Genomic DNA, 60,948 nt, shown 5'->3' on the forward strand with positions numbered 1-60,948 from the left:
GGGAGGTGCAGGGTGAGGGAGTTGCAGGGTGAGGGATGGGTGCTGGGTGAAGTGCCACAGGGGCTGGGTTTCAAGAGAGGAGGATTTGAGCAGGGCAGTGGTTCAGTCAGCCCCACTTTGGTCAAGTTCTTATGAATGGACAGAACATAGACAGTTTCAGTTGGTAGAGAACTTTGGTGATCATCAAGTCCAGCCCTTAACCCAGCACTGCCAGGGCACCACCAAACCATGGCCCTCAGCACCACAGCTCTGAAACCCCTCCAGGGATGGGGACTCCACAGCTGCCCTGGGCCAGGCCTTGACAACCCTTTGGGGGGAAGAAATTGTTCCTCATGTGCAAGCTAAGCCTCCCCTGGGGCAACTTGAGGCCATTTCCTCTTGTCCTGTTGCTTGCTGCTCGGGAGAACAAACTGATCCCCACCTTGTAGGGGTGCCAGACAAACAGACAGGGGAAAAAACTCCTTCTGACAGAGGAGATAACTCAGCTTGTGTAATAAAATACCAACCCCAGGAGCTGGAAATGAGACCACTTCAGTCTTTTATTTATCAATACAAGGACTCAGGCAAAGGGAAGCTGTGTCAGCCTGGGTGAGGAGGTCCCTTTGGGGAGGGATGGGAGGTTAATCATAAGCATAACCCTGCTTTGGGTGAGGAATCATCATCCACTTTGTCCTCCTTTTAGTTTGATTATTCTCTAGAAATCCAAGTGCCCTCCAGTGGGGCTTTTTTTTTTGAGGGCAATTTCCTGGATTATTCATTAGTGATTTACCATTAACTCTGAGATGCAGCTGCTCACAGTTTTAATCCCTCTGCCTCCCAGGCAGGGAACAGAGATATGGCAGCACAGAAGCATAGAATCAGTAAGGTTGGAAGAGACCTCAAAGATCATCAAGTCCAACCTCTCACCCAACACCTCCTGACTACTAAACCATGACTCCAAGTGCCACATCCAATTCCCTCTTGAACACCTCCAGGGATGGGGACTCCACCACCTCCCTGGGCAGCACATCCCAGTGGCTAACAGCTCTCTCTGTGAAGCAGTAGTCATGTGGATTTGGAATACACATCCATCTGGGGGTGAAATCCTCTGTTCACAGTCTCACAGTACCACAGCATATCAGAAGTTGGAAGAGACCTCCATAGATCATCCAATCCAACCCCCCTGCCAGAGCAGCATCACCCAGGGGAGTCTGCACAGGACTGCATCCAGGTGGCTTTTGAAGGTGTCCAGAGAAGGAGAACTCCACAACCTCTCTGGGCAGCCTGCTCCAGGGCTCTGTCACCCTCACACCAAAGAAGTTTCTCCTCATGTTGAGCTGAAACCTCTGTTCAAGTTTGTGTCTATTGGTCCTTGTCTTATTCCTGTGCACCACCCAAAAGAGATTGGCCTCCTCCACTTGACACCCACCCCTCAGATATTGATAGACATTGATCAGAACTCCTCTCAGCCTTCTCTTCTCCAGACCAAACAGCCCCAGGGCCCTCAATCTGTCTCCACAGGGGAGATGCTCAAGTCCCCTAAGCATCCTTGTGGCCTCCATTGGATTTTCTCCAGCAGCTGTCTGGAGCCCAAAACTGGACACAGCATCCCAGGTGTGGTCTCAGCAGGGCAGAGCAGAGGGGCAGGAGAACCTCCCCAGCCCTGCTGGCCACACTCTCCTTGATGCCCCCCAGGATCCCATTGGCTCTCTTGGCCACAAGAGCACTTTGCTGTCCCATGCAGAACTTGCTGCCCACCAGCACTCCAAGGTCTTTCTCCATGGAGCTGCTCTCCAGCAGGGCAGCCCTTGACCTGTCCTGGTGCCTGCTGTTATTCCTCCCCAGATGCAGGACCCTGCCCTTGTCCTTATTGAACCTCATGAGGTTTGCCTGCACCCAGCTCTTAGCCTGCCCAGATCTCATTGGCTGGCTGCACAGCCTGACAAGGTTTATTCATTACTTATTTATGTGCTTATTTGTTACTTATCATGACCCAGCTAGAAGAAATAACTGAAGGAGGAAGAGCCAGCTGGATTGGGCTCTTTTGTTTGCAAGCCTGCATCATGTTCTAGTGGATGGATCAACTAAATGAACTTTGCTGCATTCAGTTACCCTTTATTGGAGATCATCCCTTTGCCCTTCTGCACCAGACAGTGGGGACTGTTAGACTGAAAATGTTCTGCTCCTGTTGAGAGGGACTTAGGAAAATGAGGCAGAGCTTTCCCTTTCAATGAGCTCACAATTCTAGAACTGTAAGCCTTCAAATTAAGCCCAGTTGAAAGCAGAAGCCTTGTGGATGCTTTTGCTGATTTCAGACTGTGCTGCCAGCCAAGATCTGGGCAGGCTGAGAGCTGGGTGCAGGCAAACCTCATGAGGTTCAGTAAGGACAAGGGCAGGGTCCTGCATCTGGGGAGGAATAACAGCAGGCACCAGGACAGGTCAAGGGCTGCCCTGCTGGAGAGCAGCTCCTTGGAGAAAGACCCTGGAGTGCTGGTGGGCAGCAAGTTCTGCATGGGACAGCAAAGTGCTCTTGCAGCCAAGAGAGTCAATGGGATCCTGGGGTGCAGCAAGGAAAGTGTGGCCAGCAGGGCTGGGGAGGTTCTGCTGCCCCTCTGTTCTGCCCTGCTGAGACCACACCTGGGATGCTGTGTCCAGCTTTGGGCTCCCCAGTTCAAGAGAGACAGAGACCTGCTGGAGAGAGTCCAGTGGAGGCCACAAGGATGCTTAGGGGACTTGAGCATCTCCCCTGTGAAGACAGATTGAGGGCCCTGGGGCTGTTTGGTCTGGAGAAGAGAAGACTGAGAGGAGATCTGATCAATATCTATCAATATCTGAGGGGTGGGTGTCAAGTGGAGGAGGCCAATCTCTTTTGGGTGGTGCACAGGAATAAGACAAGGAACAATAGATACAAACTTGAACAGAGAAGGTTTCAACTCAACATGAGGAGAAACTTCTTGGCTGTGAGGGTGCTGGAGCCCTGGAGCAGGCTGCCCAGAGAGGTTGTGGAGTTCTCCTTCTCTGGAGACTTTCAAAAGCCACCTGGATGCATTCCTGTGCAGACTCCCCTGGGTGATCCTGCTCTGGCAGGGGGGTTGGACTGGATGATCTCTCGAGCTGCCTTTGAACCTCTGATGTACTCTGATACTGTGAGACTGTGCATCTGAGATGCCAGCATCACTTCCCCACACCTCTGCTTCTCCCCACCACCAACCTTCCCCTGAGCACACAACACTCCATTTTAAAAGCTGGTTTCTGCAGGTGACTCCCCCAGATAGTTTTCAGGCAGGCTGAGGACATCCCCAGGCCTTGGGGTTCCTTTAGAAACCTTTCTTTGAGCTTCAGCTGCCCAAATCCCTTCGGCAAAGACAAAACAAAAGCCTTTTGCAGTGCTGACCTCTGCAGGCACTGCACGAACCCAGCTGGCTCTGGGCAGCAGTGAGCTAAATAATGCATAAGGCAGGTGGTTTACACACTCTTGCTGCCTGTGGCCAGCAACAGCCTTTTAATAATGCATCAAAATGGGGAATTTCTCTGCTGCTCAGCAGGCAGAGAGTGAGGGAAGTGCTGGGAAATCCTCACTCACTCACTCAGGCTGGGGCTGAGCTAGCTCCACGCTGCAGAGATTCTTGGAAATAACTTGCTGGTTGGCCAAAAGTGCTTTGAAAGGAGAAGGTGAAGGGCATGAATGAAAAGCAGGCTTTTCACCCCAGAACACCATCCATGCTGTAAAGTGGGGGTCAAAGGCCTTGCCTGGGCTTCCTTGGGAGTGGGGAGTGGGGGTAGGAAGAGCCAGAAGTAGTCTGCAGTGCATTTCCTTAACCTGTAGCTTTGCCCCTGAGGCCTCACCTCTAATTAAGCTCTAATTAACAGCCAGGAGGGCCCCAGCCCTTCGGTGGAGGCAGGGTTATGTGTGCTGGCTGTTGGAGGGGGCTGGAGAGAGGGGGTCCTGTCGCAGCCAGTGCTCTGAGAGCAGCTGCTGGATGCGTGCAGGGTGCATGATTCCCTGTGAAGAGCAGAACACTAACGTTCCACCTGTGCCAAGAGCAACATCCTGACATGCTGGCACCTTCTAGCTGGCAAAGGAGTTTAGTTTGTGTACCCAGATGGATAACAAAGAGTAGACACACAGCCACCCCGAGCCATAGAACACATTGTGGGGTTAGGGCTTCCCTAGGGACTTCTACTTCTGTGAGCTGCTGCTTCTGTTAAGGCTTCTGGGACTTCTCCTCCTGCATCTGGGAAGGAATAATAACCTGCACCAGTACAGGCTGGGAGGTGATCTGCTGGAGAGCAGCCATGTGGAGAAGGGGGAAGCTTAGGCTTAAGCTTAGAAAGAAGTTCCTCCCAGAAAGAGAGATTGGCCTTTGGGATGGGCTGCCCAGGGAGGTGATGGGGTCAGCATCTCTGGAGGTGGTCAAGAAAAGCTTGGAGGAGGCACTGAGTGCCATGGTCTGGTTGATTAGTTGGGGTTGGGTGATCAGTTGGACTTGATGATCTTGGAGGTCTCTTCCAACCTGGTTGATTCTGTGATTTTGGCCCCAGCCCCAGCCCTGGCTCTCCCCTGGACCTGTCACCTTTGGGGCTTCCCTGTAGGAGCAGCTCAGCGAGACTAGGCCAGGCCTATCCCCCCTGCAACTGTCACTGTCACTGTCATCCCCCTCCCAGGGGCTGAACTGTGGAAAACTGAGGAGATGGCAGCAGCAAAACAAAGCAGGCAGTGGCAGGTTTGGCTGGAGAGGGCTTTAATGAACCCATTGCCCGGGGGTGCCAGGCGTGGGGAAGCATCACGGGGTGGCAGGAGAATGCCCTTCCCTGTGGGGTCTGCGAGTGGTACACTGCTCCTTAGTGAGAGCTGTGAGGAACCACCTTCTGTGCCATGGATCAACTAGGCTCTGGGAGCATCCCTGATGGATGCCCAGACCCAGAGCCCCACCGAGCATGGAGATGAGTGCCCCAAGCCTGGGAAGGATGCTCAGACCCCAAAGTACACTGAGGAAGAGATGTTAGAGGAGCCTCAAGCCCCAGAGAGCATGGAGACTTGCACCCTGCACCCAGGAAGGATGCTCAGACCCTGAAGGACATCGAGGAAGAGATGTCAGAGGGACCTGAAGTCCTGCAGTGCTTGGGTAAGAGTTTGACAGGAGCTCTAGGGTGCAGGCAGTGCTACCACATCCAGCTGGCCCCCATCCTAGAGCTTGAGTGCTGTCACACGGGGAATGTGGAAGGGACAGGTCTCTTCTGACCCCGTGGAGCTGCAGAAAGAGAAAGAGAAAACATCAGGGGATCAAGGAGGAGCCCACATTTTCACTCCCTGCCCTCTGCCCAGCCCATGCAGCCCTCCTGCCCACCCTGTGCAGCCCTCCTGCCCACCCCGTGCCCGCCGCTTACATGAGCCGATTGCGGATGGGGCGGAAGTGTTTGGTGAGCCGGACAGCAAAGATGATGTTGGGGATGAGGAAGAAGGTGCAGCATCCCAAGCTGAACCAGAAAGCATTCTGCAAGGAGAGAGCACAGGGGTCCCCTCTGAGCTCAGTTCACAGAGTTCACAGAATCAGCCAGGTTGGAAGAGACCTCCAAGATCATCAAGTCCCACTGATCACCCAAGCCCAACTAATCCACCAGACCATGGCACTCAGTGCCTCATCCAGGCTTTTCTTGAACACCTCCAGGGATGCTGACCCCACCCCCTCCCTGGGCAGCCCATCCCAAAGGCCAATCTCTTTCTGTGAAGAAATTCTTCCTAAGATCAAGGCTAAACTTCCCCCTGCACAGCTTAGGACTGTGTCCTCTTGTTCAGGTGCTGGGTGCCTGGGAGAAGAGACCAACCCCCACCTGGCTACAACCTCCCTTCAGGAAGCTGTAAAGAGCAAGAAGGTCTCCCCTGAGCCTCCTCTTCTCCAGGCTAAGCAACCCCAGCTCCCTCAGCCTCTCCTCACAGGGCTGTGCTCCAGAGTGCCCTTCTCTGAGCACCTTCCAGCAACTCAACATCTTTCTTGAATTGAAGGGCCCAGAACTGGACCCAGGGACAGCTGCACAGGGACAGGCAGCCCCCAGCCTGTGGAGGAGTTTGGGGAGCCTTATGGTGGCCTTGTCCTGGTGGAATGGGGGTGTTGGGGTTGCTGCCACGAATTCCTGCTGGTTGGTGGTGGGATGCTGCACCCTGTAGGTCTCTCCTGGACCCCCATGAGGACAGGATCCTTACCCAGGGGTCAGCGATGCGGTCACACAGGATCACTCGGCCGTTATCCAGGGCCGTGGCGAGCGGCTGGCACGAAGCCACATCTTCCCTCAGCTGGAACCAGAAGCAGAGTCAAGACATAGACACACTGCTGGCCCCAGGGGATGTGTGTTGCTGCCTCAATTCAGGGCTTACACACAGCACCCGTGGGGGCTCCCAGCCCCAAAGAATCGCCCTGCTGGCAAGGCGGGCACCTACCGTCTGCCCGACCCAGTTGAGGTACTGTGTGAAGTAGCGCAGCTCCTTCCTGGTGAAGCAGCCAATCTCCTGGGCAGAGGGAAGGCAGAATGGAGGCCAGGAGCTGTGCTTATTAGCTCCAGCACCGGCCCAGCTCCAGCTCTAGCCCACCTCCAGCTCCAGCTCCCACCCACCTCCAACCCAGCTCCAGCCCAGCTCCAGCTCCAGCCCACCTCCAATCTAGCTCCAGCCCACCTCCAGCTCCAGCCCACCTCCAACCCAGCTCCAGCCCACCTCCAACCCAGCTCTAGCCCACTTCCAGCTCCACCTCTACCTCCACCTCCACCTCCACCTCCAGCTCAGCTCCAGCTCCAGCCCACCTCCAGCTCCACCTCCAGCCCAGCTCCACCTCCAGCCCAGCTCCAGCTCCAGCCCACCTCCAGCTCCAACTCTAGCTCCAGCTCCAGCCCTGCTCCAACCATCTCTGGGCTAATGTCAGGCTTGGAAACAAGGGCTGGAGCCTTGAGGTGCCCCTCTTGCAGCAGGCTGTTCTCTTTCTTTCTGGATGTGAGGACTTTGTGGCCTCTCTAGGGCTCACCCAGGCGCAGCTCACCTGTCGGAGGATCTGCTGGGCTTGCACAGGCAGTCGGGCTTCCACTGAGGCCGTGGTAGTCAGTGTTGTCCTCACCCGCTCCTGGGGAAGCACAGGGAGGGCAGAGCACCCTTAGAGCACGGAGGAGCAGCAGGATGGGTGCCCCGGGGATGGCAGGAGCAGGGCATGTGCCAAGCCTCAAATCAAGTCTGCCTGCTGGAAAGCAGGGAAAGGGAGGCCTGCCCCAGTCAGAGAAACTCCCTCACAGGGAGTGGGTGAGATGAGACACTGGGGGACACCCTGCCACTACAGGATGAGGGGCAATGCCTTTGAGCTGGAAGAGGGAAGGCAGACTGGAGATGAGGAAGAAATTCTTGAGAGTGAGGGTAGGGAGACACTGGGGCAAGTTGCCCAGAGAAGCTGTGGATATCCCCTCTCTGGAGCTGTTCAAGGCCAGTCTGGATGAGACTTGAGCAACCTGGAGGTGTCCTTGTCCATGGCAGGGGGGTTGGAATTGGATGATCTTTAAGGTCCCTTCCAACCCAAATCATTCCATGACTCTATGACAGCTCTGCTGGGGATGCTGAAATATGCCCAGTGCTGCAGGAGGGTTTCTGATCTGCAGCAGCAAACCTCCTCACTAAAGGAGACTGACCCTCCCCAGGTGGCATTTGTCCTGGCTCTGCCATCACTCTGGAGTTGGCTTTTTGGGGCCCTGGCAGGCAGGGCCCTGCTGATTTTTCAGAGCTGGAAGAAACCTTGCAAGTACCTGGAGGTGCGGCGCCAAGCGGGAGAGGAACTGGACGCTTTCCCCCAGCCTTGCCTGTGGGACAGGGAGGTGAGAAGGCTGCAGAACCCCTGTCCCCTCTTTCATGGGGACACCACCAGGCAAAGGCCAGCAGCACCAGCAGCCACCAGCCCAGCACAGACTCACCACCAAAGCCTCCTGTGACTGAACGGTGGAGTTCTGCAGTTGCCAGAGGGCTCTGGCCTCGGCTGCCAGCCGTCCTGCCACTGTGCTGTTCCTCTGGGGGGGGAGAAGGGGAGGACAGAAGCGTTATGGTGTCCCTGGGGGCACACAGGCTGCCCCTACTGCCCACCCCACCGCTCACCTGCATTTTCTGCAGCCCCTCGAGGTTCCTTGCCAAGCCAGGGAGGCTGGTCTGCACCACAGGGATTTTCATCTGGGGGAAGATGGAAACTGGTGGCTACCCAAAAGCCCACCCTGGGAACCAGCCTCGGGCGTGGCTGGGTGTTACAGCTTGAAGCTAAGTGCTTTAGCTTCGTGTCCTGACTATAAACAAGAAGAGGAACTTTCTGGACATCTTTGTTGGGGTGGGGGTGATTTCAACCCACCCCACTGTGTAACTAGAGTTTCATTCTGCTTCCAAACCTTCTGAGCTAGCCTGGTGATTTCTTTTGGGGGGTAGACCTCCAGTTTGGGGGGGAGGGGGGAAATAGGAGGTTTAATTTCAACCCACCCCATTTTGTAACTAAAGCTTCCTTTTGCTTCCAAACCTGAGCTGGCCTGGTGATTTCTTTTGGGGGGCAGACCTCCAATTTGGGGAGGAGGTTTAATTTCAACCCACCCCACTTTGTAACTAAAGCTTCCTTCTGCTTCCAAACCTTCTGAGCTGGCCTGGTGATTTCTTTTAAGGAGTAGATCTCCAATTTGGGGAGCTGGGAGGTTTAATTTCAACCTACCCCACTTTGTAACTAGAACTTCCTTCTGCTTCCAAACCCTCTGAGCTAGCCTGGTGATTTCTTTTAAGGGGTAGACCTCCCATTTGGGGAGGAGGTTTAATTTCAACCCACCCCACTGTGTAACTAGAGTTTCATTCTGCTTCCATACCTTCTGAGCTAGCCTGGTGATTTCTTTCAGGGGGTAAACCTGCAGTTTGTTTGTGGAGGGTAATTCCAACCCACTCCACATCCTGCCAGCCCCTCACCTCCTCCTGGAAGCGTCCATAGTCCACCTCATCCGCACCGCTGCGGGCGAAGGTCTCCAGGTCCTGCCTGCCCTCGCTGCGGAGCAGCCGCACGTCCCCCAGGCGCGCAGTGAAGTCCCCCAGGCGCTTCTGGAAACCTGCTGTGTACTGTGAGGGGGAGACAGGAGGCAGGCTGAACCCTTGATGTCACTCCAGGCTAGGGGGTGATGAGATTGAGAGCAGCCCTGCAGAGAAGGACTTGGGGGGTGCTGGCAGGTGGGAAGCTGGACAGGAGCCAGCAATGGGCACTGGCAGCACAGGAGGCCAAGGGCAGCCTGGGCTGCATCCAAAGTAGTGTGGCCTGAGGTGGAGAGAGGGGATCCTGCCCCTCTGCTCTGCTCTGCTCTGGGGAGACCTCACCTGCAGAGCTGTCTCCAAATATGGGACCCCCAACACAAGAGAGATATGGACCTAATGGAGAAGGTCCAGAGGAAGCCGCAAAGATGATCAGAGGCTGGAGAACCTCTGCTATGGGCACAGGCTGGGAGAGTTGGGGCTCTTCAGCCTGGAGAAGAGAAGGCTCCAGGGAGACCTTAGAGCTGAATTTTAATAGTTGACAGGGTGCTACAGGCAGGCTGGGGAGGGACTGCTCAGAAGGGCCTGTGAGGATAGGATGAGAGGCAAGGGTTTGGAACTGGAGCAGGGCAGAGTTAGGTTGGACATCAGGAGGAAGTTCTGCACAGTGAGGGTGGTGAGACACTGGGACAGGCTGCCCAGGGAGGTGGTTGGGGCCCTGTCCCTGGAGACATTCAAGATCAGACTGGATGTGTCCCTGAGCAGCCTGCTCCTTTTGGAGGTGTTCCTGCTGAGTGCAGGGGGTTGGACAAGATGCCCTTGGAGGGTCCCTTCCCACCTGATGCACTCTGTGACTCTGAATCCCAGTAACTCCAGTAAAACTCAGGCACCCTCTCACCAATACCAGAAGCTCTGGCTGCAGCCAGCTCTTACCTTGGGGGTTCTCAGATGCTCATCCAGGTCATAGGACCTGTCAAGCTGCAGCACCTCCCACAGCCCTGCACCGCTCTTGCACTCTCTGGAAGAGAAAGAGGGGCTGGCAGTGTGAGCCCAAATTCAGCCCTGATGTCTAGGGGCAGAGGTGGGCTCCTGCAGCACCCACCGGTACGTGGCACTGAGGTTGGAGTCCCTCCTGAGGTTGAGCTGGCGAGTGAGGTTCATGGATGGAGGCAGGTTCCCAGGGGTGTCAATGAACTGGGCCAAATAGGGGAGAAAAAGAGGGTCAGGAGCAGGCACAGGCATTCCCAGCAGTGATTGTGCCCTCACAGGTGCAGCCAGAGCTAATCTTGCCTTGATTTGCGTGATCCCACTGCAGAGCCAAGGCTCTTTCAGAGGGAGAGCAGCAGACAGCCCTGTGCACAGCCATGGGACAAGACCTGATCCCATTCCCAACCCTGCTCTTGAGCCCACCACAGTATGTTGCCCACCCCAAGCACCCCAGGGGCCCTCAAGGACCAGAGGGTCCTGCAGGTAGGAGCTTCACCTTGAGTGAATTAATAGCACGAGGGCAGCTCCCCAACTGCTAATGCAAATCCAAGGATCCAATCCTAAACTTAATCTTCTGGTCTAGGATGGGGCTTTTCCAGATGGGTTTAGGGGGAGGTCACAGAGTGTTTGGAGGTAATTTGGTGCACACAAGCAAGAGATTTATGGGCTGATGGGTGGATGTGTGGCCACCCACCTTATAAATCTCCTGGTTGACCCAGTTCCTGCAAACCAGCGTCTGGATGTTACCCCCAACCAGGAAGGTGGCAAAAACCAGGAGGACGAGGAGCCAGGAGAACAGGAAAGCCAGGCCCACACCGCTGAAGGAAGGAAAGGAGGTGTCAGCGGTGGCTTTGCAGCCCGGAGCGGGCAGAGAGGCTTGCGGGGACCTGCCTGGCCAGCTGCAGCCCCGCGGCTCCCTCCTGCGCCCGGGCACGCCGGCATGCCTGGGAAGGGCCCGCGGGAGAGGGGTGTGCCAGGCAGCGGGGCCAGGGTGTGGGAGCTGCCAGCTGCCAGGGAGGAGCAGCTTCTCCCAAACCCGCCGGCGCAGGCGGCGGCTTCAAAAGCCTTTCCACTCGCCCAGCTTGGGCTCCCTCCCTTGGCTTCGCCCCCCTGGTCTCGGGGGGTGCGCGATGACAACACACACACACACCCCGCGGCCCCCGCAGGGCTGCTTACACCAGGAGAAATTTGGCACCGGCTTCTCCTCGGCACTCGTAGTCGCTGGGGTCCTCCCGCTTGGAGAGCCCATATGCCCCCAGGGCCATCCCTGCCGCGTTGCAGGCGAGGATGAGGAGGATGATGGAGCAAAGCACCGTGCCCGCAATCCACCTGGGGGAAAGAGCAGCAGAGCACAGCCTCGAGATACGGAGCTGGTGCAACAGCCTGGGGCTCGAAGTGGGGCCCAGCACCCATCTCTGCTGCACCCCTGCACCTCGGCGTGCCTGCCGGTGTCACCTGTACTGCTCGAAGCGCTCCACCTCCCGCAGGTAGGGCTGGCTCCTGTCCTCTGCCTTCAGCAGGGCTTCGCTGACGGGCAGGGTATAGTCGGGGAGGGGGAAGCTGTCCGCGATGGACTGCACCTTCTGTGTCACACTGGCCATCTCGTCCCGCAGATCTGTGGGGCCAAGGCCATGCTGGAGGATCCCCGTGGCCCACTTTACGTCCCCCAAACTGGGATTTGCCCCGTGGAGGGTGTCCCCACTCGTTCCAGCTCGATCCCACTCACCCTGAATGACATGTGCCATCCTCTCCACCGCCAGCTCTGGGATGGAGTTGAAGGTGCCATTGCCCTGCGAGGAAAGAGGGGGTGCTGAGCAGCTTGTCTGGAGCTGCCCATGGACACCGACCCCCATCACTGCACCCTGACGCCCTCCCTTCCCCCCTAACCTGACGAATCATCTCTGCAAAGTCACTTCGGGGCAGCCCAGCCAGCGCCTTCAAAACCTTCTCCACCGACGGCACCTTGGGGTGGAAGAAGCAACCCATGAGTGTTGGGGCTACCAAAGTGGGCTGGTGGGGGGTGGGGTGGTGATGGCGGGGGACGAGCAGCCCATTCCACCTTGCTATAGTCAGCACCCAGCTCCAGGCTCTGTGCCCTGCCCAGGACGCTGGCGCAGGAGGTGCAGCGTGGATCATCCAGCAGCTCAACCACGCTCCGGCGGCGCTCCCGCAGCGCCGGCTCCAGCTCGGCCCGGGCCGAGGCCAGCGCCCGTGCGGTCCGCTCGAGAATCTGTAAATGGTGCAGCGAGGTCTGTAGGTCTTAAAGAGAAAGCCCAGGGCTAGTTCACGCTGCTCTGCTCAGCCGCCCCGGCTCTCTGGCGAGGCTTCGGCACCGGCACCGGCACCGGGGAGAGCCGCGCTCGGCCGTACCTCCTGCCCTCTCCTGCAGATCCGCCAGCGCCGCGTAGGTCATAGCCTTGAGCTGCGTGTGGATGGAGAGCCCCACGCTCCGGCTGAGCCCTGCAAGGCGTCGGGTGCCCCATCAGCATCTCAGCCCGCTGGGAAGGTCAGGATGGTGCCCCGCGCCGTGCTTACCTCCCAGGTCGGAGATTATCCGCTGTCGAGGCACCTCGAACTGGTCCACCACCATCTGCACCCCCTGCCAGGAGAGAGGAGCCGGTCAGGCAGGGGCAGCAGGTGCCGGGAGGGGAGGAAGCCGCACGTTGCCTTTCCAAATACGTTTTTAATGTGGCTGCTCCACCTCCTCTCACCTCCCAAACTACTCCATGAGGGAAGCGCAGCCAGGGCTTGGGCTGCACCCCATGCCAGGGACGGGGAAGCCACTCGGGAACCCACCTGGGGGACGTTGTTGATGTGCTGCCGCAGCGTGCGCAGCGTGGTGGGCACAGCCCCCAGCCCCGGCTCCATCTGCCCCTTCACCCGCTGGCTGCTGACCAAGGCGCAGGTGACGCTGATCCTGCCAGGGGCAAGCAGGAGGTGATGGAGCTGCCCGGCAGAGCCTCCCAGCCCCAGAGGGCAGGGCTCCCCTGCCCCAGGGTGGTTCGTGGGGTGATTTGGGGGGACTCACAGGATGATGAGGGAGGTGAGGGACAGACAGGCCAGCAGGCAGCGACGGCGGCAGCCCAGCGAGCGACGGTGGGCACGCAGGCGGCCCCCGCACCGTCGGCGGCTCCGACAGTAGCAGAAGCACATCCCGGCCACCGGCATGGCCACAGTGAGGAACACAGCCACCACGGCACAGACAACGTAGCCCAGCTCATACTGCACCACCTACGTGATGGAAGAGCCTGATGGGCACCGATGCACCCAACTTGGGGTACTCCATGTGCCCAGGCTGCCTGTCCCATCTGGGTGCCATACCCATGGGATCCTACTCCCCTACCCACCTGTGACGTCCGCACCGAGCCAGGATCGTTCAGGGCTGCTCTGAGCAGCTCTGCAAAAGAAACCACAGCACCAGTAAAAAAGAGGTCCCAGAGGTCCCACCCTGCGGACCCCCGCCAGCTCTCCCCAGGCAGTGGGGCTGGCACGGAGGCAGCATTCTGCTCCGTGAGGAGGCGCAGACTCCTCGGGGCGGTTCTGGACGCAGGGATTGCAGACAGCAAAGCTCTGTAGGTCCTGGCAGCTGCGGCAGTGGGGTCCTGGCGTCCCAGCGTGGGACTCACCTGTGGGCAGAGGGTTCTGCTGGATGAGGTCCAGGCAGCGCCGGACGAGGCTGTAGAGGGGATCGAGGGAGCTGGGAACTCGGTGCAACGCCGGCACCCGGATCTCGGCGTGCGTGTCGGTGAAGCGCAGGACGCCGGCGGGGCCGGCAGGGTGGCATTGCTGGGTGCCAGCGGGACGCAGCAGTGCCCAAGCCAGCAGCAGCAACCCGGCTGCCTGCATGGCTTTGGCAGCGAAGGAGAGAGCCGGCAGGGCTCTGTCAGCCTGCGAGCGGGCAGAGGGACATGCCCGGCCCCGGATGGCTCTCCCCGGCTCTGCTCCGGGAAACCTGCCTGACGGGTCGGCCGCCGCGCAAAGCCCAGACGCTGCCGTGGCTTGTTCCACAGATGGGCTCCCTGGGGCGGCTGGGCTTGGCGGGGCTGTGTGGAGGCGTCTCCCAAACCATCCCAGGCCTGTTTCACAAGCCCCAACATCCCTGAGTCACCACCATGGGATCCCCATGGTCAAGGCCGTTCCCAAAACGGATGGCAAAACCCCTCGGGGGTTGTGGAGGGAGGGCCAGGTGGCACTGAACCCTCTGTCTTCGGACTGGGAGTGCTTATCTTTACCGTGGCCACCTCAAGGAGAGATCTGGGATTTGAGCATCACTTTGCAGGTGGAAAAGCCCTTGGGGGTGGATCTGTGGGTCCCCAAGGGTCAGAAGCACCCTGTGGAACAACACCCCAAGATCTGGAGCAGCAACGGGCTGGGAAGGAGAAGGGAAAGCACGAAGAACACAGGCAGAGGGATGCATAGCCCTGGCTAGTGGTGCCTGCACGGTGTCCGGGTGTGAGATGAATTTTCCAGGCTCAGCTGGTCCCTGCCTCACGCCCTGAGGCTGCTGCGGCTCCTTCCCAGGGCCGGATCCTGCTCTCCAGCATGGGCTGAGCACTAATTACAGGGTTGACTGGAAATGAAGGAGGTTCAACTTGATTTCCCCAGCACGGGGTGGGGGCAGCCCCCTTGTGCCCAGACGGCCTCAGGGCAGCCCAAGAGCTCAGCCCCCTGCTCGGCCGGTCGAGTCGAGCCAGCCCCGGTGCTGACGCCTCCACCTTCCCAGCATTTCCTTGCCTATGGAAAAGAGGCTTTTCTCCCAACTGGAGATGCCAGCAGCATCTTTCCAGGCTGGGCACACAGGGTGCTGTTCCCCACCACCCTCTTGAGATGCTACCAACTGGAAAATCCTGACCTGGCTTGGCTGAATTTTTGTCCCAGGACAAAACTCCCAGGGCCAGGAAAGTGTGGAGGCTGGAAAGGGAGGATGTCAGGCTACAGGGACATACTTGTGTCTGCATGTGGGAAAGGAGCCCCAGCCACTTCCACTGCCACTGGGGTGGTGACAATGATGCTGATGATGATTTCTCATCCTCAGGATGGTTTCGCCATCCCAACAATTACCCATCCCAGTGGTGGGGGTTTTATGGAGGTGACTTTCAACAAGGCCAAGGGTTGGGTCCTGCACTGGGATCACAACAAGCCCATGAAGGCTTCAGGCAGAGGCAGAGTGGCTAGAAACTGCCCAGATGAAAAGAACCTGGGGATGTTGGTCAGCCATGGCCAAATAGGAACCAGGGGGTGCCCAGGTGAGCAAGAAGGCCACCAGCAGCCTGGCCCGGAGCAGCAATGGCGTGGGCAGCAGGAGCAGGGCAGGGATTGTGTCCCTGTGCTGGGCACTGGGGAGGCCACAGCTTGAGGGCTGGATTCAGGTTTGAGCTTCTCACTGCCAGAAGGACATTGAGGGCTGGAGCAGTGCCAGAGAAGAGCAACAAAGCTGGGGAAGGGTCTGGAGAGCAGGGCTGGGGAGGAGCAGCTGATGGACCTGGGGGCATTCAGTCTGGAGAAAAAGAGGCTGAAGGGAGACCTTCTGGTTCTCTACAACTCCCTGAGTGGAGGCTGGAGCCAGGTGGGGATTGGGCTCTTCTCCTAAGGAACAAGTCACAGGACAAGAGGAAATGGCCTCAAGCTGCCCTGAGGGAGGTTTAGGTTGGACATAAGGGACAATTTCTTCCCCTAAAGGGTTGTCCAGGCATGGTCCAGGCTGCTCAGGGCAGTGGTGGAGTCCCTGACCCTGGAAGGGTTTTGAAGCCATGGAGATGTGGAGCTGAGAGACAGAGATGCACAGTGACACTGGTACTGGCATGGCTATGCTGGTGCCAATAGTGGGGCAGTGGTGCTCTAGTGGGAAGGTGATGCTGATACCAGTACTGGGAAGGTGATGCTGGTATTGGGGCAGTGATACTGGTACTGGGACGGTGATGCAGCGCTCCTACTGGGATGCAGGTGGTTGTACTGGGGTAGTGCTGCTGGTACTGGCACAGTGACACTGGTATTGGGGTGATAATACCGTTGCTGGTGGTACTGGGACAGTGATGGCCATATTGGGCTGATGATGGCGGTACTGGGATGGCTGTGGCGGTACTGGTGTGTGTGGTGATGGCGGTACTGGGTCGGTGATGCTGGTACCGGGCTGGCGGTGCCGGTTCCGGGGCTGTTGCACCCATTCGTAACCGCTAGGCGGCGCCAGGGCCTCAGGCGAGAGGCGGGGGCGTGGCCTCACGAGGGGTATGGCCTCGCCAGGTGCCGCTGGCAGGACGGCGGCCGCGAGGGGTCAGAGCCGGGGAAAGCGGAAGTGACGTCACGGGGCGAAGTGGCGCCGCTGTCGCCATCATGGTGGGCAAGTCCAGCGTACCGGAGCGGTGAGTGCGTGCCTTCCGTCTTCTCCGCCTGTAGATCCGCGGCTTCCTCCCTTCCCGCGCTCTCCCGGGGCCAGCTCCTGCGGCCAGCTACTGCCAAGAGCCGCGGGGCCCGGGCGGGCCCTGCCGCCAGCCGCGCTGTGTGCTCCGTTACATTGAACGTGGCACAGGCCCCGGCCAGCCAGCAGCCGCAGCTGAACGAGCAGGGGGATGGAGGGATCGGAGTCCCTTTGCCGGGCGGGTTTGAGGCTGTCTGGGCTGGGGGGGAGCTCGGGGCCAGGTCCCTGTCAGCGGTTTGACGTCTCCGTGCTGCGGGCTTTAGGTGGACCGACTACCTCCCGCTGGGCAGGAGGATGCCGGGCACCCGCTTCATCGCCTTCAAGGTCCCCCTGAAGAAGGTAAAACCCCCCCTGAACGCGGTGAGCCTGTGAGCGCGGCAAGTGGCTGCGGGGAGGGCTCGTTTTGTGGAACAGTCAGCGAGTGAATTGCCTCCCAACAGGGCGACACCGCTGGGGTTTGTTGTTTGGGTTTGGTGAGTGGTTTGCAAGGCGTAGGAGCGAGGAGCGCAGCAGCTGCCTGAGCTGTCAGAGAGTGCGACAGGATCACGGTGGTGTCAGCAGCGTGCAGGTGGCCAGGAGCAGCTCCTGGGTGTGGTTGGCAGCTTTCTGGGTGCTGGCAGCACTGTCTGGGCACTCGAGTAGGGGAGCGTTGGCACTGTCAGGGCAGGAGGGATGCTGTGGGCAGCCCCTGCCAGTGCTGCCAGGTGCCTGATGGCCATGGCAGTGCCATAAACGTGGTGCCAGCGCCAAGTTTCAGGAGCAGAGGCTGTCAGAGGTCTGTAGATCTGTCTGGCTTGGCTCTGTCAGGGCAGGAGGAGTGCTGTGGGCAGCCCCTGCCAGGTGCCTGGAGGCCAGGGCAGTGGTGCCAGAGCCAGATTTCATGAGCAGAGGCTGTCAGAGCTTGGTGTGACAACAGCACTGCCCACTTGGCTGTACCTGGAGGTCACTGCCCCTGTGTGTTGTGGGGAACTCTGCTCCAGAGTGATTTGAAGCCAGCATTTGTGCCTGAAACATCACATCTGTGGGAGTTAACAGGGCTGATGACAGGGAGCAGTGCTGGTTACTCCTCTCCATTCCATCTGCAAAGCCTTTGTTACAGCTTCCACCAAACAAAACCTTAGTTTCTGAAGGTGTTGTGCTGTGATGTGTTCTTGCCACACTGTAAAGTGTTCAGTCAGTCCTGGAAACCCTCACCTGAACAGTCCCAAAGCACTGAGGACCTAAGCATGTTGTGGTTTGGCTCAGTGTGACTTGTGTGCCAGTCTGCAGCTGCCTTTCCTTGCTGCCTGCCCCTCCAGTTTTTCAAGGGGTGACTTTTGGAAGGTTCTGGAGCTTGAAGACTGAAACAGAATCCCCAGGGAGGTGGTTGAATCCCCATCCCTGGGAGAGTTTAGAAACCTCAGAGGTGTGGTGCTGAGCAGCATGGCTTAGATCCAGACTTAGAGAATGGTTGGACCTGGAGATCTTAAAGCTCTCTTCCAACCAAGATGACTCTGTGGAACCTCTTCCCAACAGTGACAGTGCACCTGAGTTTATTGTCTGCTCTTAAACATTCTTTCCCCTCAGAGCTTTGATCAGAAGCTTCCTCCAGAGGAGAGGTTTTCACCTTGTGACCTCCTTAAGAAAATCAAAGAGCAGAAGGAAGAGCTGGGGCTGATCATTGACCTCACCTACACCACTCGCTACTACAGGCCAGAGGTCAGTCTGGGTCTTGCTGCTGGGGCAGTGAAGCTCAGAGCAAGTTCTGATGTTGCTGATCAAGTGCACAAAGTCTCTTGTGAGGAATCAGCTGTAAGGAGAGTGTGAGGCACTGGCATCCTTTGGCAGGGGGCTGAGGTGAGGCATTGCAGGCCCACTGGGATGGGGTCTTCATCCTTGATCGAGTACAAACCTGGTGTCTTCAACCCCCAGGGGGCAGGTCCTGTTTGTACCAACCAGCACAGGTTTGGGGACACCCTAAAGCTGCTCTTTGCAGGTTCAGCTGATGACAGCCAGCTCTGGCTTCTGTGGGTAATTGCTTGGAAAGGTTTTCCAACCCTCTGCATGTGCTTCATCCTCTCCAGGGAGGAAAAAGCAAAGGCATGAGAAGCAAAAATGCAACCAGGCTGCCCAGGAGTGTTGCTCTCATGTCAAGGCAGTGCAGCAGAGGTTTTCTTACCTAAATCTGTGTTGCTAATCTCTTAGGCTCAGCAAAAAGCTTGAGCAGCTCTCCTATGGGGACAGGCTGGGAGAGTTGGGGCTATTCAGCCTGGAGAAGAGAAGGCTCCAAGGAAACATTAGAGCAGCCTTCCAGGACCTGAAGGGGCTCCAGAAGAGCTAGGGAGGGACTTTGGACAAGGGTTGGGGGTGCCAGGATGAGGGGCAAAGGTTTTGAGCTGGGAGAGGGGAGACTGAGACTGGAGATGAGGATAAAATTCTTGAGGGTGAGCAGACACTGGCACAGGTTGTCCAGGGAGGCTGTGGCTGCCTCCTGCCTGGAGGTGTTGAAGGCCAGGCTGGATGAGGCCTTGAGCAACCTGGGCTGGTAGGAGGTATCCCTGCCCATGGCAGGGGGCTGGAACTGGATGAGCTTTAAGGTCTTTTCCAACCTAAACCATTCTCTGGATCTGTGACTTCTGATCTGTGGGTGTCAGACCATTAAGAGCCCTCAGGGTTTTCCTGGACTCTGTCGATGTTCTTCCTTGTAGGAGCTCCCAGCCACGCTCTGCTACTCCAAGATCTGGACAATGGGCCATGAAATCCCAAACAAGCAAACCATTTACCAGTTCAAATACGTGGTAAAGAAGTTTTTGGAAGACAACAAAGACAATGGTAAGTGAGGCTTTCCCTGCTCTTGGGCAGGGCACCCAGGGGAGTTGGGAGGCCAGAGAGGTTTGAGTGAGCAGCAGGAATTCATTGGCCATCTCTTGGTGTGTGAGTGTCAAGGTGATTAGGTTGGTTTGATGAGGAAAAGGAATTCAGCAGTGCAGGGGCTAGTTGGAGACCTGTAGGCTTGTGTTCTCCAGGGGTCAGGGCTGGGTGCAGCCTTGGGCAATGTCTTCATCAATGACTTGGATGAAGGGGGAGAGTGAACCCTCAGGCAGTTTGTTTGCTGGTGGTGCCAAGCTGGGAGGAGTGGCTGACACCCACCAGACTGTGCTTGCATCCAGGGAGCCCTGGGCAGGCTGAGAGCTGGGAGAGAGGAACCTCCTGGAGTGCAACCAGGGCAAGGGCAGGGTCCTGCCCCTGGGGAGCAACAATGCAGCAGGTCAGGGGAGGGGGATCTGCTGGGAAGCAGCTCCAAGGAGAAGGATCTGGGAGTGCTGGGGGACCAGAAGATGCCCAGGAGCCAGCAATGTGCCCTGGTGACCAAAAAGGCCTCAGTGGTGTCCTGGGGAGCATGGAGAAGAGTGTGGGCAGCAGGACAAGGGAAGTTCTCCTGCCCCTCTGCTCTGTCCTGGTGAGGCCACATCTGGAGTCCTTTGTCACAGGCACAAAGGGCTTTCTGCTGGGGGGGATTTTGGAGATAGAGCATTGGAATCTAACCTGCTTGTTGTGTTCCAGATAAACTCATTGGAGTTCACTGCACCCATGGCTTGAACAGAACTGGCTACCTGGTCTGTAGGTGAGTTGGCTGTAGATGGGTGGTGGCATCACCACCTTCTTGTTGCTGCAGGAGAAAATAGTTTTGCAGCAGGACAGCCAGACTCAAGTGATCTGCAGAAATAAGCTCACATGTAGTTAAGACAAGGACCCAGAGCTTTTCAGCTTTGAGAAGGTTGTTGTTAAGGGACACTTTTTATCCCCTATTCCACAAGACCCAGCATGGAAAGGATTAGAAGGGAACTCTGGAGCTAATTCAGTCCACCCCCCTGCTCCAGCAGGGCACCCCCAGCAGCACAATGCCCAGTGGGGGTTGGAAGCTCTCCACACAAGGAGACTCCACAACCTCTCTGGGCAGCCTGCTCCAGGCCTCCAGCACTCACACAACAAAGAAGTTTCTCTTCCTCTTCAGATGGAACCTCCTGGCTGCTACTTTGTGCCCCTTGCCCCTTGTCCTGGCCCTGGGCACCACTCAGCAGAGCCTGGCCCCAGCCTCTTGCCCCCCACAGCTCCTTTAGCTCTTGCTGAGCATTGCTCAGCTCCCCTCTGGGGCTGCTCTTCTGCAGGCTCTCAGCCCCAGGGCTCTCAGCCTTTGCTGCTGCCAGAGCTGCTCCAGGCCCCTCAGCAGCTTCCCAGCCTGCCCTGGACTCTCTCCGCCACTTCCCTATCCCTCTGCAACTGGGGAGCCCAGAACTGGACTCAGGACTCCAGATGTGATCTCACCAGGGCAGAGTAGAGTGGGAAAAGAATCTCTCTTGCCCTGCTGCCCACACTCTTCTCTATGCCCCCCCAGGACACCACTGGGTCCTTCTTGTCTCTGAGGGCACACTGCTGGCTCCTGGGCACCTTGTCCCACAGCACTCCCAGCTCCTTCTCCTTGGATCTGCTTCCCAGCAGGTCCCACCTCAGCTGTCCTGCTGCAGGAGGTTGTTGCTCCCCCAGGGGCAGGACCCTGCCCTTGCCCTGCTTGCACTTCAAGAGGTTCCCCTTCCCCAGCTGCAGCCTGTCCAGGTTCTTTTAACACCCAGCACCAATATTCCGTTCTGGCTACAAAGATTTGGTTCTCAGCTCCTCTTCCTTTTTCCCTCACCACTGAGCTGTCAGTTTTGGCAGAGTTCATGGTTTAATTGGAGCTTGCTTTGCTGATCTCTTCAGGTACCTGATTGATGTGGAAGGCATGGAGCCCAACGCTGCCATCGAGCGTACGTCTGTCTGCTTCACATGTGGCCTCTCTGTCCTGGGCTTGTGGGTTTAGGTGGTCAAAAGCTTTGGGCTGGCTCCAGAGAGCTAATTGTGCTTCAGCTCTTTTGTATGTGGAATGGGAGCTGGAGCTGTTGGGGGTTCTTGGAGGTACTTGGAGAGGATTGCTCAGGGAGGTGCTGGAAGTCCCCTCCCTGGAGGTGTTCAAGGCCAGGCTGGATGAGGCCTTCAGCTGTCCCTGCCCATGGCAGGGAGTTGGAAGTGGATGATCTTTAAGGTCCCTTCCAACCCCTGATTGTATAAATTCAGTTTCTGGCCTGACTGTGGAGCTAGGGAGGGTTGAGGGAACATGGGGGGCACAGAGGGAAGGTTGGGTAGTGCCACACTGCAGCTCTGCCTTGTCACAGGCTGCCATCTGAGGGGCTGAGCAGAGTCACCCTTGTCACAGGCTGTGGTGTGAAGGGCTGAGTGGAGTCATCCTGTGTGAGCTGAGTGTGGTGACAGAAGGGGTTCAGATCCCTCTAAAAGAGTTTCAGTGCCCCAAAGAGGACTTGGACAGAGCTTTGTTGTAACTCAGATCTGTCTCTCTCCAGTGTTCAACAGGTCCCGAGGGCATCCCATAGAGAGGACCAATTATATCCAGGACCTTAGGAGGAGAGCTGTACAGAAGTAAGAGTTTCTTTTTTGTGTACCTGGTGTTCAGGGAGAGCTGCTGTCCAGCTGCAGCTCCAAGGAGGGGAGGTAGAACAGGCCAGTGGGGAAAGAACAAGGTGGGCATTTGGGAGACCTGGGCTTGGAAATCTCCATAGGTCTCCTGCCTGCCCTTTTTTTTTGGGAGGGGGGAACAGTGAATGGATTTTATGTATAAAACAGTTGTCATCACCTGGTGAATGATTTCTGGACAAAGTCAAGTCATACAGAGTTCTTTTGAAGGAACTGTGAAGTGAAGAGGTTGGACTCAGGCTCCTTCAAAGACAAATCCAGTGCTGCAGCAAACACTAAAAAGCAGATCCCCAGGCATCATCCTCATCACTCCAACCAGCCCCCCTTGGCAGTGCCCAGGTAGGTTTTTGCTTCTCACCTCTGTGCAGACCAAGATGTTTCTCAGCTGGGAGACACTTCAGCTTGGCTTTGTAACAGCCACAGCTCCCTTGTTGCTTACCAGCTCTGTGCTAGGGGGGGGAAAGCCCTCCCTCAAAGTTGTCTACAGCTTTGGGGTGCTGGGGGAGGAGAAGCTCAACAGGAGCCAGCAGTCAGCACTTGCAGCCCAGGCTCTGCTTGGCTCTCTGGGCTGCAGCAAGAGAAGTGTTGGCCAGCAGGGCCAGGGAGGGGATTCTGCCCCTCTGCTCCACTTTGCTGAGACCTCACCTGGAGATCTGTGTCCAGTTCTGGAGCCTCTGTTACAGGAAAGATCTGGAGGTGCTGGAAGGTGTCCAGAGAAGGAGCATGAGGATGAGCAGAGGGCTGGAGCTGCTCTGCTGTGAGGACAGACAGAGATTTGGGGTTGTGCAGGCTGGAGAGGAGAAGGCTCTGAGGAGACCTAATTGTGGCCTTCCAGGATCTGCAGGGGGCTTCAAGAAAGCTGGGGAGGTACTTTTGAGGGTGTCAGGGAGGGATAGGACTGGGGGGGATGGAGCAAAACTAGAAGTGGGGAGATTGAGATTGGCTGTGAGGAAGAAGTTGTTCCCCAGGAGGGTGGTGAGAGACTGGCAGAGGTTGCCCAGGGAGGAAGCCTTATCCCTGGAGGATTTTAAGGCCAGGCTGGATGTGGTTGTGAGCAACCTGCTGTGGTGTGAGGTGTCCCTGCCCATGGCAGGGGGTTGGAACTGGCTGAGCCTTGAGGTCCCTTCCAGCCCTGACAATTCTGTGGTTCTGAATCAACATTGAATCATTGCTTGTGTCTACAGCAGCCAAGCTCTTTGCCTCTGAAGGATGTTCTTGTGCCTGTAGATGTGGAGTAACATGGCTGACAGTGCTGCTGCTTGTTCCCAGGGAGGGTGAATGTTCTCACACAGTCTTGAGAGGTGTCAGGGAGGGGAGGAGGTTTGGGGATTGGGTGCCAAGTCAGGCTGCTCTTCCCTGAGAGTGAAGCAGTAACTTCCTTTCTGTTCCTAGGCTGCCCCCAGCTCAGGAGGAATGGCAGGGGAAGAGTGAATGCAGGTAAAGAGCTTCCTCTGGTGCTCAGGGACATGGTCTGGTGGTGACCTGGCAGTGCTGGGTTAACAGTTTGGACTTGATCTTAAAGGTCTAATCCAACCAAAACACTTCTGTGGTTCTCTGAATCTCTTGACCGGGGATGAACTTCCTAGAGAGGAGATGACCTCTGGCAGCTTCTGGCCATGGATGAGCTCTTGAAACCATTCCAGGAACAGACTCATGTTGGCCAGTGCCTGCTTCTGGCAGAGCAGTGACTCCTTCAGCCCTGCTCTTCAGGGGCAGATGAAATGTTTCCGGCTGAAAATGTTTTCCTATGGCTCTGCACAGGCAAGGCCACACCTTGACTACTGGCTTCAGGTTTGGGCCATTGAGGGCTGGAGCAGGGCCAGAGAAGGGCAACAAAGCTGGAGAAGGGTCTGGAGAACAGGGCTGGGGAGGAGCAGCTGAGGGAGCTGGGGGTGTTGAGCCTGGAGAAAAGGAGGCTGAGGGGAGACCTGGCTCTCTACAACTCCCTGAGTGGCAGCTGGAGCTAGATGGGGGTTGGGCCCTTCTGCCAAGGAACAGGACAAGGGGAAATGGTCTCAAGTTGCCCCAGGGCAGGTTTAGATTGGACATGAGGAAAAATTTTTTCCCAGCATGGGTTCTCAGGCATTGTCTGAGGTTGTCCAGGGCAGTGGTGGAGTCCCCATCCCTGGAGGGGTTTGAAAGCTGTGGAGATGTGGTGCTGAGGGCCGTGGGTTAGTGATGACCTGGCAGTGCTGGGTTGGCCTTGATGGTCTTGAACACCAAAACAATTCTATGAGAGCTTCCATTACCATAAGAAGTCATCCTGTAGAAGGAAGCTGCTGGCTGGATGTTCTTGGGTGTGGGGTTATTGAGGTTGGAACAAAATGTTCCAAGTGAACTGCTGGAGGAGGTCCAGAGGAGACCACAAAGATGAGCACAGGGCTGGAGCACCTCCCCTATGGGAACACACTGGGGAAAGTTGGGGCTGTTAAGCATGAAGGTTCCAGGGAGACCTTAGAGCAGCCTTCCAGTACCTGAAGGGGCTCCAGGAGAGCTGGGGAGGGACTTTGAACAAAGGCTGGGAGTGCCAGGATGAGGGACAACGGATTTGAGCTGGGAGAGGGGAGACTGAGACTGGAGATGGGGTGGGGAGACACTGGCACAGGTTGTCCAGGGAGGCTGTGGATGCCTCTCTGGAGGTGTTCAAGGCCAGTTTGGATGAGGCCTTGAGCAAGCTGGGCTGGTGGGAGGTGTCCCTGCCCATGGCAGGGGGTTGGAACTGGCTGAGCTTTGAGGTCCCTTCCAACCCAATCCATTCCGTGAATCTATGAATCTGGAAGGGCTGAGGGGATTCTCAACCATCCCTTTGATGCTCTGCATCCAGAGACACTGAACTGCCATGACTTCTCCTGGCACTGACTTCTACATTTCCTTCCAGGAGCTCCAGCAGCGCCAGGAAGAGCTGGCAGCGAGGCCCCAAGGTGCAGGCACACGCCCGGGCGCTGGCCCCCGGCGCAGCCCAACAGAGGCAGCCCTGCGCTCTGGCAGCCAGGAACTCGCAGCTTACGGTGCCTGCTGAGGAGCAGCGCAAGGGACTTTGCTTCTCCACCCAGCCCCCCCAGTACCGCCCACCACAGAGGTCTCCAGCAGCCAGGAAACGCAAGCGCCGGCGTAAGAAGTCTGCGGAGACAGCCTAAGGACCTCACCGAGGCGCGGCCGGGGCTGCGGCACCGCCCCGGGGGCGGCTCCGGGATCTCTCGGCTTCGATGAGCATCGTCTCTGTAACTTCCCACCAGCAGGAGTCAGGAACTGCAAACGCAGAGTTCTTAACCCTAACACACAGCTCTTGCGTTTGACTTTCCCCCCCTCCCTTCTTTCCTCTCTTCCCTTTGATACTTTGACGAATCCGACAGGAATTTTGTAACCCTCTGTCGTACCAGAGACTCCCTGAGGGATGTGGAGCGTGGGCAGAGTTGGAATGAAACATCCCTTTACCCTTCAACACAAAAAGGGCTTCTCCTTCGTTTTTTTCGGCACGAGGAATGGGATTCGGCCTGGAACGAGATTTATTTTTGTTCTTTTCACCCACTTTTGCTAAAGTAAAGCTCCGCCGTGTGTAAAGCTCGCTCCCTACTCCTGTTATTTGTACCCTGGACGGGCCTGACGCGCCCTGCGGCAGTCACCCGAACAAAAGGCTGTGGGGCGGTGGACTCCGGCCTCGCCGCCTGCCGGTTTTGGGGTGAGAAGGGCGATTTCGGGGAGTTTCGGAGCGGGGCGGCTCAGGGCGAGCCTCTGACGTCATGACGCTCAGCGTCCGCCCGGGGACAGGAAGCGGCCGGGCGGAAGTGAGGGCGGTGGAACGTGCCAGGATGTTGCGGCGGCTTCTGATTGGCTGTTGAAAGGGGCGGGGCGGGGCTGCCGGCGTTGGGGCAACGAACCCGGAAGCGCCGAGGGGAAGCGGCGGCTGGCGGCTCCAGGTCAGGGCCGGGCCTCAGGCTGCGGGAGAGGGCGGGCGGGGGGGGGGTCCTCTTCCTCTCGTGTGGGGGCCGAGCCAGGCAGGCTGCGCTGGAGGAGGGGTGGGTGTGTCTTATCGGCATTCCCCTCATGGGGCGCCGGTCCTGAAGGGCTCTGGCTGTGGATGTCTTTCCCTCAGCAAAGGGTGTCCGCTCTGGGGCTTCCCTGGTCGTGTTGTGTGCGGCTGGGAGCCCGTGGGGGCCTTATTTAGAGGGGAAGGGCAGGGAGAGGCTCTTCTGGGAGGGACAAGCAGTCTTGGGAGCTTCTCTGCTCTTGCCTTTCACGGCAAGGGCTGTGAGAGTTCTGGAGGGCTCTCATTTATTGGGGGGGGGCAGAAATCTTTCCCTCTCGTGGCATTCAGTGGCTGGAGGGCATCTGTGGTTTAGGCGTTGTCTTTATCTCGAGGGGTGCTGCAGGAATTAGAAGGGGGGCTCTGGGTCGGGGCCATCAGGAGTTATGCTGCACGGGTGGTGTCTGTTCTGTGTTGAGGGGAGAGCTGTGGAACTTGGCAGGTGAGCTTTGGATTGGGATGACTGAGAGCTCTGGCTTGGGAGAGCAACCAAACCTACCCCCTGCTCCCCATGTACAAGCTCCTTCTCCAGTGAGGTGGAGAAGCTGAAGCCCACTCTGAGCTGTGGCTCTGTCACACCCCATAAGTGAGCAATTTGGCACAGCAACCTCTGGCAGGACTCAATCCCCCAGCCCTTATTTGGGGCAAGAGGCCTATGGAGGCCACCCCAGGATGTGGGCTGGGAAACATGGGACTGACTGCCTTAAAAGGGGGCTTCTGCCCTGAGGTAACCCCAGAAAGGCAACTCCTCCACTGCTCAGGATCTTTTAGTAGTGCTTGGCTTAGCTCAGGACCTTTCCCCTCTTTAGGAAGGCACTGGAGTAAATCATAACCTCGTGTGTGTGGCACTTGGGTTGCAGGAAGGCTTTCAAGGTGCTCTGGATTCAGGTCTGTGATTTCCTAGAGAGGTTAAACCTTACACCACACCAGGGTGACTTTTCCAAGGGAGAAGTGCTCTTGCAGCAGCAAGAGAGAGGATTGAAGGCAGCCTACAAGAAAGCTGGGAAGGGCTTGTAGTGGTAGGATAAAGGGCAATGGCTTTGAGCTGGAAGAGGGGAGACTGAGACTGAAGATGAAGAAGAAATTATTGAGAGTGAGGGTGTGGAGAGACTGGAACAGGTTGCCCAGGGAGGCTGTGGCTGCCTCCTGCCTGGAGGTGTTCAGAGCCAGGTTGGATGAGGCCTTGAGCAACCTGGGCTGGTGGGAGGTGTCCCTGCCCATGGCTTGGTGGTTGGAACTGGATGATCTTGAAGGTCCCTTCCAGCCTAAACCTTTCAATGATTCTGGCCCTTCAAACAGTCACAGTGGTTCCTCCACTTTGAATTTATGGGCTTGTGCCAAGGGGCTGTGGGTGAGAAGGGCTTTGTTGGAGGCAGACAGGGGGATCAGGTCGAGGTGCATTCCTGGGGTGTGCCTCCCACAGCACAGGGCAGAGAGGCTGTGCCCAGGCAGGGAGCAGTTTGGGATGGAGCTTGTTGGGTAAGGACAGCTCTGCTGAGCAGCAGTGGCTGCAAAGGTGACCTTTAGCTCTCTCCTCTTCTCACTGCTGTGAGAATGGTGCATGCTGACGTGTTGGAAACACCTTGTGAAGCTGCTTCTACTCAAGCCTGGGTGAAGCACTTTGGCCACCTCCCCCCAGACTAGAGATCAGCCCTGGTTGTGTTGTGTGGAGAGACAGCTGGGAAGGAAGCACTGCTGTGAGTGGGATTTGGATCATTGAGTCTCAGAATGGTTTGAGTTGGACAAGATCTTTGAAACAATCAGCTCCAACCATTCTCTAACTCTGCCATGGCTGGAGCTAAACCATGTCCCTCAGCACCACAGCTTTCAAACTCCCTCCAGGGATGTGGGCTCCACCACCTCCTTGGGCAGCCTGTTGCAGTCTTTGAGAACCTTTCCAGTGAAGAAGTTTCTTCTGATGTCCAACCTAAACCTCCCCTGATGCAACTTGAGGACATTTCCTCTTGTTCTGTGCCTTGTTACTAGGGCAGAGACCAACCCTTCCCCAGCTTTGTTGCCCTTCTCTGGCCCTGCTCCAGCCCTCAATTCCTTCTTGGAGTGAGAGGCCCAACCTTGAGCCCAGCACTCAAGCTGTGGCCTTCCCAGTGCCCACCCTGGGGGCACAACCCCTGCCCTGCTCCTGCTGCCCACACCATTGCTGCTCCAGGCCAGGCTGCTGGTGACCTTCTTGGCCACCTGGGCACCCCCTGGCTCCTCTCCAGCTGCTGGCACCCAGCACCCCCAGAGCCTTCCCCACAAGGCAGTTTCCAGCCGCTCTGCCCCCAGCCTGGAGCCTTCCTGGGGTTGTGACCCACGGGCAGGACCCAGCCCTTGGCCTTGTTCAACCTCATCCCATTGGCCTCAGAAGTGGACCCAGCCTGGTCAGATTCTTCTGAATGGATCTGACCCCTCTGGATGGCTTGAAATCAGTTACCAAGGACTGAGCTTGAATTTCTGGTCAACTTTCAGGTTGTAAAGGTAAAACCCAAACTGTGCCCATAAGGACCTGAGCTTCTCCCAACTTCTTCCCTCAGAACCTAGCTTGGCCCCTGTATTAAACAGCTCTCTGCTGAGGGGGGATGATTTCTGTCAAGGAGGGACATTCCTGAGGAGACTCCATGAGTTCCCTGCTTTGTGCTGGAAAGAGTGGTCAGGGGTTGGCACAGGCTGCCCAGGCAGGTGGTAGAGTCCCCTCCCCTGGAGGTGTTCAAGAGTTCTGGGTTCACTTTTGAGCCCCTCCCAGAAGGACATTGAGGGCTGGAGCAGGCCCAGAGCAGGGCAATAGAGCTGGAGAAGGGTCTGGAGAATAGTGGTGTGAAGGAGGAGCTGAGGGAGTAGCTGGGGGTGTTGAGGCTGGAGAAGAGTTGATGGGTTGGACACGATGATCTTGAAGGTCTCTTCCAACCTGGTTTATTCTATTCTAAGAGGAGGCTGAGGGGAGACTTCATTGCTCTCCACAACTCCCTGAAAGGAGGTGGCAGTGAGGCGGAGGTTGGGCTCTTCTCCCTCGTATCAGGTGATAGGTGGAAAGGAAGTGGCCTCGGGTTGCACCAGGGGAGGTCAGGCTGGCAATGAGGAAAAGTTTCTCTGCTGCCAGAGTGGTCAGGGATTGGCACAGGCTGCCCAGGCAGGTGGTGGAGTCCCCACCCCTGGAGGTGTTCAAGAGTTCTGGGTTCACTTTTGAGCACCTCCCAGAAGGACACTGAGGGCTGGAGCAGGCCCAGAGCGGGGCAATAAAGCTGGAGAAGGGTCTGGAGAACAGGGTTGTGGAGGAGGAGCTGAGGGAGTAGCTGGGGGTGTTGAGGCTGGAGAAGAGGAGGCTGAGGGGAGACCTCATTGCTCTCCACAACTCCCTGAATGGAGGTGGCAGTGAGGTGGAGGTTGGGCTCTTCTCCCTCGTATCAGGTGATAGGTGGAAAGGAAGTGGCCTCGGGTTGCACCAGGGGAGGTCAGGCTGGCAATGAGGAAAAGTTTCTCTGCTGCCAGAGTGGTCAGGGGTTGGCACAGGCTGCCCAGGGAGGCGGCGGAGTCCCCATCCCTGGAGGTGTTCCAGAGCGCTGTGGCCATGACACTTGGGGCCAGGGTTTGGTGGCCATGGTGGCGCTGGGTTGACGTTGGGCTGGGTGATTCCGGAGGCCTTTGCCAAGCCCAACAGCTCCACGACTCTCTGCCTCCCCTTTCCCCCCCAGCAGCATTCCCCGGGCTGCCGGGCAGCGCGGATGCGTGCGGCCATGCCCGACCAGGCGGAGGCCGGCCTGCCCCCGGAGGAGCGCCTGCGGAGGCTGATCCAGGCGGGCAGCGCCGTGGAGGTCAACGAGGACATCCCCCCCCGGCGCTACTTCCGCTCCGGCGTGGAGATCCTGCGCATGGCCGCGGTCTACGCCGAGGAGGGCAACCCCGAGCGCGCCTTCATCCTCTACAATAAGTACATCACGTAAGGCTGCGGGCTGCCCCTGCCCTGCCTCCGCCCTGCCCTCTCCCTCCCTCCCCCCCCGCCTTCCCTCTCCCTCCCTCCCCCCCGCCTTCCCTCTCCCCCCCTCCCCCCCGCCTTCCCTCTCCCCCTCCCCCCCGCCTTCCCTCTCCCTCCCTCCCCCCCCGCCTTCCCTCTCCCCCCCTCCCCCCCGCCTTCCCTCTCCCTCCCCCCCGCCTTCCCTCTCCCTCCCTCCCCCCCGCCTTCCCTCTCCCCCTCCCCCCGCCTTCCCTCTCCCCCTCCCCCCCGCCTTCCCTCTCCCCCTCCCCCCCGCCTTCCCTCTCCCCCTCCCCCCCGCCTTCCCTCTCCCTCCCTCCCCCCCGCCTTCCCTCTCCCTCCCTCCCCCCCGCCTTCCCTCTCCCCCTCCCCCCCGCCTTCCCTCTCCCCCTCCCCCCCGCCTTCCCTCTCCCCCTCCCCCCCGCCTTCCCTCTCCCCCTCCCCCCCGCCTTCCCTCTCCCCCTCCCCCCCGCCTTCCCTCTCCCCCTCCCCCCCGCCTTCCCTCTCCCCCTCCCCCCCGCCTTCCCTCTCCCCCTCCTCCCCCCCCCCGCCTTCCCTCTCCCCCTCCTCCCCTCCCCGCCTTCCCTCTCCCCCTCCTCCCCCCCCCCGCCTTCCCTCTCTCCCCCCCTCCCGGATCAGGTTGGATACCTCTGGCCAGCTGATGATGAGGCCAGGTAGCCAAGAAGTCCCCCAGCAGCCTGGCTTGCAGCAGCAGTGGTGTGGCCAGCAGGAGCAGGGCAGGGCCTGTCCTCCCTGTATTCAGCACTGGAGAGGTCACAGCTTGAGTACTGGGTTTGGTTTTTGGGCTCCTCTCTCCAAGAAGGACATTGAGAGGCTGGAGCAGGGCCAGGGAAGGGCAAAGAAGCTGGGGAAGGGTCTGGAGAACAGGGCTGGGGAGGAGCAGCTGAGGGAGCTGGGGGGGGTTGAGCCTGGAGGAGGTTCCCTTTGAACCCTCCCTGGTCGGGAGGTTCCCTCTGAAGCCAGGTTGATCTTCTGTCCCTCTGTCCCCTCTGCTGGTGGAGCCTTCTGTCAGCAGCAGGGAGGTTTTGGCTCCCTCTGTGTCAGAGCTTCCTGGTGTTTGTCACTGCAGGGTGGTTGGAGTGGCCTCAGCTGTTGCAGGGTTGGTGGTGACCTCAGTGTGGATGGCCAGGGGGCTGTGGGCAAGCACCTCAGTATCAGGTGACTGCCAGGAAAGGATGGGGGCTGGTTGGTGGGTTCTATAATGAACCACCTTTGGAGGAGGAGCTCTTTTACACTCAGGTTACTACAGCTCTGGCTTCCTCCTTCAGGTGCAGGTTCAAACCAAACCTGTAGGTTTGGTTCATACAGTCCTGGAACCCCAGGCTGGTGTGGGTTGGAAGGAACCTTTCAAGGTCATCCAGTCAGCAGCTAGAGCTCACAGCCCCAACCAACCTGACCTGCAGCTGTGCCAGGGATGGGGCAGCGCTCACCTCTCTGGGCAACCAGGGCCAGGCTCTCCCCACTCTCAGTGTCCAACATTTCTCCCTTCTCTCCACTCTGAATCTGCCTCTTTTAGTTCAAAACCATCCCCCTTGGCCTGTCACAACAGGCCCTGCTCAAAACTCTGTCTCAAGCTTTCTGATCAGCCTCTCTGTCCTGCAAGGCCATCAGAAGGTCTCCCTGGAGCCTTCTCTTTGGCAGGCTGAACAACCCCAACCCTCTCAGCATGGCCTCACAGCAGAGCCCTTCCAGCCCTGCCAGCATTGCTGTGGCCTCCTCTGGCCCTGTTCCAACAGGTCTGTGCTGTGCTGAGGACTCCAGAGCTGGCCCTACTTGTTTCACATCTCAGAGTATAATCTCTCCCTACCCTAAACACACACACACATACACAAACTGTTCCAGGAGGGACACAGGGAAGAGTTCTGGGTCCAAAGAACCTAAAGCCAAGCAATTGTTGAGTTCCTTGAGTACTGAGCACCTTTCTAGACAGCCCCAGATCACCTCTAAAGCCAGCCGAGACCCTGTGTGGTGTTCAGCTGTGGAGTCCCCAGCTGAGGGCCTACACACAGAATCACAGGATGTTGGGGGTTGAAAGGGATCTCCAGAGATCAGCCAGTCAAAAGCAGGGTCACCCAAGGCAGTCTGTACAGGAATGCATCCAGGTGGGTTTGGAAAGTCTCCAGAGGAGACTCCACAACCTCCCTGGGCAGCCTGCTCCAGGCCTCCAAGTGCAGAGCCAAATACTCTTGCCCAGGAAGGAGCCATCCTGGGGCTGAATCCCCAGTGCTGAGCTGGAGCACACTGTGGTGAGGTGGTGTCAGGTCTGGATGGTGTCTGAGCACCCAGAGCAGCTCCTGCAGCTGGTGCCTGTGGGTGCTGACAGCCTCACAGTGGCACAGAGCATCCTGGTCTTGTAGCTTCCTTCCCCAAAGGCCTCTCCCAGTTCCACCCAGTGCCCCTCTGCTGTGCCCCTGCTGCCTGCTTGCCCAGAGCCTGGTGGCATCTCAGTGGGCATCTCCCTGCCCCCATGTGCAGGATTCCTGCCCCTGAAGCCCAACACATTTTTCTGGGATTAGCTTTGCTTCCTGCCTTGCACTTGCTGAGCTTTTATGGGCATCACAGCAAGTGCCCAGACTGGGAAGTGTGAAACCCTTGGGAAGGTTTCCAGGCTGCTACGTAGCTGGAGGAGAAACTCTTTAAACAAAGGAGCTGAGGGCACCTTGGCTCTCCTGCTGTGGCACAGATGGGTGCTGGCCTGGGTTCTCTGCAGCAGCTTTCAAATGCTCCTGGCATCTGTGCTGAGCAGGCTGCTGGGCTGCCAGGAAGGGACAAAAACCCTTCCCTCAGGGGTGTGATTCCTCCTGTGCTGATGAATGTCAGCTTCTGCCCTGGATTGGCATAGAAACACAGGATGGCATGGGGTTGGAAAAGCTCTCTGGGATCACTCAGCCCAACATCAGCCCAGCACCACCAGGGCCACCAAGCCATGGCCCCAGCTGCCATGGCCACAGGGTTCTGGAACAGCTCCAGGGGTGGGGACTCCACCACCTCCCTGGGCAGCCTGTGCCAATCCCTGACCACTCTTGCAGCAGAGAAACCTTCCCTAGTGTCTAACTTAACCCTCCCCTGGCACAATTCCAGGTCATTTCCTCTTGTTCTATCACCTGATACCAGGGAGAAGAAGAGCCCAAGCCCCCCCCCCCTCCAGCCTCCTTTTGGGGAAGTATAGAAAGCAATGAGGCCTCCCCTCAGCCTCTTCTCCAGGCTGAACACCCCCAGCTCCCTCAGCTGCTCCTCCCCAGCCCTGCTCTCCAGACCCTTCCCCAGCTTTGCTCTTCTTGGTTATCTGAAGGTCTGAGCTTCCTGTCACCACCTCAGTTCTCTGACTGCAGCAGTAGGCTTCAGGAGGTTGTTTTCTAGATGTCCTTCCCCAGGGGTGTGACCCAGAAAGTGATTGGTATCTGGAGCCTCTCACATGACTTGATCTGCTCCACCCTGTCTAGCAGTGGGCCCAGCGTTCTGCCTCCCCAGCTGCAGTCAGTGCTGTGATTGGCTTCGAGGCATTGAATGGGTTGGGTTGGAAGAGACCTAAAGCTCAGCCAGTTCCAACCCCCCTGGCATGGGCAGGGACACCTCCCACCAGCCCTGGCTGCTCAAGGCCTCCTTCAGCCTGGCTTTCAGCAATTCCAGGCTTGGAGCCTCCTCAGCTTCTCTGGGCAACCTGTTCCAGAGCCTCACCGCCCTCCTGGGGAAGAATTTCCTCCTCATGTCCAATCCCCATCCAGCTTCTTCCAGTCTGAAGCCATCACCCCTGGTCCTGTCACTCCAGGCCTTTGTACAAAGCTACTCTCCAGCTGTCCTGGAGCCCCTCCAGGTACTGGAAGGCAGCTCTAAGGTCTCCCTGGAGCCTTCTCCTCTCCAGGCTGCACAACCCTTGGCCTCCCAGCAGAGCCCTGCCAGCATTGCTGTGGCCTCCTCTGGCCCCTCTCCAGCAGCTCCTCATCTTTCTTGTGCAGAAGCACAGCTTGTTGCCCAGCCCTCAGTGGGGCTGGAGGGTGGTAGGGCTGTCTCTGAGAAGAACCAGGCTGGACTTTCAACGCAAGTTCCTTATCACTTTGTAGGCCATCTGCTCCCTTGCCTTCCTCAACAGCTGCTTCTGCCTGGCTCTGGGGGGATGTTCTCTTTGTGGCACCACCAGCCTGACTTTGCTTTTGTTAGGGCCAAATGAGATGGGAAAAGAGTAAAAATGTGACTCTCTTTGGTGGTGTTTGGGCTCCTGCTTTGTTCCCCGTGGCTGGGAGCTGCAGGCTGTGAGGGGATGGCTCCAGAGGTTTGGGGGGGGGCGTTGCAGGGGGCTCTGCAGACGCTGCCTTGGCCTGCGTGCCGGAGCGGCGCTGAACATCTCCTCTGCTGGGGCTGCTCAGTGCCAAACAGCTGCTCCTCCACAGGGCTGGGGAGCAGGGGGAGCTTTGAACAAGCCCCAAACTCCTGGGCTTGCAGCCTTGCCAAGCCTCAGCTGGGCTGTGGGAAGGAAACACAAACTGGCCCTGACCTACCGCAGCCTCTCGCTGCCTGCTCTTGCCCCAGAGTCTTCCTCTGCCTGCTTGAGTCCTCCTCCTCCTCCTCCTCTCATCCTGCTGCCCACTTTTTTACTACCCCCTTCCTGACTTGTGGAACCCCAGCTGTCTCTGCTGGTTTTTCCATCCTCTCCAGGCCAGCATCTGCTCTTAATCCTTCTTAATTAATCCCTTCCATTTGAATCTGCTAGCTGTTGGCAGTGCTCACAGCCTTGTTTTGTCTCCTCAGCACAGTGACCTACTTCACAGCCACCAGCTGGGAGCGGGTCCTGGCTGGGTGTTTAGGGTGGAATGGCAGCTTCCCCATGGCTCCAGGCTGTGACAAGGTCACAGGATCACAGATCAGAGGATGTCAGGGGTTGGAAGGGACCTCAGGAGATCATCAAGTCCAAGCCCCCTGCCAGAGCAGGAGCAGAGAATCCAGCACAGGGCACACAGGAACGCATCCAGGCAGGAATAGAAAGGCTCCACACAAGGAGACTCCACAACCTCTCTGGGCAGCTTGCTCCAGGCCTCTGGGAGCCTCCCAGTGCAGAAGTTCCTCCTCATGCTGAGCTGCAGCCTCCTGGGCTGCACTTTCCATCCCTTGCCCCTTGGCCTGTGCCAGGGTGCAGCTGAGCAGAGCCTGTCCCCTCCCTCCTGCCCCCCAGCCCTCAGCTCTTGAGAGACATTGATCAGATCCCTCTCAGCCTCCTCTCCACACTTAGCACCCCCAGGGCTCTCAGCCTCTCCTCCCCAGGCAGTGCCGCAGTCCCTTCAGCAGCCTTGCAGCCCTCCCTTGGACTCTCTCCAGCAGCTCCCTGTCCCTGCTCAACTGGGGAGCCCAGAGCTGGATGCAATGTTCCAGGTGTGGCCTCAGCAGGGCAGAGCAGAGGGGGAGGAGAAGCTCCCTGGCCCTGCTGGCCACACTCCTCTGAATGCCCCCAGGACCCCCTTGGCCTTCTTGGCCCCCAGGGCACATTGCTGTGCCCTGCAGCCCTTGCTGCCCAGCAGCACTGCCAGCTCCTTCTCCTTGGGGCTGCTCTCCAGCAGATCCCCTCCCAGCCTGTGCTGCTGCAGCTTCTTCTTCCTGCCCAGCTGCAGGACCCTGCTCCCCTCCTTGCTGACCCTCAGCAGGTTGCTCTCTGCCCAGCTCTCAGCCTCTCCAAGTCTCACTGGGGTCTCAGCAGGATTCTGCTGAGCTTATGGTCTCTGCTGAGAGCATCCTCAGCATCTCTTTGGCAACCAGGAGCATTCAGGGTTGCATAAAGTCCTTCATTTTCCCAGAGGACTGAGCCAAAAGGCTCCTTTTGGATGTTGTGAGTTTGCTTGTAGCTTCCCTCCGAGTTTTCTCTTTTCATGGGCTGGGCTGAGCTGATTTCTCCATCTCTAGCCCTAAATGTTTGTTCCTCCATGCAGAAGGTCAAAGTGAGCAGTGAGTCCTTGAGCTTGGTTTCAATGCCCTTGGCTGTTCTCAGAGGTGCAGGCAGGTGCCCAAGGACCTTCCTGGATTGCTGACATCATTCTTGGTGTTTTAGAGTAGCTATTAATGTTTATCCCTGAGGATCATCTGCACAGTCCAGGTGGAAGAAAAGTCTCCCATGGGCCCAACCTGATCCAGCTGGAGGTGTCCCTGCTTGTTGCAGTGGGGTTGGACAAGATGACCTTTGAAGGTCCCTTCCAAACTGCTGCATTCTGTGATTCTATGACCAGATGAGATCTCCTGTGTGCCATGAGCCAGAGGGACAGGGGGCAATGGATTTGAGCTGGAAGAGGGCAGATTGAGACTGGAGATGAGGAAGAAATTGTTGAGAGTGAGGAGAGACTGGAACAGGTTGCCCAGGGAGTTTGTGGATGTCCCCTCCCTGGAGGTGTTCAAGTCCAGGCTGGATGAGGCCTTGAGCAACCTGGGCTCTGGTGGAAGGTGTCCCTGCCCATGGCAGGGGGTTGGAACTGGATGATCTTGAAGGTCCCTTCCAACCCAAACCATTCCATGAAGATCTCAGGAGGCCGTTGCCTGATGCAGAAAGGCAGAGACTGTCCTGCTGGTGAGGAGCACAAGGCCCAGGGAGGTGACAGAGCCAGGGGACAGTGCTGGAAGGGGGTGAGCCAGACTCCCAGAAATGTCACTGAGAGTATGGACTTTGTCCCTCCCTGCTGGGCTCAGGAGTCAGTTTCGCTCTGCTTTTCAGGCTCTTCATAGAGAAGCTGCCCCAGCACCGTGATTACAAAGCTGCTGTCATACCTGAGAAGAGAGAGACAGTCAAAGTGAGTGGCTACCTTGCCAGGTCCTCAGCAGCTGCTGCTGGACATGCTTGGAGGTCATCAACCTTGGGTTTTCCTGGCTCTGTATAAACCTTGAGAAGCCTTGGCCCCAGCCAGGCTGTCCTAACACCTTGGGAGTTCTGGTTTGGGTTCTCCTTACCCCTGCCCTGGGCTGCCTGGGGCTATCCAGTTTGCTTTCTGCTGAGCGCTGGGGTGTCCTTTCCTCAGCTTGCCAGGGGGCTGTGCCCCCTCCTTTCAGCTCCACTATCACCTGGAAAGGTTGGATCAGGTGATGCTTGGGGTCCCTTCCAACCTGGCATCCTGGGAGTCTGTCTGTGGTTCTCTTGGTGGTTAAAGAGCCCTGAGTTTTTCCATGCATGGTGGCTGGGTGCTGAGCGTGCTGAGCGGGGCGGCTGGGTGCTGAGCGTGCTGCGCGGGGCGGCTGGGTGGTGCTGCGCGGGGCGGCTGGGTGCTGAGTGTGCTGAGCGGGGTGGCTGGGTGCTGAGCATGCTGCGCGGGGCGGCTGGGTGCTGAGCAGGGCGGCTGGGTGCTGAGCGTGCTGCGCGGGGCGGCTGGGTGCTGAGCAGGGCGGCTGGGTGCTGAGCGTGCTGCGCGGGGCGGCTGGGTGCTGAGCGTGCTGCGCGGGGCGGCTGGGTGCTGAGCGTGCTGCGCGGGGCGGCTGGGTGCTGAGTGTGCTGAGCGGGGCGGCTGGGTGCTGAGCATGCTGCGCGGGGCGGCTGGGTGCTGAGCAGGGCGGCTGGGTGCTGAGCGTGCTGCGCGGGGCGGCTGGGTGCTGAGCGTGCTGCGCGGGGCGGCTGGGTGCTGAGTGTGCTGAGCGGGGCGGCTGGGTGCTGAGCATGCTGCGCGGGGCGGCTGGGTGCTGAGCAGGGCGGCTGGGTGCTGAGCGTGCTGCGCGGGGCGGCTGGGTGCTGAGCGTGCTGCGCGGGGCGGCTGAGTGCTGAGCACGCTGCGCGCGGCGGCTGGGTGCTGCGCGGGGCGGCTGGGTGCTGAGCGTGCTGCGCGGGGCGGCTGAGTGCTGAGCACGCTGCGCGGGGCGGCTGGGTGCTGAGCGTGCTGTGCGGGGCGGCTGGGTGCTGAGCGTGCTGCGCGGGGCGGCTGGTGCTGAGCGTGCTGCGCGGGGCAGCTGGGTGCTGAGCGTGCTGAGCGCGATGGCTGGGTGCTGAGCGTGCTGCGCGGGCGGCTGGGTGCTGAGCGTGCTGAGCGCGATGGCTGGGTGCTGAGCGTGCTGCGCGGGCGGCTGGGTGCTGAGCGTGCTGAGCGCGATGGCTGGGTGCTGAGCGTGCTGCGCGGGGCGGCTGGGTGCTGAGTGTGCTGAGCGGGGCGGCTGGGTGCTGAGCATGCTGCGCGGGGCGGCTGGGTGCTGAGCAGGGCGGCTGGGTGCTGAGCGTGCTGCGCGGGGCGGCTGGGTGCTGAGCGTGCTGCGCGGGGCGGCTGAGTGCTGAGCACGCTGCGCGGGGCGGCTGGGTGCTGAGCGTGCTGTGCGGGGCGGCTGGGTGCTGAGCGTGCTGCGCGGGGCGGCTGGTGCTGAGCGTGCTGCGCGGGGCAGCTGGGTGCTGAGCGTGCTGAGCGCGATGGCTGGGTGCTGAGCGTGCTGCGCGGGCGGCTGGGTGCTGAGCGTGCTGAGCGCGATGGCTGGGTGCTGAGCGTGCTGCGCGGGGCGGCTGGTGCTGAGCATGCTGCGCGGGGCGGCTGGTGCTGAGCGTGCTGCGCGGGGCGGCTGGTGCTGAGCGTGCTGCGCAGGGCGGCTGGTGCTGAGCGTGCTGCGCGGGGCAGCTGGGTGCTGAGCGTGCTGAGCGCGATGGCTGGGTGCTGAGCGTGCTGCGCGGGCGGCTGGGTGCTGAGCGTGCTGAGCGCGATGGCTGGGTGCTGAGCGTGCTGCGCGGGGCGGCTGGTGCTGAGCGTGCTGCGCAGGGCGGCTGGTGCTGAGCGTGCTGAGCGTGCTGAGCGCGATGGCTGGGTGCTGAGCGTGCTGCGCGGGGCGGCTGGGTGCTGAGCGTGCTGAGCGCGATGGCTGGGTGCTGAGCGTGCTGCGCGGGGCGGCTGGTGCTGAGCGTGCTGCGCAGGGCGGCTGGTGCTGAGCGTGCTGAGCAGGGCAGCTGGGTGCTGAGCGTGCTGAGCGCGATGGCTGGGTGCTGAGCGTGCTGAGCAGGGCGGCTGGTGCTGAGCGTGCTGCGCAGGGCGGCTGGGTGCTGAGCGTGCTGCGCGGGGCGGCTGAGTGCTGAGCACGCTGCGCGCGGCGGCTGGGTGCTGCGCGGGGCGGCTGGGTGCTGAGCGTGCTGCGCGGGGCGGCTGAGTGCTGAGCGTGCTGCGCGGGGCGGCTGAGTGCTGAGCACGCTGCGCGGGGCGGCTGGGTGCTGAGCGTGCTGTGCGGGGCGGCTGGGTGCTGAGCGTGCTGCGCGGGGCGGCTGGGTGCTGAGCGTGCTGCGCGGGGCGGCTGAGTGCTGAGCGTGCTGCGCGGGGCGGCTGAGTGCTGAGCACGCTGCGCGGGGCGGCTGGGTGCTGAGCGTGCTGTGCGGGGCGGCTGGGTGCTGAGCGTGCTGCGCGGGGCGGCTGGGTGCTGAGCGTGCTGCGCGGGGCGGCTGGGTGCTGAGCGTGCTGCGCGGGGCGGCTGAGTGCTGAGCACGCTGCGCGGGGCGGCTGGGTGCTGAGCGTGCTGTGCGGGGCGGCTGGGTGCTGAGCGTGCTGCGCGGGGCGGCTGAGTGCTGAGCACGCTGCGCGCGGCGGCTGGGTGCTGCGCGGGGCGGCTGGGTGCTGAGCGTGCTGCGCGGGGCGGCTGAGTGCTGAGCGTGCTGCGCGGGGCGGCTGAGTGCTGAGCACGCTGCGCGGGGCGGCTGGGTGCTGAGCGTGCTGTGCGGGGCGGCTGGGTGCTGAGCGTGCTGCGCGGGGCGGCTGGTGCTGAGCGTGCTGCGCAGGGCGGCTGGTGCTGAGCGTGCTGCGCGGGGCAGCTGGGTGCTGAGCGTGCTGAGCGCGATGGCTGGGTGCTGAGCGTGCTGCGCGGGCGGCTGGGTGCTGAGCGTGCTGAGCGCGATGGCTGGGTGCTGAGCGTGCTGCGCGGGGCGGCTGGTGCTGAGCGTGCTGCGCAGGGCGGCTGGTGCTGAGCGTGCTGAGCGTGCTGAGCGCGATGGCTGGGTGCTGAGCGTGCTGCGCGGGGCGGCTGGGTGCTGAGCGTGCTGAGCGCGATGGCTGGGTGCTGAGCGTGCTGCGCGGGGCGGCTGGTGCTGAGCGTGCTGCGCAGGGCGGCTGGTGCTGAGCGTGCTGAGCAGGGCAGCTGGGTGCTGAGCGTGCTGAGCGCGATGGCTGGGTGCTGAGCGTGCTGCGCGGGGCGGCTGGGTGCTGAGCGTGCTGAGCAGGGCGGCTGGTGCTGAGCGTGCTGCGCAGGGCAGCTGGGTGCTGAGCGTGCTGCGCAGGGCAGCTGGGTGCTGAGCGTGCTGAGCAGGGCGGCTGGGTGCTGAGCATGCTGCGCAGGGCGGCTGGGTGCTGAGCGTGCTGAGCAGGGCGGCTGGGTGCTGAGCGTGCTGCGCAGGGCGGCTGGTGCTGAGCGTGCTGCGCAGGGCAGCTGGGTGCTGAGCGTGCTGCACAGGGCGGCTGGTGCTGAGCGTGCTGCACAGGGCAGCTGGGTGCTGAGCGTGCTGCGCAGGGCAGCTGGGTGCTGAGCATGCTGCGTGCGGCGGCTGGGTGCTGCGCGGGGCGGCTGGGTACTGAGCGCAGCGGCTGGTGCTGAGCGTGCTGCACGGGGCGGCTGGGTGCTGAGTGTGCTGAGCGGGGCGGCTGGGTGCTGAGCGGGGCGGCTGGGTGCTGAGTGTGCTGAGCGGGGTGGCTGGGTGCTGCACGTGGCAGCTGGGTGCTGAGCACGCTGCGCGGGGTGGCTGGGTGCTGAGTATGCTGAGCGCGGCGGCTGGGTGCTGAGTGTGGCAACTGGGTACTGCATGTGCTGCGCGGGGCGGCTGGGTGCTGCGCGGGGCGGCTGGGTGCTGAGCGTGCTACGCGCGGGGCGGCTGGGTGCTGAGCACGCTGCGTGGGGCGGCAGGGTGCTGTGCGGGGTGGCTGGGTGCTGAGCATGCTGAGTGTGGAGGCTGGGTGCTGCATGTGCTGAGTGTGGCAGCTGAGTGCTGCATGTGCTGAGCGTGGCGGCTGGGTGCTGTGCGTGCTGCGCGCGGCGGCTGGGTGCTGCGCGCGGCGGCTGGGTGCTGTGCCGGGCAGCTGGGTGCTGAGCATGTTGGCTTTGCCAGGAGGTCCTTGGAGGCAGCTCCCAGGCTCAAGGAGCTACCACTCCTCAACCTTGACCAGGAGAGCTCTTGCTGAGTGGTGGTGGTGGAGCTGTCAGTGCACCCCTGGTCACAGCATGCAGCCTGTCCTCAGCTGGTGGTGGAGCTGCTTGGCCCTTCCTGCCTTGTGAACAAGCAGCTGCTTCATGATCTCTGGGTGCTGCATTGGTTCTTTGGTCTGTCTGGGGGTGGTTTGTCTTGCCTTGGGGCTGTCACACTCACGCCTCTGCTTCCTCCCTTCAGAAGCTGAAGGAAGTAGCTTTCCCCAGAGCGGAAGAGCTCAAGGAGGAGCTGTTAAAGAGGTACACCAAGGACTATGCTAAGTACAAGGAGCAGAAGGTGAGTGAGAGGAGACTGGAGGCCTGTGCTCCCCAGAAGGCACTCGGCCGCAAAGGGTTTGGAAGAGGGGGAGTCTCCAGGGCTCCCTGAGTGCTCTGGAATGTGAAACCCCAGCTTGCAGGGTCCAGCCTCATCACAGGGCTGCCCTGCTTGTGTCTGTGCTGCCATTGTGCAGGGGGATTTGTCACAGGTATCCCTCTGGCCCTTCTCATTCTTCATCCTGAGCCTGGACAGTTGTTGGGTTGGGCTTTTTTTTGCTCTCTGTCCCAACATGAAGTCTGACCCAGAAACTCAGCATGGGCAAGGATCTGAGGTTCTGTGAGCAAAGCAGAAGACTGCAAGAGGTGATTTTAGAGACAGGGTAGAGAGGAAGATAGGCTGAAAGAATTGGGGCTCTTCAAGGTGAAGAAGAGAGGGATCCAGGGAGACCTTAGAGCTGCATTTCAATAGCTGCAGGGGAGCTACAGGCAGGCTGGGGAGGGACTGTTCAGAAGGGGCTGTGGGGCTAGGCCAAGGGGCAATGGCTTGAAGCTGGAGCAGGGCAGAGTTAGGTTGGACATCAGGAGGAAGCTCTGCACAGTGAGGCTGGGGAGACACTGAGACAGGCTGAGGCCCAATCCCTGGAGACATTCAAGATCAGGCTGGCTGCGTCCCTGGGCAGCCTGCTCCAGTTGGAGATGTCCCTGCTGAGTACAGGGGGCTTGGACAGGATGACCTTGGAGGGTCCCTTTCAACCCAATGCCATCTGTGAAATCAACCTGGAGAAGTGATTTTTAAAGACAGGGCAGAAGAAAATCAACCTGGAATTGTGTTCCTCTGGAGGAGGGGAGGGTGAGGCAGCAGCTCTGCCCTGCTCTGGCTGCTGCTGGGAGTGGGGATCTCTGTGTTGCAAGCTGAACCTTCCTTGCAGGTTTATGTTCTGCAGAGCCTTTCCAAGCAGTCTGGGCTTGCTGAGGGTCTGCAGTGCAGAGACTTCATCCCCTGCTGGTGTTCCCCTGCCTGCTGATGTCCCCTGGCTTGTTTCTCCCTGCAGAAGGAGAAGGAGCTGGAATTTGCTCGCAGCTTGGCCTTGCAGCAGCAGCTGGAGGAGGAGAGGAGCCGAGTGGCCCTGATGAAGCAGCAGCAGGCAGAGCAAGAGCAGTTTCAGGCCTTTGAGGAGATGATTCGCCGCCAGGAGCTGGAGAAGGAACGCCTGAGGATAGTGCAGGAGTTTGGAAAGCCAGAGCCAAGGCCTGAGGCTCTGGATGGACCTCTCATCCCTGGGGTGGAGAAGCCTCCCACTGATCTGATCCCAGCGGTTCCTGCCTCTCCAGTGTCCCCTGCCAGCCCCTCAGCAGGAACTGTCTCCTCCAGGCCTCCTGTTGTGGACAGATCTTTGAAACCAAGCGCCCTGGGGAGCACAAACAACAGTTAGTACCTCTCACTGCACCCTGCTCCCTTAGCTGGGGCTGAGCCAAACAAGCTGAGGAGCTGCTTTGGCTGGGAGGCTGTGGGAAGTGTCTCACCATGGCTCCATCCCCTCTGGGTGGTCTCCTCCTCGGCCAGGAAAGGTTTGCAGGGCTGAGAACTCTTGCACCACACACACACTTCTGCAGCCCAGCCTCTCTGCTGGTCTGGGGTCTACAATCTCAGTTTAGGAAAGATATTGAGTTGCTGGAAGGTGTCCAAAGAAGGGCAACAAAGCTGGGGATGGGTCTGGAGCACAGCCCTATGAGGAGAGGCTGAGGGAGCTGGGGTTGCTTAGCCTGGAGAAGAGGAGGCTCAGGGGAGACCTTCTTGCTCTCTCCAACTCCCTGAAGGGAGGTTGGAGCCTGGTGGGGGTTGGTCTCTTTTCCCAGGCAACCAGAACAAGAGGACACAGTCTCAAGCTGTGCCAGGGGAGGTTTAGGCTGGAGGTGAGGAGAAAGAGAGATTGGCCATTGGGATGTGCTGCCCAGGGAGGTGGTGGAGTCCCCAACCCTGGACGTGTTTAGGCTGTGGCACTTGGTGCCATGGTTGAGTTGATCAGATGGTGTTGGGTGATAGGTTGGACTGGATGATCTCCAAAGTCTTTTCCAACCTGATGAATTCTCTTAGTGACTTCTCTCTCTTTGGCTTTCCTACCCTCAGATACTGGTTGGAGATGGGATTTAGTCCCCGAGTGGGCTGGGGAAATTCCACTCTTCTGCCACCTGTGGCTCTGAAACACTGATTTAGCCCCTTCCACGTGGGTGGTTCTTGACCAGTGACTCCTCTTGCTTTCAGGGATATTTTTAACCTCATTGCAGTGATATTTTTTTGATATCCCTGAAGGAAAGGAGTCACTGGTGCAGAACCACCCACCTGGAAGGGGCTCAATCAGTGTTTTGAGGCTTTTAAGTGCTGGAGTGTCCTTTTCTTTACCAAAACACTTGGGGTTTGCCATGCTGCTGAAGGTCTCTGGAAGGAGGTAGTGAGTGTCCCTCAGGGCGTGTCCCAGGGCCATCATTTCTCTCTCACTGCTCTTCTAAGTGAGAGCACTTCATGCTTCCAGGCTGAATTGTCTCAGTCTAGCCCCTTCAGGCCCCCCCTAAGGAACCCTTCCTGCCCCCCTGGCACTGCTCATGGTGCTCCCCTTCTCCCCACAGATGCCAGCTTAGATGTCCTTCGCCAGGTCATTGTCCCTAGGGAGCTCTGCCAGAAGTTCCTGCAGCTGGCTGACGCCAACACCGTCAGGGGTGTGGAGACCTGTGGGATCCTCTGCGGTAAGCTGGTAAGGTGGGGACCCTACTGATGACCCTGGCTGACACTGGAGTGGTGCAGGGGGGCTGCTGCCAAGGTGGGCAATAGCTTTGGAAAGGGGTAAAGGTCCCCTGATGTCTGCCACAGGAGGCTGGTGGTGCAGCTTCACCAATGACCCAGGCTTCCGTGGGGGCTTTGGGGAAGATCTCCAAAGGAGCCTGCAGGAAAGCTGGGAGGGGACTTTTTAACAAGGGCTTGTACTGATGGGGTGAGAGGGAATGGATGGAAGCTTGAGGAGGGCAGATGGAGACTGCAGATTAGGAAGAAATTCTTGAGAGTGAGGCTGGGGAGACACTGGGATGGGTTGTGGCTGCCCCCTCCTTGGAGGTGTTCAAGGCCAGGCTGGATGAGGCCTTGAGCAAGCTGGGCTGGTGGGAGGTGTCCCTGCCCATGGCAGGGGCCTGGTACTGGATGATCTTGAAAATCCCTTCCAACCTGAACCATGCTGTGATTCTATAGGACTCTGCTTCTCCTTTCCCTCCCTTCCATGTTAGGAGTTCCTCACACTGAGCAAGGTGCTCTCTACTGAGCCCCAGGAGGTATTCAGCTTCCTCTGCCCTGCTGATGACTCTGCCTCAGGAGCTTCTGTGTTGCTGGTGACAGGCAGCTGGTGACTTGCCTTAAGAGTCAGATCATGGAATGCTTTGGGTTAAAGGAGCCTTTAAAGGTCACAGAATCACAGAGTTGTTTGAGCTGGAAAAGATCTCCAAGATCATCAAGTCCAACATCAACCCAACCCCACCATGGCCACCAAGCCATGGCCCCAAGTGCCATGGCCACAGGTTTCTGGAACACCTCCAGGGATGGGGACTTCACCACCTCCCTGGGCAGCCTGTGCCAATCCCTAACCACTCTTGCAGCAAAGAAACTTTTCCTCCCCTGGCACAGTTTCAGGCCAGGAAACTTATGTTGGTCATCCAGCCCAAAGCCCTGCAGTCATCAGGGACATCCCCAACCAGAGCAGGTTGCTCACAGCCCCAGACAAGCTGACCTGCAATGGTGCCAGGCATGGGGCAGCTCTCACCTCTCTGGGCAACCTCTGCCAGGCTCTTCCCCCACTCAGTGTCAAACATTTCTCCCTTCTCTCCAGTCTGAATCTCCCTCTTTGAGTTCAAATCCTCCCCCCTTGGCCTGGCACTAGAGGCTCTGCTCCCAACTCTGTCCCCAGCTTTCTTTAGGCCTCCTTTATCTCCTGAAAGGCAGCAGTGAGATATCTTTGGTAGCTTCAGGACTGAGGTGTCCCAGCTGTGAAGGAGGATGACCCTCACCCAGACAAGTCTGTGCAAACACCAACTGGAGCCTGTTGGTTCTCCTGCAGTTGGTTTGCACAGGTTTCAGCTGGCAGCTCCAGCTTGCTTCCCCCAGGGTCCCTTGGGGCTGCTTTGCTTGCAGAAGTTTGCTTTGAAATTCAGTTCTTTGATGTAGCAACTTTCTGCCATCCAGCTGCTCCCAGACACTTGGTGGTGGTTTCATCATGGAGCATCATCTCCTAGGCAGTGGAGAGAGTCACTTCTTGTGCGTGTCCAGGATCTCTCTGAGCTCTTGTGGATGCTCTGCATGGCAGGGAAAGGGATTAGAAAGTCCTGGGTTATAGAGTCACAGAATGGTTTTGGTTGGAAAAGCCCTTTCAGACCATCCAGCTCAACCATTCTCTGACACTGCCAAGGCTGGGGCTGAACCATGGTCCTCAGCACCACATTGAATCCCTAGACTGGGCACAGCTGAGACCACACCCTGAGTTCTGGGTTCAGTTTTGGGCTCTTCACTTCAAGAAGGACATTGAGGGCTGGAGCAGGTCCAGAGAAGAGCAACAAAGCTGGGGAAGGGTCTGGAAAACAGGGCTGAGGAGGAGCAACTGAGGGACTTGGGCAGCCTGGAAGTGGCTGAGGGGAGACCTTCTGGCCCTCTACAGCTGCCTGAAAGGAGGTTGGAGCCAGCTGAGGGTTGGTTTCTGCTCCCTGGTCTCAGGTGATAGAAGGAGAGGAAATTGCCTGGAATTGTGCCAGGGGAGGTTTAGTCTGAAACCCCTCCAGGGATGTGGATTCACCCACCTCCCTGGGTGGTTTAGAGGCTTTGACACCCCTTTCAGTGAAGAAGTTTCTTCTAAGGTCCAACCTAAACCTCCCCTGGGGCAACTGGAGGCCGTTTCCTCTTGTCCTGTGCCTTGCTAAGGAGAAGAGCCCAACCCCCACCTGGCTCCAGCCTCCTTTCAGGAAGCTGCAGAGAATGTGGAATCGTCCTGAGGATCGGAAATGCCCTCTGCAGCAGTGAGCTTGCTGCCTGGGGGGGAGGTGGGGGCTGGGAAGGGGGGAGTGACAGCCTCCCTGTGCTGCCTTGCAGATGAGGAACGAGTTCACCATCACCCACGTCATCGTCCCCAAGCAGCACGCAGGCCCCGACTACTGCAACACCGAGAGCGAGGAGGAGCTCTTCCTCATCCAGGACCAGCACAGCCTTGTCACACTGGGCTGGATCCATGTGAGTCCCCTGCCTGCTTCACATTCCCCCCTGGCATTCAGCTGGAAAGGGATGCACAGAGCAGGGCTGGTGGCGGAGAACTTGCCAGAGGAGACAGCACAGAGCAGGCAGCATCCTCCAGGTGGATTTCTGCCTCTGCTTACAGAGTCACAGAACGGGTTGGGTTGGAAGGGACCTTAAAGATCATCCAGCTCCAATGCCCCTGCCCTGGGCAGGGACACCTCCCACCAGCCCAGGTTACTCAAGGCTTCATCCAGCCTGGTTTTCAACACTTCCAGGCTTGGAGCCTCCACAGCTTCTCTGGGCAACCTGTTCCAGAGCCTCACCACCCTCCTGGGGAAGAATTTCCTCCTCATGTCCAATCTCCATCCAGCTTCTTCCAGTCTGAAGTCTTCCCTCCTTGTCCTTGGCCTCCAGGCCATTCTACAAAGTCCTTCTCCAGCTGTCCTGGAGCCCCTTCAGGTACTGGAAGGCTCCCTGGAGTCTTCTCTTCAGGCTGCACAATCCCAACTCTCTCAGCCTGGCCTCAGCAGAGCCCTTCCAGCCCTGCCAGCATTGCTGTGGCCTCCTCTGGCCCCTTTCCACCAACTCCCTGTCTGTGCTGAGGGCTCCAGGGCTGCCCCAGCACTGCAGGGGGGGCTCAGCAGAGCACAGCAGAGAGGCAGAATCCCCTCCCTGCCCCTGCTGCCCACACTGCTGGGGATCAGCCCAGGCCAGGCTGGGGCTGGGCTGGCAGTGCTCAGTGCCAACTCCTGTCCAGCTTTGCACCCCCAGCCCCCCCAAGGCCTTCTCCTCAGGGCTGCTCTGCAGCCATTCTCCATCCAGCCTGGATTAGTGTTTGGAATTGCCCTGACCCAGCTGCAAGGACCTTGCTCTTGGCTTTGTGAGATTTCTGTGAGCAAATCCAGGTCTGTTTTAAATTTAGGTCTGTTCCTAAAGCCTCAGACCCTTGGATGCTGGGTGTGAAGCTCAAGTTTCATCCAGCTGACTCCAGAGGCAGTGTTGGGGCATCCCATACTGTTGTGTCCCCCACAGCAGGGCTGCTGCATGCAGCCAGCTCGGTGCTGCTCTGGCCTGGGCCGGTGGTGGATTCCTGGGCTGGCTGCGGCACTGCCCTCTGCCTGTCCCCACGGAGCCCTTGGCAGTGGGATCAGGGCCAAGGAAAATGTTTGGTGCTGCTGAGGAATCTCTGGAAAGCAGCAGCTGCCTCCCAGGGTTTCACAAACAGATGCCTGCTGCGTGTGCCTGGCACGTGGGAGGTGTCTGCTTTTGGTGATAAGTCCTCAGGGATGGCCCTGAGGTGTTCAGGGCCCTTCAGGAATCTCTTGGGCATTGCTGCTGCTCCTGGCAACAACAACAAAAAACCCAAACCAAGCAAAAGGAGGAGAGATAAAACCTTCCAGCCAGAGTTAGGCTGTGAAATGCAGCTGCCAGCTGGAGAGGGGGGAGGTGCTGGCTGGCTCTGCTTACAGTGTTACAGAATGGTTTGGGTTGGAAAGGACCTTAAAGATCATTTAGATCCACCCTGCCTGCAGGCAGCAGGGACACCTTGCAATAGAGCAGATTGCTCCAGAGTCCCAAACAGCCTGACCTGGAAGGGTGCTTGACCTGGGGCATCTCCCACCTCTCAGAGCAACCTGGGCCAGGGTCTTGTCAGCCTCACAGTGAAGAATTTCTTACTACTGCCTGGCCTGAGTCTCTGCTCTTCACTTCAAAACCATCACTCCCTGTCCTGTCACTGCACTCCCTGATCAAGACTCCCTCCCCAGCCTTCCTGTAGCCCTCTTTTAGTCCTGAAAGGCCTCCAGAAGGTCTCCCTGGAGCCTTCTCCAGGCTGCACAGCCCCAACTCTCTCAGCCTGGCCTCAATTCAGAGCCTTTCCAGCCCTGCCAGCATTGCTGTGGCCTTCTCTGGCCCCTCTCCAACAGGTCCCTGTCTGTGCTGTGGACTCCAGAGCTGCCCCAGCACTGCAGGGGGAATCTCAGCAGAGAGGCAGAATCCCCTCCCTGCCTCTGCTGCCCACACTGCTGGGGATCAGCCCAGGCCATGCTGGGCTGCCAGCTCCTGTCCAGCTTTGCACCCCCAAGTCCTTCTCCTCAGGGCTGCTCTCCAGCCCTTCAGCCCCACTTGGGTTTGTGGGATGGCCCTGAGCACCAATAATCATAGAATCAATAAGGTTGGAAAAGACCTCAAAGGTAATGGTACAAGAGTCAGAGCCTTGGCTGTCCTGGTGGGTTCTGGTGTCTCAGCAGTGCCTTGGCAGGATGTTCTGTGCCCAGTGGTGCTGTGAGGTGAGCAGTGCCCTGTGGGGACAGGAGTGAAAGCAAGGACCTGGCAGTGTGACTCTGTGGGACATGACCAGAGAGGTAGAGCTCCTGCTGCAGTGATTCCAAATGGAAGAGAGGAGCAGAAAAGAAACACTGTGTGTGCAAACATGTCCTGTGTGCCATCCAGGCAGCTGTGGCCCTTCTCTGTCACAGCCTTCCCTAGCCAGGCTTGGTCCTTTTGCACTCCTTGACAGCCTGGGCTGCATCCAAAGCAGTGCAGGGAGCAGATCAAGAGAGGGGATCCTGCCCCTCTGCTCTGCTGAGACCTCACCTGCAGTGCTGTGTCCAGCTATGGGGCCCCCAAAAGAGACATGGACCTGCTGGAGAGGGTCCAGAGTAGGCCACAAATAAAATCAGGGGGATGGAGAACCTCTGCTTTGGGGACAGGCTGGGAGAGTTGGGGCTGTTCAGCCTGGAGAAGAGAAGGCTTCAGGGAGACCTTAGAGCACCTTCAAGCTGCATTTCAGTATCTGCAGGGGACCTGCAGGCAGGCTGGGGAGGGACTGTTCAGAAGGGGCTGTGGGGGTAGGACAAGGGAGAATGGTTTGAAACTGGAGCAGGGCAGAGTTAGGTTGGACTTCAGGAGGAAGTTCTGCACCATGAGGGTGGTGAGACACTGGGACAGGCTGCCCAGGGAGGTGCTTGAGGCTCTGTCCCTGGGGACATTCAAGGTCAGATTTGATGTGGCTCTGGGCAGGTTGCTCTAGTTGGAGGTGTCCCTGCTGAGTGCAGGGAGTTGGACAAGATGCCATTGGAGGGTGAAGTCTCTAACCCTGCTGTAAGCTGCTCTCTGTTCTGTGCCTGTGTTGCAGACCCACCCCACACAGACAGCTTTCCTCTCCAGCGTTGACCTGCACACACACTGCTCCTACCAGATGATGTTGCCTGAGTCCATTGCTATTGTGTGCTCTCCAAAGTACCAGGAGTAAGTATGGGGTGGGGAAGACCTTTTCCTCTGCCTGTGGGGCACAACCAAAAGGTTGGGCAGGAGGTTGTGCCCAGGGACAGGACAGGCTGGAATCCTGGGTCCAGTTCTGGGCTCCCCAGTTGCAGAGGGATAGGGAAGTGGTGGAGAGAGTCCAGGGCAGGCTGGGAAGCTGCTGAGGGGCCTGGAGCAGCTCTGGCAGCAGCAAAGGCTGAGAGCCCTGGGGCTGAGAGCATGCAGAAGAGCAGCCCCAGAGGGGAGCTGAGCAATGCTCAGCAAGAGCTGAAGGAGCTGTGGGGGGCAAGAGGCTGGGGCCAGGCTCTGCTGAGTGGTGTCCAGGGCCAGGCCAAGGGGCACAAAGTGGCAGCCAGGAGGTTCTGTTTGCCCCTGAGGAGAAAGTTGCTTGTTGTGAGGGTGCTGGAGGCCTGGAGCAGGCTGCCCAGAGAGGTTTTGGAGTCTCCTTGTGTGGAGACCTTGCAACCCCCCCAGGCATTGTGCTGCTGGGCAAGCTGCTGTGGGTGCCCTGCTGGAGCAGGGGGCTTGGACTGGGTGAGCTCCAGAGCTCCTTTCCAAGCCCCAGCTGGCTGTGAGGCCTAACCTCATCAGAAGGCATCCAAGGGCTGTTTACCACAACCCTTCCTCTCTCAGTGTCCTGCTGGGAATGAGCAGCCAAGTCCCACAAGCAAGGTGTTAGCAGAGGAGCAGCTCTGACCTGGCAGCTCCTCTGAGCTGGGCGGGGGGGAGGTCATGACAGGGCTGTGGTTGCCCACCCATGCACAGGGCTGTGGAGAGGAGTGTCCCAGGCAGACAATCATCTGCTCTGGCTGGGGATGTGCAGCCTCAGGCAGGCTCCTTCAGGCAGAGGGAGAGCTGCTGCTGTTTGCAGAGGCTTGGGCTGCACAGAGCCTCTGTGCTTTGCTCCAGGACAGGGTTCTTCAAGCTGACGGAGCATGGCCTGCAGGAGATCTCGTCCTGCCGGCAGAAAGGATTCCACCCACACCCCAAAGACCCTCCTCTCTTCACAGTGAGTCACCCCAAGGGGCACTGGGGGGGCTGGAGGGCTGCCCTGGACACTTCCCTTGAGTTTATATCCGTGGGGAGGGGCCAGGCTGTGGGCTGGGACTGCAGAGTCAGCCTGGCAGTGGCTTGGCTCTCTCCAGAGCTGGGGTGCCAAAGGTTTCTGAGCAGTTAGCACAGGTGGCACCAAGAAGGGAGCTACAGGAGAGCTGGAGAGGGACTTGATAAGGGCCTGTGGTGGTAGGACAAGAGGCAGTGAACTGAAACTAGAGCAGGGTGGGTTAGTTTGGACAGTGGGAAGAAGTTCTTTACAGGGAGGTTGGTGAGACACTGGACTGGGTTGCCCAGGGAAGTTGTGGACATCTCATGCCTGGAAATGTTTGAGACCAAGGTTGGATGAGGCCTCGAACAACCTGGGCTAGTGAGGAGGTGTCCCTGCCCATGGCAGAGGGCTGGAAGTAGATGATCTTTAAGGTCCCTTCCAACCCAGGCCATTCTGTGGTGGAGGTGGGAGCAGGGCAGTGCTCTGCAGAAACAGGTCCAGGTTTGTGTTGGAGAGAAAGGCAGAGAGTTGGGTTTGTGTCCTGCCGCTGTGTGGCACCAGGCAGGATATGCTCCTGGTCTGGGAGGGCTGCTCTGAGAAGGATCCTGGCTGCAGGGGAGACTCACCTGAGCTGTGGGAACATCTCAGTAACCTTTTCTCTTCCTCTTCCCCTCCCTTCCAGACCTGCAACCATGTGTCCGTGGTCGAGAGAGACGTGGTCCTGATGGATCTCCGATAGGCCTCTTGCCTTAAGCACTGACAGAAGACCCTTCCCCACCTTCCTTCTAGGCCTAGGGAATTTGGGGGTTTGCCCTCCTGTAGCAGGTGATTTCTACTGTGTAGTGCCCCTGCCCCTTCCTCCCCCAGGAGCCACGGTGAGATCACTTCCCTGACCTCACTGGGAGCGCCTGGAAGCCTCAGTGCCTGGTGTGGGGCTGGCAAAGTGGGGCTGAGGTCCAGGGTGTGGGAAAAAGCTGAGTGGAAGTCCAAAGGCAGAAGCTAACACTGGTTGTTTAATACTCTGAGCTATGGCTTGAACAGCTTCTTGGCAGGAGGTGGGGGAGGGGTTCCCTGTGATTTGCTGCAAACTTGAGGTGTGGAAACCTCTCCAAGTGCTTTCCAAAGTGGGGCTTGCCCAGACTGAGCTGTGCTCTGTTTTGCTCTTCTCTCTGGGTTGCTGTTGGCTCAGTGCAGCTGAGAAGTTTTTGCTGTAGTCTAAAGATGGAACCTTCCTCACCCCTCTCACCCCATCCAAGAGCTTCTCTCTGCTGAGCCAGAGAGAGTCCTGCTGGCTGGAGTGGAGAAGCCTTTGCTGTAGTCTAAAGATGGAACCTTCCTAACCCCTCTCACCCCATCCAAGAGCTTCGTGCTGCTGAGCCAGAGGGAGTCCTGCTGGCTGGTTCTCAGGTCTTTTTCCAGTGAGGTCAGAAGGGTCCCAGGCTCCTTTGGCAACCCCTATTTCAGCATTTCAGGGGATGTGGCACTGCTCTGCCGAAGCTTCTTCATTCCAGCAGTGGAGAGGGTGTCTGGATTCCATCTCCTGGGTGAGAGCCCTTGGGCTGCCCAGTGAGGGCTCGGGGTCAGCTTGTTGCTGGTGCTGCCATGGAGGAGTCTCTGCCTGCAGTGTGTTGTGTGAAGGCTCTGGAGGGCCACCACCCCTCTGAGACAAGACTCTAGCAGCTTTTGCCACTCCAGTCCTCAAAGCTCACCACACCCATTGCCTCCACACTTCTCAGAGCAGTCTGAAGTCCTTGCCAAAGCCGAGTGCCCTGTGACGTCGCCGTTACGCAGTACCCAGCCGGGGACCTCCCCTGAGTGACTTTGAGACATCATCCAGCAGCCAGTTCCCTTCCCTGTGCTACCCATCTGGAGCCTCTGCCCCTGCTGCTAGTGGGGGAGAAGCTGTGCTGCAAGGTGGAAAGCATCTGGCCTCCAAAGGGCTGAGCGTGACCCACAGCATCTCCACATCCTCCGGCAGGATGCTGTGAGGAGCAGTGTGTGGGGAGGGGAGGAAGGCTTGGAGGAGCTGCCAGCCCACCTGCTGTGCATGATGTGTGTGCTCCATGGCATGGCCTTGGCCCTCCACATCCAGCAGCCTTTGGTGTTCAGTTAACACAGATGGATTGGATCAGCTTGGCCTGGTTTCAGCTGCCACTTGTTTTCCTTTGAGCTGACTCCGGGGGGGTGGAGGGATCTGGCGTGCCTGAGAGCGGGGAGGGAATCCAGGGAAGGGTCTGGAGAACAGGGCTGGGGAGGAGCAGCTGAGGGACCTGGGGCTGTTCAGCCTGGAGAAAAAGAGGCTGAGGGGAAACCTTCTGGCTCTTTACAACTCCCTGAAAGGCTGGAGCCAGGTGGGGGTTGATCTCTTCTGCCAAGGAACAAGGGATAGGACAAGAGGAAATGTTCTCAGGTTGCCCCGGGGCAGGCTTGGCTTGGACATGAGGAAAAATGTCTTCCCCTTGAGGATTGTCCAGGCCTGGCCCAGCCTGCCCAAGGCAGTGGTGGAGTCCCTATCCCTGGAGGGGTTTCAAAGCTGTGGAGGGGTGGTGCTGAGGGCCATGGTTTAGTGGTGCCTTGGCAGTGCTGGCATCAGGTTTGGGCTCCATGATCCAACCCAACCCACTCTGACTCCAGGATTCTTTAGGTCTCAGGTCTGAGCTGACCTCAGCAGAAAGCTGTAGGCAGGGAGAGGAGCTGGGGGAAGATCACTGCTCCAGTCCTCAGTCGTCCCAGTGACCGACAAACCCCGGCAGGGAATTTCTGCAGCCGCGGGGGCTGCCCTGCTCCCTTCAGCGGCCAGCTGCCGCCTGCCGCCCGGCCCTGCCCGCGGAGCCGGCGCCGTTCTCATCGCAGCTCTTTTTTCATCGCATTTTCTTTTGCACTTAAAAGTCGCTGAGTCAGCAAGTTGTGCAGCAGGATGGACGCTGGCACCGCTCCCTCTGTCCCTCTAAGCCACCCCCTCTGGCCAGCTGGGACTCGTAGCCCTCAAAACTACTCAAGTCCCGCGGTGGGGGGATGGGGCGAAGTTGGTTGGGGCTAAACACAAACCTTGCTTCGCAGGAAGGGTTTATCCCCTGCAGCGACACGGGCGGCGTGTTTGGGGGGTTCGGGCAGGCAGAGATGCTTCTGTCTGCCTGGGGGATGGGAATGGACCCAATGCCCTGCCCCAGCCCCGCTCGCCCTGCTCCAGCTCCGCGCACCCTGTCCCGGTCCTCCTCGCCCTGCCCCAGCTCCGCTCGCCCTGCCCCAGCCTCGCTCGCCCTGCCCCTGCTCCGCTCGCCCTGCCCCAGCTCTGTTCTCCGCTTCGTCCATCAGTGGTGGCAGCAGCGGTTTGAAGCGTGACCGCTGCCCTTGCGGGGAGGTGCTGAGGGTCGTCGGTGTGCCAGGAGTTCTGAAACCCCACCACAAGGCAGGGATTATCTCCTTCCCCGTCCTGCCATCACCCCAGCCGGGGCCGGCCTGGCCCGGGCCGCGGGATGCTTGGCGTTCCTGCCAGCATCCCAGAGCCGCCGGCGGGATGCGCTGCGCCGGCCAAACCTTTCCTTTTTAGGCTGCGCTCCCGCTCGGGGCTTTGCCGCCACCGTCCCATCCCAGATGCACACTGGCCGGGCCGAGGTGTCCCATCCTAGCTGGCTGGGTTGGAGTGCTTCGGGGGTCCCGCAGAAATCCACGAGGAGCTTGGAGCTGCCCCACGAACACTCGGGATGGAAAAGTGATGACACTTGGTGCTGCAGCCCGAGGGCTGGAGTTGACACCCTGTGGTTGTGGTTCAGGGGTGTCCCCCATGGCTTTGGGCATTGTGTCCTCCACCCTGGGGTGGGACAGGGTCCTGCCATTGCCTCCAAGCAGCCCCCCAGCATGGCTGTGCTCCCTCCACACAGGGCTCTCCCAGCACAAGCTGCTGCCTCCATCAAACCCTTTCTTTTGTTGCCCCTCATTTTCTGCTTTGGCACAGGCTGCCCAGCGAGGTGGCAGAGTCCCCATCCCTGGAGGTGCTCCAGAATCCTGTGGCCATGGCACTTGGGCCCATGGTTTGGTGGCCATGGTGGTGCTGGGTTGATGTTGGCCTGGGTGATCTCAGAGGCCTTTTCCAGCCTCTCTGCTGGGTTTGGGGTTAATTCTTTTTGTTCCTTGGTTGGGTGTTTTTTTGCAGCATGTCATATATGGCAACCTTTTGCCTCAGTGACCTCATGTTTGGCAATGGACCAAGGGAACTGGGCTGGGATGCAAGGCAGCAGCAGGTCCCTGGGGCTGGGGGCGTGTGGTGAGGACACTGAGTGGGGCACGTCCAGGGGACCGATGCAGCCCTTGTGTGCTGAGGGTTTCCTGCAGGAAGGGAGAGAGCTGGGGCAGAGCCTCCCACTGAGGATGCTGTGGAGGTGTGAGGGGGCTGGCTGTGCCTGGGAGGCTCCATGTCCCTGTCCTGCTGGGTGACAGCTCAGAGTCTGCTCCCTCCCTCCAGGACTCTTGGGTCCCTTCTGGTGGTGGGATCCTAGAGCTCTGGGTCCTTACTGTAGCACCAGTGCCCTCATGTCCCTGCCCTGAGCACAGCTTGGGAACACACAGAGCAAAGCAGGAAGCAGCCTGGGCACCACGTGCCTCAGTTTCCCCATCTGCAGTCCACGTCCCCACAGCTCTGGGTGGTGGCTCTGAGGCACCTCTCCTGCCTGCTCCTGCCCCATGTGCTCAGGGTGAAGTGCCTAGTACGGGGCTGTTGCCCTTAAAAAGACACCAGGAGGTTGGCAGCCTCTGGTTGTCCTCTGCCAGGGCCGCAGGCTGCTGGGCTCTGCTCACCACCTGCCACAGCTGCATCTGCAGGGCTGGGGGTGGCTCTGCCCTTCCCTGCTGCATCTGGGCAGGGGACAGTACCCACATCACCCCTTGGGGGGTCCAGGCTCATTCTGCCTCCAAAATCCTGCTGGGCAGATGGTGACAGCCCAGAGTCTGTTCCCTCCCTCCGGGACTCAGGGACACGCCAGGGCTGGGTGCAGCCCTGACGCAGGGCTGGGCTTTGGAGCCACCAGTCCCAGCCCTGCTCCAGCTGAGGATGTGAGGGGACAAGGACCTTTGGGGCACCAACAGCCCCAAAAGGAGAGCAGGGAGAGAAAACCCCTACAGAGACACATCCCAAAGGATCCAGATGCCAGGGGGAGACCAGAGCACACACCCGAGACCAGCAGGCCAGGGTGCACCAACCCAGAGCACTTCTGGGATCTGGGCGATGCCAAATCCCTGTCCCAGCCGCGGGGCGTCCCCGGGGGGCAGAGCCCCTCACAGCCACCTCCAGCCGGCTGGGGGCTTTCTCCAGGCTCACCCCACGACCCGGAGATGCTTCCAGCTCCCTTTTGCCGAGATGGTCGCTTATAAGGACTTGAGTCTCTCTTGTTTATCGCAGCACAGCGTAAAAGGCAGGGGCTCCCGGACGGCCGCTGCCTCCCAAGCATCCCCGCACGCATTTTTCTTAGGCTAATTAAGCAGGCTGGGTCCCACCACCGGCCCGAGGTCAGTTTAATGAAATAAAACACCTTATATGGCCATATGGCCACCACACCATCCCCGAGCCTATTTAGGGTCTTTGTTTAGAGAGGATCCGCCTCTGAGGTTGCAGGAGCTCGCTGGTATTTATACCAAAGCTCCTCGGGACTGGGTCCCAGAGGAAAGGAGCCCTCGCCCGCCGCGGTGAGTACTGCCCAGCCCCGCTGCCCCCGCCCCGGGCAGGGACAACACCCCAGGGGGTGCTGAGGGGGTGTGGGGATGCTCGCAGTGCTTGTGGGGTGGCTCCAGATCGGCTTGCCTGGCAAAGAAGAAGGGGTTCGTAGAATCGTGGAATGGGTTGGGTTGGAAGGGACCTTAAAGCTCAGCCAGTTCCACCCCCCCTGGCATGGGCAGGGACACCTCCCACCAGCCCAGGCTGCTCAAGGCCTCATCCCTTGAGGACCTCCAGGGAGGGGACATCCACAGCCTCCCTGGACAACCTGTTCCAGCGTGACCTCCGCAGCTGGGGACTTCTGCGGAGGTGACAAGAGTTGGGCTGTGGCCAAGGCAGGTCATGCTCTTCCAGGTCCCTGTCACTTGGGGGTTTTGCAAGGGTTTTGCCTGTGTTCCTCTGGATTTGGGAGTGCATCCTCCAGCAGAGGGGGGCACCGGCTGGGAAGGGCTATTTTATTCCCATTTTTGGGAAAGGATGTGAGGACAGAGTGGCACAGGGCTGCCAAGGCAGGACTGGATGAGTGGGCATTGCCTGCCTCCCCCTGCCTATTCGGGGGACACCAGCTGGTGACAGTGATGCCACAGCTCCCTGGGGAGCACTTCTGGGGGGCCAGCACGGGCAGGAGGCTGTGGCGCCCATTTGGGGCACCAGCTGGTGAAGGATGGAGAAGCACTACCGGCATGGAGCAGCACCCATGGGGGATGAGCATCATCCTGCTCCCAGCATTGCCACACCTGGCGGCCGCCCCCTGGTACGGCTCACGGAGGATTTTGCCGGGCCGAGGACTCCGACCCTTCACCACCCACAGCCGGAGGCGGCGACGCGGCGCAAGCCCTGCCCAAGCCTTTAACTCTGCTCCCCCGCCGGCTCCAGCTTTGCCCCCAGGTCCCCCTGAACACCAACCGCTCCCGGCCCCACCATGTGCGAGGAGGAAACCACCGCCCTGGTCTGTGACAACGGCTCCGGGCTGTGCAAAGCTGGCTTCGCCGGCGACGATGCCCCCCGCGCCGTCTTCCCCTCCATCGTGGGGCGGCCCCGCCACCAGGTGGGTACCCAGGGGCAGCCCCCATCCGCCCTCACCCCCACCACTGTAGTCACTCAGAAAGAGGCTAACGAGGCGGTCTCTGCCCTGGCACTAGGGTGTCATGGTAGGCATGGGGCAGAAGGACAGCTACGTGGGCGACGAGGCGCAGAGCAAGAGAGGTATCCTCACCCTCAAGTACCCCATCGAGCATGGCATCATCACCAACTGGGATGACATGGAGAAGGTGAGGCCACCTCCCTGGCACGGAGAGAGGGCACTGGCCCCAGCTGTGGTGTGGGGGTGAGAGCTCAAAGCTCCTTTGCCTGCCCTAGATCTGGCACCACTCCTTCTACAATGAGCTGCGTGTGGCACCTGAGGAGCACCCGACCCTGCTCACCGAGGCACCCCTCAACCCCAAGGCCAACCGGGAGAAGATGACCCAGGTAGAGTGCTGCAGCACCCCTGGGGATGGGGATAGAGAGGGAATGGAGAGAGGAGTGGGGATGGGGATAGGAGTGAGGATAGGGATGGGGATGGAGATGGAGATGGAATGGAAATAGAAATGGGGATGGAGATGGAATAGGAATGGAGATAGAGATGGGAATGGGGCTGTGGATGGACCCTCCAAAAGCACAGGAAGGCCTGGAGGATTTAGGGTTTAGCAAGCCAGGAGGAGCTGGCACAGGGTGGAGGAGCAGGTGGTGAGGTGCAGCTTGGTGCTTGAGCTCCATGGTGTGCTCAGGGAGCAGGGGGTTTCTCCAAAGCACATGGGCCCACGGTGCCCACTGCACAATGGACTGCCCTACAGTTTTTTCCATGCCATGCACAAGCCCATATGGCCTCTGTGCCCTGTGGGCCACACACTGCCCCACATGGCTTCCCATGCACCACAGCCATGCCTGTGCTGTGCCCTGCAGCTCGCTGACCCAAGTGTCCATGCAGCACTCACCTATTTTTCCACGAGTCCAAACCCTCCACCTGTTGGTCCATGCAATCCCCAGACCCCAGCTCTCCAGGAAGGCCTCCATGGGTGAGGCTGAGATGCCACTGGAGATCCCCATGATCCCACTCAACCCACTGCCCCTCTCATCCTCCCCTCAGATCATGTTTGAAACCTTCAACGTCCCTGCCATGTACGTTGCCATCCAAGCTGTGCTCTCCCTCTATGCCTCCGGCCGCACAACCGGTGAGTAGGAGCCATGGCATCTACCCCTGGGCACCATAGAAGTGTTAGGGTTGGAAGGGATCTCAAGGCTCAGCCAATTCCAACCCCCCTGCCACGGCCAGGGACACCTCACACCACAGCAGGTTGCTCACAGCCACATCCAGCCTGGCTGCAAACACCTCCAGGGATGAGGCTTCCACCACCTCCCTGGGCAACCTGTGCCAGGCTCTCACCACCCTCATGAGGAACAACTTCTTCCTCACATCCAAGCTGAATCTCCTCACTTCTAGTTTAGCTCCATCCCCCCCAGTCCTATCCCTCCCTGACACCCTCAGGAGTCCCTCCCCAGCTTTCTTGTAGCCCCCTTCAGATCCTGGAAGGCCACAAGAAGGTCCCCTGGGAGCCTTCTCTTCTCCAGACTGAACAACCCTCATCCCCCGTGGGGAAGGGACCAAGCCAGCTTTGATCCCCACCCCTCACCTTCTTCCCTTTCCCCAGGTATCGTGCTTGACTCTGGGGATGGTGTCACCCACAACGTGCCCATCTACGAGGGCTATGCTCTGCCCCACGCCATCATGCGCCTGGACTTGGCCGGCCGCGACCTCACCGACTACCTCATGAAGATCCTCACCGAGAGAGGCTACTCCTTCGTCACCACCGGTACAGGGCCGGGGGCGGGCGGGGTGGGTGGGCTGTGGGGTGATATGGGGTGGGCTGTGGGGTGCTGTGGGACCCCAGGGTGCTGCCCCGGGTGCCAGGCTGAGCCTGCTTGCCGTCGCCCCCTGCAGCCGAGCGGGAAATCGTGCGAGACATCAAGGAGAAGCTCTGCTACGTGGCCCTGGACTTCGAGAACGAGATGGCCACAGCTGCCTCCTCCTCCTCGCTGGAGAAGAGCTACGAGCTCCCCGACGGGCAGGTCATCACCATCGGCAACGAGCGCTTCCGCTGCCCCGAGACCCTCTTCCAACCCTCCTTCATCGGTGAGCCCACCCCTGACTTCTCCCAGCCCTGCCCTCACTGGTCTCCCCCATCCCTACCACCCCGCCAGGGAACAACCAACTCCCCTGGGCGCTGCCCTGCAGCAGTGCTTTGAGCCTCTCCCAAGCGCTCTGAACTCTGAAGGGAGTGGCGAACCCACGGGGAACCCTTTTGGGGAGCCCTGGGGAGAGGGGCTCAGGGTGCTGACAGCTCCCTTTTACCCCCAGGCATGGAGTCAGCTGGCATCCACGAGACGACCTACAACTCCATCATGAAGTGTGACATTGACATCCGCAAGGACCTCTACGCCAACAACGTCCTGTCCGGCGGCACCACCATGTACCCTGGCATTGCCGACCGCATGCAGAAGGAGATCACAGCGCTGGCTCCCAGCACCATGAAGATCAAAGTGAGTTGGGTGGTGGTGCTGCTGCTGCTGGGGGGCAAACAAACCGTGGCCTCCCCCCTCCCAGCTCGGCGCCCTCCCAGCGCGGGTCTGGGGGTGGCAGCACCCTGAGGGCTGTGTCTCCGCAGATCATCGCCCCCCCGGAGCGGAAGTACTCGGTGTGGATCGGAGGCTCCATCCTGGCCTCCCTCTCCACCTTCCAGCAGATGTGGATCAGCAAACCTGAGTACGACGAGGCCGGACCCTCCATCGTCCACCGGAAGTGCTTCTAAATCCCCTTCCTCGCCCTGTGGCGGTGCCCCCGGCCCGGCCTGGCCTGGGGGTGCTGCTCCTCCTCCTCCTCCTCAGTCCCCGCTGCTCCCCACCCCTGCTGCCCACTGCGCATTAAAGCCTTTTCTCCAGACCCCTACTCTGCAAGCTTTGGGGGTTGGGAAGGGTTGGGGGGCTGAGAATAATGTGAGGAGAGGGGTGGGGGAACCTCCACCTCCTGTTGGTGCCCATGAGCCTGTGTGGGTGCCCCTGGCACCAGGTTGATGTCCTCGACTCTGCCTTGGTGCTTCCTACCCTACACTGATGTCCTTGACCCCAGCTTGCCGTCCCCAACCCCACGCTGGTGTCTCCAACCCTGTCTTGATGTCTTTGACCCAATGTTGGTGACCTCAGTGTTGTCTTAGTGTCCCTGACCACATGTTGGTGCCTCTGATGTCACACTGATGCCCTCCACCCTGTATTGATATCCCCAACTCCATGCCAATGTACCTGATCCCGTGAAGTTGGCCCCAGCCCTGTGCTGATGTTTTTGACGTCATGCTGGTGCTCCC

The 60,948-nt window shown here is 59.2% G+C and overlaps 4 protein-coding genes across 7 annotated transcripts; 3 read left to right on the plus strand and 1 right to left on the minus strand.

Annotated features, from left to right (window-relative positions):
* Nucleotides 1-4,704: 4,704 nt before the first annotated feature.
* LOC137450197 (prominin-2-like) lies at nucleotides 4,705-14,060 on the minus strand. Its single transcript, XM_068156482.1, is given in 25 exon segments — nucleotides 4,705-5,231; nucleotides 5,368-5,474; nucleotides 6,182-6,271; nucleotides 6,416-6,484; nucleotides 7,008-7,088; nucleotides 7,756-7,809; nucleotides 7,921-8,013; nucleotides 8,099-8,170; nucleotides 8,936-9,082; nucleotides 9,923-10,007; nucleotides 10,092-10,183; nucleotides 10,671-10,794; nucleotides 11,153-11,305; nucleotides 11,432-11,591; nucleotides 11,703-11,766; nucleotides 11,864-11,938; nucleotides 12,036-12,235; nucleotides 12,347-12,436; nucleotides 12,512-12,575; nucleotides 12,773-12,893; nucleotides 13,005-13,207; nucleotides 13,324-13,373; nucleotides 13,603-13,849; nucleotides 13,852-13,905; nucleotides 13,908-14,060. Coding segments are annotated over 25 exon segments (2,697 nt in total). The 5' UTR covers nucleotides 14,046-14,060; the 3' UTR covers nucleotides 4,705-5,167.
* A 2,175-nt stretch (nucleotides 14,061-16,235) lies between these two features.
* On the plus strand, nucleotides 16,236-25,461 carry DUSP11 (dual specificity phosphatase 11). Of its 3 annotated transcripts, none has more exons than XM_068156516.1 (10): nucleotides 16,236-16,335; nucleotides 16,655-16,751; nucleotides 17,958-18,089; nucleotides 19,079-19,202; nucleotides 19,935-19,995; nucleotides 21,129-21,175; nucleotides 21,767-21,842; nucleotides 22,107-22,235; nucleotides 23,289-23,333; nucleotides 24,775-25,461. In XM_068156516.1, the coding sequence occupies exons 1-10, from the start codon at nucleotides 16,307-16,309 to the stop codon at nucleotides 25,031-25,033; spliced, it is 999 nt and encodes a 332-aa protein (XP_068012617.1). In that variant the 5' UTR covers nucleotides 16,236-16,306; the 3' UTR covers nucleotides 25,034-25,461. The 3 variants fall into 3 exon arrangements, with proteins under 3 accessions (XP_068012617.1, XP_068012618.1, XP_068012619.1); XM_068156517.1 differs by having other exon boundaries at nucleotides 16,655-16,730; XM_068156518.1 differs by lacking the exon at nucleotides 23,289-23,333.
* Nucleotides 25,462-25,733: 272 nt separating this feature from the next.
* STAMBP (STAM binding protein) lies at nucleotides 25,734-52,980 on the plus strand. Of its 2 annotated transcripts, none has more exons than XM_068156505.1 (10): nucleotides 25,734-25,813; nucleotides 29,610-29,854; nucleotides 36,597-36,672; nucleotides 41,199-41,294; nucleotides 42,328-42,703; nucleotides 43,901-44,025; nucleotides 46,395-46,532; nucleotides 49,672-49,784; nucleotides 50,709-50,808; nucleotides 51,527-52,980. In XM_068156505.1, exons 2-10 carry the CDS (start codon nucleotides 29,640-29,642, stop codon nucleotides 51,581-51,583), a joined length of 1,296 nt encoding a protein of 431 aa, XP_068012606.1. In that variant the 5' UTR covers nucleotides 25,734-25,813; nucleotides 29,610-29,639; the 3' UTR covers nucleotides 51,584-52,980. The 2 variants fall into 2 exon arrangements, with proteins under 2 accessions (XP_068012606.1, XP_068012607.1); XM_068156506.1 differs by having other exon boundaries at nucleotides 25,741-25,813; nucleotides 29,613-29,854.
* A 3,443-nt stretch (nucleotides 52,981-56,423) lies between these two features.
* ACTG2 (actin gamma 2, smooth muscle) lies at nucleotides 56,424-60,530 on the plus strand. Its single transcript, XM_068156511.1, has 9 exons — nucleotides 56,424-56,523; nucleotides 57,428-57,599; nucleotides 57,694-57,822; nucleotides 57,911-58,021; nucleotides 58,680-58,764; nucleotides 59,242-59,403; nucleotides 59,532-59,723; nucleotides 59,949-60,130; nucleotides 60,256-60,530. The coding sequence occupies exons 2-9, from the start codon at nucleotides 57,474-57,476 to the stop codon at nucleotides 60,397-60,399; spliced, it is 1,131 nt and encodes a 376-aa protein (XP_068012612.1). The 5' UTR covers nucleotides 56,424-56,523; nucleotides 57,428-57,473; the 3' UTR covers nucleotides 60,400-60,530.
* Nucleotides 60,531-60,948: the final 418 nt, after the last annotated feature.

This window comes from Melanerpes formicivorus, unplaced genomic scaffold, assembly GCF_026170545.1.
Source record: "Melanerpes formicivorus ecotype bairdi unplaced genomic scaffold, bMelFor1.0.p_v2 SCAF_34, whole genome shotgun sequence".
Classification (NCBI taxonomy): Eukaryota; Metazoa; Chordata; class Aves; order Piciformes; family Picidae; genus Melanerpes; species Melanerpes formicivorus.

Coding starts and splice junctions, on each gene's coding strand:
- ACTG2 (XM_068156511.1), top strand. CDS start 57,474: ATGTGCGAGGAGGAAACCACCGCCCTGGTCTGTGACAACGGCTCCGGG. Junction 57,823..57,910: donor ACTGGGATGACATGGAGAAG/GTGAGGCCACCT, acceptor TGCCTGCCCTAG/ATCTGGCACCACTCCTTCTA. Junction 58,022..58,679: donor ACCGGGAGAAGATGACCCAG/GTAGAGTGCTGC, acceptor TCCTCCCCTCAG/ATCATGTTTGAAACCTTCAA.
- STAMBP (XM_068156505.1), top strand. CDS start 29,640: ATGCGTGCGGCCATGCCCGACCAGGCGGAGGCCGGCCTGCCCCCGGAG. Junction 42,704..43,900: donor CCTGGGGAGCACAAACAACA/GTTAGTACCTCT, acceptor TTCTCCCCACAG/ATGCCAGCTTAGATGTCCTT. Junction 44,026..46,394: donor GGATCCTCTGCGGTAAGCTG/GTAAGGTGGGGA, acceptor GCTGCCTTGCAG/ATGAGGAACGAGTTCACCAT.
- DUSP11 (XM_068156516.1), top strand. CDS start 16,307: ATGGTGGGCAAGTCCAGCGTACCGGAGCG. Junction 21,176..21,766: donor GCCCAACGCTGCCATCGAGC/GTACGTCTGTCT, acceptor GTCTCTCTCCAG/TGTTCAACAGGTCCCGAGGG. Junction 23,334..24,774: donor CAGGGGAAGAGTGAATGCAG/GTAAAGAGCTTC, acceptor ATTTCCTTCCAG/GAGCTCCAGCAGCGCCAGGA.